We start from the raw sequence: 72089 nt of genomic DNA on the forward strand, positions 1-72089 counted from the left end.
AGCTGGGAGCCAGAGTCGGGTAGGCAGGCGCACGTCATGGTTTCCTGGTAAATTAGAGCCAACAGCTTCAATGCAATGTACTGACTTGCCATCTTAAGATGAATTTATTGTGTGCATGACAGTGGAATGATCTGCTTCACATCAAATATTAAATTTATCTCTAAATATCCACCTTGTGGCTTTTTATACACGTTGATAAAGAAGGAAAATATCAGAACAATAACCCTTAACTTGATAAATCTATGATAAAAAACAGAGTGCAAAATGTTTGTCAGGCTGAACAGGCTGGTCTGTTTGCTGGTTTTAAAGGGGTTTTGGACACTTTTCAGCTTCTCATTTCAAGGCCAATTGTAATATAAACCATTTAACAGTGGTTTACTGATTGGAAGTCTGACACATTTCCCCAAACAGTTTGTTTGCGTAATTATGTCATCATGTGGTTACTGACATTCCAACACAGCTTGTACCAATTCAAAGGCTAAATCCTGTGAAGTCTGCGAAGGTTGGACCGAGCATTGTTAGGCCCTTTCCCAAAAGCAACCCTAAGCCCTTGCAGTCTTCCTCACTTTTGTGAAGTAACGCTGCTTTGACAGTCAGGAAGAAGTCTACCGCGGAGCTTGCGGGCTCTGCAAAAGTGCACAATAGCCGCTTTTCCACTGTCGGGCCAGTGCGAACCAAAGCTAACAGCGTTCCGGGCTGGGCCTATGGCCACAGACCTTAGGCACCGAGACCAAAATCAAATTGCGTTTCCACTGTCGGTCCGCTAGCTCTGCAGCGCTGATCTAAAAACCGCCCTTAAACACACCTCCCTTGATCAAACGTCACACAACCCAACCCATTTCAGCGTGTAGACCATCACCTGATTACGATTAGCTCCGCCTTTCACCTCGACCGCGCCTCAAGCCCCAGCTGGCCCGCTTTAGACCAAGATTTTCGACGGGCCGAAAAACCCGTGCCTTTGGCACCGAGGAAGCACCGAAGAGGCACGATCAAGCCCCAGAAGTGACAGTGGAAACGCGACCGGCCCTGGCACGCACTAGCACGCCCGCCTTTGGCCCGGCAGTGGAAACGCGGCTATTGAGTGCACACATTGGCCGTAAAAGGGGGCGCTCATGAGCACCCTTCTGAAACCTAAAATGAGAAATGGAACACCCTATGGTCTTGTGGACTTGCGCACATGGCCGCAACTCTAAGACCACAAGTGTACATGAAGTGTGCCATTTGGGACAGGGCCTTAAATGGAACGGTTTAGCCTACGGAGGATTGCTCTTGTCGCCTAAAGCCCTGGAGGAATACTTAGTTTTTTTACACATGTGTGCACAGTTTTGAGCAATCTCTTGCCATGAGGTAAAACCCATGTAAATATATATATATATATATATATATATAATATATATATATTCTATTATGCTAGAGTTGTACAAATGAAGGTACTTCACACAATCTCTCGTCTATGTAGGCCTCCATTGTCACTGTAGCTTGCATGCAATCAAGTCTGTTCTGTTTATGCAGTTTTTCTTTGACTACCTTGTGAATCGACAACCCCAGGGCACGGTTGCCACCTTGTGGGTAAACTAATTACTGCAAAAAATAAATAAATGTAATTTTTTTTACATTAAAGTAAACTGAAACCCAATACTTACATTTAAATGTGTTATCTGGCATTTTCTTTCAAAAAAAAAAAAAAACAGGTTAGGGTGCGAAGAATCTGCTAGTCTTCGTGGCCCGGGAAACAAAGGTCGCATTTGGAGGCTGTATTCGAAGTAGCCATCGAATTGGGACAGCCTTCATGGCGCAGCTGTGACGCATTCAGCCTTTGAAGGATACATCCTCTGAAGCAACTACAATGTCATGGCATTCATTACTATTTCAAGCTTACGAGAATTGGTGGCTAATTCGTAAGAATTTGTACTATCTCTTTCCTATGTTTTTGTACAATCTGCTGGCGCCCCACTGATGGGGTTAGGGGTAGACCTTCATGCTTATTTTTTTTCTAATAATTGTACATTTTTGTATGATTCACATCATACGAATTCATACAAAATCGTAACATAGTTACATTTTCCCGTGATATCATGTTGGACATTCTAGCATGGAATATCACATGCTCTCAAACAGCAAATATTGTTGATGATTACAGCTTTTCTATTACCTTTAATTTTAAAATTACATTTTTTATTGGCTGCGTTTATTGTAAGTTCATGAGAATAAGCTTTCACTTCTTGACCCATTTCTTTGCACGCATTTTAATCAAACGTGTCGGATATTTCTGTCATGCACTCGGTTTTAATAAGTCAGTGAATCAGTGAGTTGCCGACTCGAGAACTGCTCAAATTTATTTAAACTATTCAACTGATTCGCTAAAAAGATCTGACTCAGAAAACCGTTTGGTTCACAAGCTGGACATTGCTTCAGTGGTTAAGTTCACAACCAAAGTCAAAACTGATTAATCACATCGAGAAAGCAGAAACATCACTAGCACTGACATCCAGTAGCATCCAGAGTAAATAAGTAATGTGATGATCTAACCACAAGCATCGCTTGCACTGATTGCCTCATTACAAATGATTAACATGTCTCTTCAGCTAAAATTAGCATGGCAGTGTGTACAATTAATTAACAATCTATTAGCTAAAATATCATTACACACTCCATGTACTCTTTCCGGGTGCTGATGAAGCAACTTCTGAATTTATCAACATACATATCGAAGCAGATGGATGCAGACTTAATTAGCAGAGACAAACTAATTTCCGACTGTAAAAATGTACTCTCACACAGGACCGTGACCTCGGCGCTGGATGGCTGTGCCTCCTGGTTTATCTCTGAGGTAGAGAGGAAAAGGTGAAACGTCTGGATGAGAGAGAAAAACAGGACAGCCTCCAGAGAGTTCACTTCTTATTTGAAGGTTAGCTTTGCAATTTTATGCCGATACAAGTCTGCTACTTGATTCAATTATTCCATAAAGCCTCCTCCCGCAATTAATTTACACGCCAAGTGCTGCCGACAAGATTGAGGATTCTTTGACCTTCTTTTACACTCTGTAAAATGCTTGACTATACCAATAGATTTCTGCTGTAATTACTTGACTAAATGCAGATCTCAGTCTTCTCCCCATTTCATCACTGACTCTTGAGGCCTAGATGCTCTTCTGTACCAATTGAGGCTCTGAAATCTGATTTATATGAATAAGAAAGCCCTATACCAACACCTATGTTTGTGCACTGCTCAACAAACTCATACAGGGATTTTATAATGTAATATTACAAAATATGAGATGTTCCTGGATCAACATCCTTTGGGGCTGAGTTTAGGTTTAGGGGTAGGGGTTATGTTTTTTTTGTTTTTTTTTACAGGAATGCTGTTCCAAGATCAACAAAAGAAGGCAAAATCACAAAATTACTTGGCAAAATTGCAGCAACCCTGAGGTTAGGGTTGGAGCTGATGTTCCAGGATTGATGAAAGATACTGGTCCAGCCATGTGTCCTTAAATCACATTTAAATAATTAAATTCAACTTTTAACTTCAAACAAAAAATTGTATGTGTGTAATATTGCTAGAGGTTTTGTATGTGTATGAAGCTTCGTCACGTCATAAGTGGTTCGAAATTTCAATAGTTCACGTGACTTTGGCAGTTTGATACACTCTCCAAACCACTGATTCGAAACAAAAGATTCGTAAAGCTTCAAAGCTTCATGAAGCAGTGTTTTGAAATTGCCCATCACTAGATATTGTTGAATAAAGTCATTATTTAGTTTTTTTGGCACAGTAAAAGTATTCTCGTCGCTTCATAACATTAAGGCTGAACCACTGTAGTCACATGACTGTTTTAAATATAACTTTAGTAGCTTTCTGCTCGTTTGAAGGTGTGAATTATCTTGCTGGCAATGCAGGCCTCACTGAGCCATCGGATTTTATCAAAAATATCTTAATTTGTGTTCTGAAGATGAACAAAGGTCTTACGGGTGTAGAACGACATGAGGGTGAGTAATTAATTACAGAATTTTCATTTTTGAGTGAACTAACCCTTTAATTGTGTATTTAGGATACATAAAATATTAACCTTAACAGCATGAGGGAAGAAAATGTGATTTCTAACACAGAATGCTTTTAAACACATTAAATATTTTGAGATATGTTGTAAATGACACTGTGCTGGTATCTTCAGAAAAAAAAAAAAAATCATGTCCTTACTGACCTGTAAGACTCTGAAGATTACGACATTAATGTCATTAGATATTTTTGTCTCAGGCACTTATTGATTCCCAATTGTTTTGTCCAGGGCTGTTTTGTTGCTGTTACGTGTGTGTGTGCTCTCTCTCCCTGTGTGTGCTCTTTTCCCTATCCCGTTCCTCACAGGTCACTCCGCCCTAATTAGACATGCTGCCTGTGTGCGCAGTGATTGGTGACAAGCGGTGCGGAAAGAAGAACATTTGAGCAGAGAGAGAAGCCAAAATGATAAACAGTTGTTGGAAGTTATTGAAAGTGAGTTATTGCAGATGCTTCTGAAATTTGTATTGCTCTGGCGTATCTTTGCCACATAGCGTAAAAAAAAAAAATTATTTTGATTTACGAAAACCACTTTTTGAATGACTTTCTCCCTTGTTTTTGTTTAGGAGTCAGCTGGAAGACCCTCATTCTTCCATACTATATAGTAGATGAAAAACAGTATGTGAGCTGAGTATGCAAATTCACTGTATTCATAAAACAGTAGGCGAAAAGTACCCAGATGAACCACTACTTGTGGCAAGATTCTGAAGCGCGCATTCGATAGACACTTTACTATCCCATGAGGCCATGGGAGAGGATTTGCGATGCAACTGATGCTGGTAGGTCACATGACAATGTCAATTTAGCTTTTGTTATTGCTGTATTATTTTGTGACTACTCTTGTCTTTCAGTGCTCACAATAAAGAAACCAGAGAAAAACAGCCTGCCTGGTTATGTATCATTTTATTTTTATGTTAACTCCTGGACCATGTGTCGTAACAAACTGGTCATCCAGTCTAAATTTATGCCACTTTAGACAAACAAATTGAATTTAATCCATAGTGACGATCTGGGTCAGAATCACGGTAATTCCTACAAATTAAACTCACTGTGGTGTCAAATTGCTCTTTTGGGTGAATTTGTCTAATTTCACCCTCAACTGCGCAGTCATGGTTACTCAGATTATGCTAAATAAGGATCAACGCTTTGTTTCCTCGAATTCTTGGAAGAAGCATGTACTCCGATTCCTTCACTGAATCCACTCGACCTCAAAGTGGTGCTATAGGAGAGCGTTCATAGAAAAATCTGAGGTTTGACAGGACTCATTATCTCCTTTGAAGCATTTGAAGCGTATAATGCAGCATGGTGATCCAGCAGATGCTGGAGATTGGAGATGAGATAGCACCGATCTTAATGTCCCTCTGTTAATTGCTGCTGTAGGCGCACGGCTAATACATTCAGACTCTCATTCCATAAAGCATTTTGATTCCAGCTCCTCTGGCTAAAGCTATCATCTCACCAGGAGATGGAGGACGATAGCAGAGAGAGGGGTCTCTCCTGTGGGTGAATTAAGGCTAATGGAGTGAGTTTGTAAGTTTCTAACTCTTTGATTCATGATATGAGGGCCCTCCAGTCTCTCCTATAGCAAAACCAAAATGATTCGGCCTTATTGAAGTAATTAAACACCTTGTGAGACAGACTTGATGCAGTTTGATTATACCAGTGGTAACTATTCTGCAGTCTATTTGTGTGTGTATTTTGTAAAAGCTGCATGCCAGCTAGCATTGTGAGAGTGATGCAACTGTTGGTATGACAGTAATTGTGCCTCCAGTCAAAACAGAAATGTAATAATGCTGCAATGCAAACAAGTGATTAATCCAACAGGGGGAATCTATAGTGTATGGGAAGTTTCACACAAACCCTACTCAATGACATTATATGATACACTCTTAAAGGGTTAGTTCACCCAAAAATGAAAATTCTGTCATTAATTACTCACCCTCATGTCGTTCCACACCAGTAAGACCTTCGTTCATCTTTGGAACACAAATTAGGATATTTTTGATGGAATCCGATCCGATGGCTCAGTGAGGCCTCCATTGCCAGCAAGTTCACTTTCAATGCCCAGAAAGCTACTAAAAACGTATTTAAAACAGTTCATGTGAGTAAAGTGGTTCTACCTTAATATTATAAAGTGACGAGAATACTTTGTGTGGCAAACACTCAAAATGGCCGATTTCAAAACACTGCTTTGAATCTTTTGTTTCAAATGAATTGTTCGGAGCACCAAAGTCACGTGATTTCAGCAGTTTGGCAGTTTTACACACGATCCAAACCACTGATTCGAAACAAAAGATATGAAGCAGTGTTTTGAAATCAGCCATCACTAGATATTGTTGAAAAGTCGTTTTTTTGGGGGGGTTTTTGGCGCACAAAAAGTATTTTGAGTGGTTGAACCGCTGTAGTCACATGAACTGTTTTAAATATGTCTTTAGTAGCTTTCTGGGCATTGAAAGTGTTAATTATCTTGCAGTCTAAAATACTCTTAGACTGCAATACTACACTGGTATTCAGGGACAGGCATTAAGTTGGTTTAGATCATACCTATCAAACCGTTACCATTTTGTTTATTTAAAAGTCAGAATCAGTAAATTATGGAGTGCCACAAGGATCAGTGTTAGGCCCTCTGTTGTTTTCAAGATACACACTGCCACTTGGTAATATTATATGAAAACATGGAATTAGTTTCCACTGCTATGCAGATGATACTCAGTTATATATTTCATCACGACCAGACGAAATCTCTAAATTATCCAAGTTGACAGAGTTTGTTAAAGATATAAAATATCTGTTAAATTTTGATAAGTCTGAGGTATTACTTATTGGACCAAAAGCCTGTACACAGAATCTCTTAAAATACAATTTGCATAATGTTACTTCATCCTCAACAGTTAAAGACCTGGGTGTTATATTAGACAGCAAACTGTCCTTCGAAAATCATATTTCATATGTTACAGCCTTCTTCCACCTCAGAAACATTACTAAGCTACGGAACATGTTATCTGTTTCTGATACAGAAAAGTTAGTTCATGTTAGTTCTTCTGAAGTCATGTGAGTTAAGTGTGAAATATGTTGTTCTTTAGTTAAAAAAATAACAGCTATATGAATTTCTTTGAATTTCAATTCACTGCAATTGATCTGTGCAAATGTGAATTTCAATTCAATTCAATTCAATTCAATTCAATTCAATTTAAAAGACATTTTCAATTCAATACTGAATGGATCACAGCCCTTATGCATCTTAACAGCCTCAATTCACTACCAGCATATTCTTACAAAACATCTCCTTAATGTCATACAGGTTTAAATGGTGATTAAGTGATTACAGATGTTCCATTTCTGGGTGAACTGTCCCTTTACATTCAAAACTGTGTCCACACAAGCAGTGAAAAGTCTGAGGAAATCAGTCTATACGTCTGCTTGGGTTATGATACAACATGACGCCTTCTGAGATTTCTCACGAAAGTAGAAAATTCTGGAAAAACACAGTCAAATTTAATAACTAGAATTCTTCCAATCTGTCTCTAGGACACAGGCCTTTGCCTTTGGCCCTCTATATGACCCGCACACTGCAAATAGGACATGACATCAGTGTTTCGGTCTGCGCACTGATAGGACTTGTATTTTCACTTCTCTTCAGGACATTTCATCGCAGTCTGGCAGCCATTTCACAGCTACGACAGGCCCGACGTCTGTTCCAGTCGAGACCTCCTATCACACATCTGCATAGTTTATGTCACGAGCCGCATTCCGCCTATCGCTCTGCTTTTAATATCCCTTACATGTGCATGCTTATCCATGCACTCTGCAGATCCATCAATAATTACAGGCGTTCACTTACGATGCAGCAGAGAGCAGATGCATTCCCTGGCCGTTGCATTAAGCAAGATTGATCATTGTGCATCCCGTGACACCTCGGGGGCATTTAAAAAGCAATCTCTCCCAAGCGGAGGGGGCAGAGAGGGCGTAAGCTCGGTTCGTCTCCCGTGAAGACATTACGCCCTATTCTGAGCTAACAGGACACAGCCATTCAACCGGGCTGAAAGTGCCAGCGGCCGGCACGATTAAGGTTTCATCCCGCAAATATTCATGTGCATTTAATGATCCTACATCACTTCATTCCACATGAATTATGAATACGATGAGTCAAAAAGAAAATCGCTGGAGAGGCGGAGGAAGAGGGAAACTGGGACAGAGGTTGAAGTCACCAGCGAATAATCGTGGTGATGCTGGTGTTTTCCCCCAAGGTTAGCGAAGAGGGTGAGCGCGTAGCTAATGGCCTAGATCTGGGAATCTCCACAGCCGCGCTTTGGTTCTTTTTCACGGCTTCGCCCGTTCCAACCTCTCACTCAAAGCGATAAACCCCCACGTCACGTTCCTCCGTGCCGCTAAAATAATGCTGGCTGGCTAAAAACGCTCTGATATGATAGAGAAACGGATGCCAGAGTGCATGTCTTAATCATGTTAAGTGTAACAGTTGACATTTCAGTCCGCCTGGAGCTGCCTTGGACACATTTTAATCAGGAATTCAATACGCTTAAGTGCCCCCTTCATATAAACAAACTAGAACTATTCTGCGCTCGAAACATTTGAGTGAATGACAAACAAGAGTGTTCACAGAAAAGAAATGGAAAAATCTTTTATTAAAACTTATGCCAAGATCTTAAAAAATCTACTCTTTGTGTTCATTCATTTCTGAAAAACTTCTATCTTAGTCAGGGCAGCACCATATTTATTTTTTGACGGGAATGAAAATGAGGCTGTGAGGGACAGAAGTACAGTTTGGTCAAAAGATCATACTGTTGTTTAAACATACCAATTGTCCAACCAATAAAACGTCTTCCTGAAAAAAAAAAGAAAGAAATGCACGCCCTCAAAGCCTAGTCTTCATCCTAAATTCAATGTGGCGTCTAACCTGGTCTATACCATTTTCACGAAACATCCTCACACTTTAAATACATTCGAGTGGCTACTGTGATGGAATTTTTTAATTAATCATAACTAACATTCTTTTTCCTTGCAGGAATAACGTGCTTTTGAAACCTAAACGTCCTCAAACCTTGGTCCTACGTCAGTGTGTGTCCGAATCATGTCCAAATATAAGAAAAGGGGAAATGAAACTTAGGGACAGCTAGACAACTATCTAAATATAATAGCCACATGATATTGAGTAACCAACAAACTCAAAAACACATGATTTGGGCAGATCTTGCTTTACCTAATAACATGAGGGTTTGACATATGAAGAACCAATCATATTGTAGAATGCTTTGCCATGCTCTTATCCTATATAAACTGTTGTATTCTTTTTGCTGGTGGGATTCTCTGAGATTGATACGAGGTCCTCCAGCCGTGATTAAAGCATATTCTAAGACACAGTCTGGAGTCTGCCTGGTTATTGCTGCACAGCAAGTTAGGGAACACTAGAGGCCTTATTCCCAAGTGATAGTGTTCAAAAGGGTTAAGATGTTGACCGACTCAGTTGACATCGATTAGGAGACGCACTAGAGTATAAATTATTTAAGCGTCGATTAGGAGACGTTTAGGGGCATCGATTAGGAGACGACCCGGTTTAACTTAAGTCAGGTGCGAAGGGGAAAATCTACCACACTGCACATATTTTCGGTTTTGAAATATATATTTTTTCACACGCAAAAAAGATGTTTTTATTTACAAATACAGTGAATTGTTAATTTTATTCATATAATAAATATCCTCATTATCATGATTTTGGGTAAATTACACCACATGAGACTGATTAACTTGGATTGACTGAAGCCTATTAAGATTTTAATTCTCTAGAGCAGTGGTTTTCAGTCTTTTAGATGCCATGGGCCCCCAAATATCATCATGTGAGGAACCCCCATCCTAAAAAAAACCCTGTAACTATTAAAAATACATTTTCATGTATAAAGACCTAATTTATACCGTGAAAAATGTAAAATATTATTTGGAAAATAGTATCTATTTCTATTACAAAATAAAAAATACATGTATTCATGTAGTCTATTATATTTATTTACTTAAAGACACAATATGTAGTTTTTTAGAGGTCTCCTATTCAAAAGAAAGGCGTAGCTTGATGACGCAGAGATTGAGCGCGGAATCATGGGAGATGCCGTCTTCACCTCACAGCCGGTGGAAAAGAATCGGGACTCGGGCAGAAATCATGTTCATGGATGAGATTATTAACATTACTGTAGTATGAAGCAGAGCAGGGCGAGTGCTGTGGCAGCGGAAGCGAGGAGCTGGAGCGATTGCTAACGAGAGACGAGCGCGACACATGACTCGAGAGCAGCAGAGCTTTTATTATGACACAGTCGCCACTTCCGCTTCTTCTGGTCAAGTGAATGTGGGGTAAAGCAGCACTGTTTATCATATTAGATACATTTGAGTGTGTTGAAAATGATGTTATAACGTTACTCTGAACGTTCGCTCCACGGCTGCTATGTAAGCTAGATCGATATTAGAATATCATATTAATAAATGCTGGATGGCTTGTGTTGTTAAATGACATGCAGTTAATTTTAAAACATTGTATGATGGAGAAAATGCTGTATTACTGTTACTAAAAATAAAGCTGCATCTGATTATGCTATGTTAGCTACTTCACAAAATAGTGTTTTTCTCTGACGAATGATAAAATCATGGCACTCGCAAAAAATCAAGAAAACACGATTCAATAAGACAATAAGAATAAACGTGTTGAGCTTTATAACAATGATTCGTTTTCTGGTCTATAAATGTAACCAAACAGTTGTTCCCTTGTCTAAAACATAATATATTAAAACGTCTCTGGTGTTTCCATGGTTTCTACAAAATATCTAGGGCAAGGCAGGTATGATGTCATTGATAGGCGGTCCATATGTCCATATGGTTAAAATAGCTTATTTCTCTGGATTTAAACATTCCTGGAAACATCTGGGATAATTTAACAAGCCAACAAAATATTTAACACTGTTCTAGTGTTTTTTTGGATATTTTAATCCAAAAATCTTACATATTGTGACTTTAAATCAAACGATTTTATTTTAATCAAATATATGTATTTAGTTTATTTATTTATTTATTTAACATACACTGTTCTTCTCTAAACTTTCCATGGACTCCCTTGCTCTTGATTCCACTACAATATTAACTATCAGCTTCCCATCAGGATATCTACTAGGAATAAAATAAGGCTAAAATAAGGTACACTGACTGAAAACAAAGGCATTATGCTAATTTGCAGCACTCTGACATGTTGCAACAAGACGGGTCGCGAAGCATCAATTAAATATACTGGCATTTATTCCGCCGTGCCAAAGGCTAACACGGGGACTTGGAAGAGTACAATGCCAACACATTTAATTTTAGTGCACGAGGTCGTGACTGAGAAGAAATTCAGCACTCATCTGCGACATGATGCCTCTGTAGAGCAACACCGGCCACCCTGTGAATCTGAGCTCACACAAGAAAAGTCGAAGAAGAAACTGCAGAGAGCATCTTTCTTTTTCTCCTCTCTCCCTCTGTCTTTCTTTTTCTGACTGAGATTTGTACAATACACATTGGCTCAACAGAGATTCAACACAAGCTTTAGGAGTTTGTTGTCGCTGTTGAACATCAGTGCAGTTCTGAGGGCGAACACTGCCATCTACTGTTGGATAACGGAACTGCACCTACAGTTGAAGTGTTTGATTTCTGCAGCGCCAAACAAAATTGCAATCTAATGTTTGACCTTAGACGTCAAAACTTGTTTAAGCAATGTCAGTGTTTGAAACTTGCTTAAAATCCACAATTTTTCACATTTGCAGAAGCAACAGACTATGAAATGAAAAGTTGATACCATTTTATTGCTGCTTTAGATATAAATCAGTTATAAATAAGAGTGCATTTTGCATGTTATCATGAAATACACATGATTTTAACCAAAAAATTAAAACTTCTTCATTTTGAACCTCATTTCAGTTTAATTCCAGTCATTAGCGTGGCCTTGAACACATCACTGGATTTTATGCCAATACTTAGTAGCCCATATAGGCCTACATAAAGGTGCAATATGCAAGTATTTTGCAGTAAAATATCCAAAAAACACTAGGCCAGTGTTATATATTTTGTTCACTTGATTACTTACAATATCTCAGATGTTTGCAACTATTTGTAAATCGTGAGAAAATTGCAATTTTAACCAAGGCTCCAGGACGTGTGAGGAGTCGCATGTCAATTGCGTCATACCCACGTTACCCTCGGTTTCCGGTTTTATTTTGTAGAAACCATGAAAACACCAAAGACGCTTTAATATTTACATGTTTTAAAAGACAAATGAACAACTGTTTTGATATATTTATAGACAGAAAACTAATTATTGTTATATAGCTCAATGTGTTTATTCTTATTGTTTAAATCTAATTTTCTTGATTTTTTGTGAGTACCATGCTTAACCATGCCTTAGAGAAACACACTATTTTCTGAAGTAGCTAACATAGCATAATCAGATGCAGATTTATATTTAGTAACAGTAATACAGCATTTTCTCCATCATACAGTACGTTTTCAAATGAATTGCATGCCATTCATCAACACAAGCCATCCGGCATTTAATATGATATTCTAAAATCGATCTATCTTACTGCAGTGTGCAACAGCAGCTGCCGTGCAAATGCACAGAGTAACGTTATGACATCATTTTCAACACTCTCAAATGTATCTAATATGATAAACAGAGCTGTGTTACCTCATACTCATGACCGGAAAAGCGGCGCCGGCGACTGTGTCATAATAAAAGTCCCGCTGCTCGCGGCGTGTGTTGCTCAATCGCTCCAGCGGCCTTGTTCAACTCCACAACATTCGCTCCTGCTCTGCTTCATACTACAGTAATGTTAATAATCTCATCCATGAACATGATTTATTCCCGAGTCCTATCCCTATTGTTTTTCACCGGCTGTGACGTGAAGACCACATGTCCCAAGATTCCCCGTTCAAACTTGGCGGCGTCATCAAGTTACGCCTTTGTTATGAATAGGCCTCTAGCGACCTCTAGCAGACAGAAAATATTACATATTGCACCTTTAATGAATAGAGGCTACTTTAGTCATTAAATAAGGTTAAAGACTAAAACACGCAATTCTTTTTTTTATTAGCTTTGTCACAGGCATGCTGCAGCAATAAAAATAACCTAACAATAGTAACCTATCTCTGTGTTTTATCTGTGACAGAGCCAAACGTTATCTCCACAATGCCAACAAGTGCAGCTTTCTGTGTTCTTGAGGTGTGACCGAAAAATCATTATATTTTAATTAACCTAATCTAATTTAAGCACATAGGACTAAGAGCATTAAGTTGGATATGTATTGACTTTCGCTTTATTAAAGGTGGATTTTATGGAAGCTTGTTTCCACCACAGGGGGAAAAGGTAATGCGACTTTTATCTCACACTAAGTTATATTCTTTAAACTGTGAAATAGCGCCTCCCTGTGGTCGGAATTGCAAGTTTGTGTCGTGAGGCGACTGTTCATCACGACAGTTGTTGCTCACACACGGCAAACGCGTTTTAAAGACAGATGTGTTGGTGATAAATTCAAGCTAACAGAGTTAACGCAATCAATCTGCTGGATTATCAATATTTTACAAAATGGGAATAGCCGATGAGGCTGACCGGACTCTGTATGTCGGGAACTTGGACCCTCAAGTAACAGAAGAAGTTATATTCGAGCTGTTTTTACAGGCAAGTGCTTTAGCGTCATTGATTAGCTTGCTAATGCTAACGCTAACGATTGATTGTTTGCTGTTTGTTGTTTGGAAAGTATTAAACGCGTGATTGACTGATAAGTACAATGGTGTCGTTTTAAAATGTGTATGAAGTGTTTCTTCTTTGACATCGATTTGCTCGAGATTTTATTTAGGATTCTGTACCGGTTTATTTTAACAGCTAACCTGTAAGAGGCATAACGTTATGTGTTTTTGCGCTGTTTATGTGTTGTTGTCGTCTTTGCAAACACACTGTATTCCTAGTTATTCCTTTGCATTGTCTCTATTTTGATTGATGTTTCGTTCATTAAGGCAGGTGAACACGGTAAACATTTCAATTAATAAATATCGCCATACTTCCCTATATGATTAATCACTGTATATTAGGATAGTTGTTTTATATGGCAGTATTTCTGAAAAGTTATGTTCAAATATGCAATAAAATATGCGCGAATTTACATTTCCAGAACGGAAATGTGAACATTGCATAAAGCCAGGTTTAAAATTCTTGTTGACATAAGAGTTGAATAGAAATCAGGCAAATTATATATGAATAAACCTTTCTGTTAAATGTTGCTGATGTGTGGATTACTGTCTGTGAAAGATGGCCTTTCAAGATATGTATTGTAGGTTCACTGAAATCTACTGACACAAATTGATAAAGTGTAATGAAATAAATATTAAAAATATGTATTATTTTCTTTCCACCAGTCTAAAAGAAGAACAATTGCCCTAAATCTCACAAATAACCAGTGAATGAAAACAGTGTTTTTGTCATTAGTTTCTTTCTTATGTAACATCAGAAGTCTCACATGTATTTCTCTTTCCAATAGGCTGGGCCATTGATCAAAGTCAAAATCCCCAAAGACAATGATGGAAAATCAAAACCGTTTGCATTTGTAAACTTCAAGCATGAAGTGTCTGTGCCCTACGCCTTGACCTTGCTCAATGGGATCCGTCTGTATGGACGGCAGCTCAACCTACAGTTCAGAGCCGGTAGGAATCTCCATATTATACTGCTTTAGTTTGTGTTCATTAGAGGTTTGTCATCTCAGCATAGCCACTCTTCAATCATTTCATGAGTTCATGAAAATGTTTTGCATTTTTCTTCAAGAACTTGATGTTAGAAAACTGTAGTAATTAAGGTTTCCATTGTACACAAAATTTAAAATCAATATTGACGCCAATTATTTGTGATTCAAGTGTGCAAATACTTGGCAATTTTATAACTCTGAAATCTTCTGTCATTTTGAAGCAGTGCATGGGCTTATCACATTGATTTTACAAATTAAATCAGAAAGAAAAAACACACCACAAAACAATAACCAGATTAATGGTCATCTAAATCTGTGGTGCTCTTAACAGGCAGCAGTCATATTAATCAGGAAGGCAAAAGTCCAGCGAACTCTCAAAACCCTAGTCCGGCGAATACACCAGGTCACCGCGGTGGAAGGTAATCTTTGTTTTGAATGTAGTTATTCAGTGCTTATGTTTACACCTGCTCTGAACATCTGTTTCAAGAGATCCCGTCACAAGATGTCAGCCGAGACAGATTTACATCTGGTATTTACTGGCATCTCAAATTTGTCTCTCGTGACCATTTGTGATTGGATTTCTTCAAGTGGCGTGTCTCTGATTTCATGACTGCATTCTTTAGTTACTATGCACTTATTTTAAATTCATCAAAAATGTATATTCTTTTTATTTATTTTTGTATTGGACAGTGTGCTTTTTTTCCATCTCTCTCTCTGTTTATATGCACTAATATTTAAAAGATTGGGGTTGGTATTAAGATTTGAGTTTTAGAAAGACGTCTTCTGCTCAACACTGCTGCATTCATTTGATCAAATTTTGTAATATATTTTAAATCGTCATTTATTCCTGTCATGCTGAATTTTCAGCATCATTACTCCAGTCTTCAGTGTCACATGATCCTTCAGAATTCATTCTAATGATGATCTGCTGCTCAAGAAACATTTGTTATTATTATGAATGTTGAAAACAGTTGTGCTGCTTCATATTTTTGTGGAAAGTGATGATTTATTTTTTTTTTTTTTCCAGAACTCTTTAAATACAACATTCAAAAGAACAGAATTTATTTGCATTATCTTTTGGAACATTATAAATGTCATTTTTACTGTCACTTTTGATAAAAATGAATGCAGCCTTGCTGAATAAAAGCATTAATTTCTTTAACAAAAAAAATCTTTCTGACCCAAACTTATGCAAGTCTAGGCCAGATTCACGAAAATATTAAGTAGTTAAGAAAATTCTTCAGGTTGATTTTAAGATGTTCGTAATGTTCCTAAGCGCAATTCCTGAAAAATTCTTAAGTTCTCAAATATTTTCTTAAGAAGAAAATGACTGAAAATGTTTTATAATAGCTACAACAAATTAAATACTGCCAATTTTTAAATATCTATCTATTTATTTATTTATTTATTTTTATTTTAAATGTAGCAATGACATCTTGATCATTTATTCAAATGTAAAGTGCATGAGATTATGCGTTTAACAAGATTAACCGGTTTTAACAGTCATATTAGAATTTACTTGCTGGGAAGTGGAAATATGGATTTAACCTGGACACAAAGAGAAGAAACAAGAGCTTCAGTAGGCAAGAGCTGGAGGTTCTGATAGGCCGCATTTACACTGCAGGTCTTGATGCCCAGTTCGGATTGGATTATATCATCCTTTTTTTTTTTTGGTGACCAGCTTACTTTTAAAAGTGACCCATATCGGATATCTGCATTTACACTACTCACTTGGCGAAACGCTCAAAGGTAGACATACTGACCTGGAAAAGATTAGGGTGAAAAGAAAGTAAAAACAGCGCAATTTGCAATGGACACACCATCTTTAAAGGTTAGCAAAACATTGAGTTGAGCCTTCGTCTGACTTTGCTCCATTGAAAAGTCATGTGATCTTGGTTGGTGTCCACTTCAGTTAATGTCATTCGTCACCGTTACTTTGTCAGTGATGTATGACTCGCATTAACAGGAATATCTGATCTGTGCTACATTGCAGACGCAAATGAACGTATCTGATTCATATCAGATTTATTTCCACATATGAATGAGGCCTAAAACCGACCTAAGCTCCAGTTTACACCTGGTATTAAAATGCGTTTTGGTCGATCGGATCACAAGTAGACGAGGGAGACACATACCTGTTTACACCTGGTATTTTAATCCATCTCTTTTGTCCACTTTCAACCACTTCTGTCCTGATTTCTTCAAGGGGAGGGTCTATGGGCTGGTAAATGGGGTATGGGTTTTGCAGATCTTTTGATCTAATTGACAAAATAAGCTCATGCAATTTACATGTGAACACGACCGGAGACGACGGGAAAAACATCCGGAGAGCATCAGCTTTCGTTTCTGCTCTGACAGCCACAAGACCATGGTGAATGCAATGAGTGTTAGAAATCAGGAATGGTGAGAGAACATTGTGCTTGGTATGTTTTTCATCTTCAAACCAATCTTGGGTCTTCAGCCGGCAAAGTTTAAATCTGTCTGGTTAGCGCGCTTCCCATAATGTTAGGTCAGTATGCGAAGAGTAAGCGGTCTTTTGTGCTGTTCGAACATATTCGACCACATGAGCGTTTCCACTACGAAAGCAATGTGGTCGAATGCGTTTTTGACTGCCTTTGAAAGTGGTCGAAAGTGGACAAGCTCAAAACGTTTTACACCTGTATTTAGCATCGTCCACTTGTGATCCGATCGACTAAAACGCATCTTAATACCGAGTGGAAACGGAGCCAAAGAGTATCAGAATGATACTCTTGGGAGGAAAAAAAATCAGAGTTGGGTCATTGAACCATATAATGTAAATGCAGCCCTAGAGGAAATTAGCGCAATAACTTATTTATGAATGATTTTAAGAACATTCTTTTCAAGTATTTGCATTCTTCTCAAGTTTTTTTTCTCAACAATGGTAAGGGAAAAACAAGAATTTTCTTAAGAAGTCTTTTAGGAATACCAATTATCCTTAACTTTTTTTTCTTAAGTTAGAATACCAGAAGAAAACATTAGTTAAGAATATATTTTTTCTTAAGAATGTTTGGTGAATCTGGTTGACCTAAAAACTTCTTTTCTGTTGTGGTCTGGCAGAACCCCAGAGCAGATGGGCTCTCCGTCCTACTCTCCTCCACAGCATATCCAAAGGTCTTTCAGTTCACCCGACAGTCTGCAGAGACAGGCAATGGTGAGGACACCTCTACATGCTACATTCAAAAATCTGTTAATATACATTTTATTGCAGCATGGGCTTATTTTAATATATACCCTGAAGCATTAAATTTGTCATTCACTTTATGACTTTTTTTTTTTTTTTTTATTATATAGATGAACAACGTGTGGCAGGTTCAGATGCAGCAGTTGCAGCAGTTCAATGGAGCCTTCCAGCAGAGCATGCAGCAGCTCCGGGGTTCTGCGGACGGTAACCCCTGGCAACAGGATTGGTCTGGCCAGCGCGGTCAACGCCACTCTCACCAGGACAATAACAACCATCATGGCAGAGATCAACGCCACGGAAACAACGGGAACAACTACGACCGGCATCGGCGTGATAGCCCGCGGGGTGACTTTCATCATCACGATGACCGCAGCGGAGGACACAACAGAAACTACCCCCCCGAGAGGCGGAGAGACTCACGGGACGGCTCTAGAGAGGGACGGTGGAAGCGCTTTTAGAAATCAACTTTAGTTGCATTTTAGTTCTCCTGAAAACCTTTTTGTTTTTTTTTATCAACTGTTTTTATAACATTTTGTTATCCTCCTAGATTTTTAAATTTCATATTTTTGGTGGATTATATCTTATATGTTTAAAAAAAAAAAAAAGTTAGCAGTACAACTATAGGGGGGTACAAATTTTTGATAAGGTTAAGGCATTTTGAACAAACTCTTTGTTGAGATGCAAGAACAAAAAAAAACAAACAAAATCAGTAAGAAATTGGCTGTTTATGTGCTGGCCTATTTTTAAAATACATGTTTTGATCTCAGGGGGACACCTATGTTTATACATATATATTTTTGTTTATTTTTAAGAATGTCCTTTTTTTGAGAAATTTCGGTATATACAACATCGAAATGCATAAAAGAATCAGATTTGCTATGGTGGATTTTGATTTTCTAGAAATTTGTAATTTCTCAGGATTTCTCATTATAAAGAATAGACTTTCAAATGCTTTGTTTGATTTAACAATGTTTAATGTTTTTTAAAAAACATATTGTTTTACTTTCTACGTTCCCCTTTTGGGATGAAATAATTGACTCTTAATTCATCATGACACTCTTTGAAAACTTGGAACAGTAACTAGTTTTAATACTTTTGTAAATACACCATTTTTATTGTCAAGTGCAACATTTGGTTATTTGTTCGTTTTCATAAAAGTCAATGTTCACTGAACATTTTCTGTTGTGATTTAATTTGTTGTTACACTCCTTTACATTGATTTATGTGTTTATCTAGTATTTAACTGATCATTACAAAAATATCAAACAGCTCTTATAGGGAACTTAGTAGTCTGTACCCATAGGTGGCGCCATACTTAATTCTGGTTGAAGCATATTTAGGCATAATATTTATGCTTCTGGCTTCTAATGCAGACTTTTAAAATAATGAAAATGTAGGGTTTCTGGGCTTTTTTTTTTTTTTTTTTTTTTTTTTTGTTACACAAGCTTAAAAATGTGTGTGACATCTGTTTTAAGTTTATATAAAACATGATAACAATTTTAAGTATTGCCAAAAAAAAATTGTTTTAAATTAGATTTAAGTTCCTACAGGAACATACCTGCCATAGGTTGCTGGGGTATTTGGCGGTCTATACCAGCTTGAACAAAGTCTACCAGGTCAGGTCCCACTTATTTAAAAGCTACTGCTATCCTATCTAAAGTGTTTTACTAAAATGGGATGATACTGAAAACGGGTACAATTTTGTAAAAGTTAGTATTTGTGTTCTTTATATAGAGCATTATTGTTTGCTCAGGTGTTGGAATTTGATTTGTATTTGTCATAAACTAAAAAAAAAATGCTGAGTTAAAAACAACCCTTGGGTTGAAATTGGGTTAAATGTTTGACCATTGGGTAGTTTTATTTAACTCAACTATTGTTTAAAAATGACTATATGTCTGGCTTAAAATGAACCCAAAATGGTTGGAAATTAAAAATCAGACACATAATTACTATAGAGGCAACAATACTAAAAGATGAACATTTTATTAATAAGCAATTTAATAAATGTTTAATTATTATTCATTAATGTATTAATAGCTTAAATGTTGATTCATTAAACATATTAATAAATGTTAATTTCCAACATGCTTTGGTTTCATTTTAAGCAAGCGATAGAGTATTTTTTAAACAACAGTTGAGTTAAATAAAACTACCCAGCTGGTTGGGCAAACATTTAACCCAACATTTTTTTAGAATGTACAAATGAAACATTTTCCAAGAGTGCTTCTTGACATTTAGAGGGAAATTAATCAAAAAACGAATTTGCCCACTTTTATGAACTCATTTTACGACACGTCTTATACTGTAGCCTACGTTCAAACTTGAAACATTAAGTCTTTAATCACTCGAGAATACATTCGCCAATTACCATAGACTACAATTACTACAACTGTAAATAATGAATATGGAATTTCCTGCAGTTAGTGAAGCTTTCAAAATATTTGCCATTTTGGCTAGTAGCCTAACAACCTATTCTTTTGCAGAAAATGGCAAAAAGGTATCAAGAAAACTTAAACAGTCGTGATACAATTAGCAGCAGTATTGACATCAGTGGTCAGCGCGCTCGCAACAACTAACGCGCTTGCAACAACACGGCGGAATCCTTTAATGTCCGATCTAAGGTCATAATGTGCCCTTCCGAAAGTGCTTTAGCTGCTAACAGCGGCTCCCGGTGTGTATGAAGCCGTACATCCCCACAAAGCTCCTCTATCCAAAAGCGGAGGTGCATTTGCACCCCGCGCGCTGAGCCCTGTGTCTCTCCATTAATCTGCGCAGGATCGGGTTCATAATGAAGCTGCCGTACTGGGAAACGCGTTATTGAGGAGCTCAGCCTCTGGACATCACTGCTTAATTGGTTGAGCTGCTTGGCGTCCGCGATCCAGAAGGCGGTGGCTGCACACTGTGCCCCTTCACTGTCTCTGTTCAAATTAATATATGAATTCGTCTTTATTATTAAGTTAAATAATACAGGCTACATTTTCTCTCCCATGGGATGATTTTAAAGAAAAAAACGCTTTCAACTTTATATTTTACTTTTTCCTTTATCCGTTTTAAATGGATAGTTCACCCAAAATGAAATTTCTGTCATTAAGTACACTCACCCTCATGTCGTTTTAAACCCGCAAGATATTTTTGATGAAATCCTAGGTTGTTGTTTTTTTCTATCTATCTCCCAAGGCAACAAAATTACAACATTCAAGGTCCAGAGAAATAGTAAAGACATCATTAAAATGGTCAGCATGACTACATGGTTCAACCTTAATATGAAGCAATGAGAATACTTTTTGTGTGCAAAAAACAAACAAATAAAAACAAAACAAAAATAGTGACTTCATTCAAGCCTTCTCTTCCGTGTCATTCTCCTACTCTGTTTACCTTCAGCGCTTCCAGGTTCTACATCAGAACGTCAGCTCCTCGCATGCGCATGCGTCGTGCTGTTCACGTGAACAGTGTCGGCCAATACTGAGCAGAAGCGCTGAACGTAAACAGCGTAGGAGAATGACACAGAAGAGAAGCTATTGTCGAATAAAGTCGTTATTTTTGTTTTGTTTTTGTGCACAAAAAGTATTGTCATCATTTCATAAAATTAAGGTTGAACCACTGCAGACTATTTTAATGATGTCTTTACCTTGAAAGTGTAAGATAAATTACTGTCTATTGAGTCATATGCCTACTATCTATCTATCTATCTATCTATCTATCTATCTATCTATCTATCTATCTATCTTCAGTTCACAGGTGCCGCAGTGAGTCCACTTCTCACACGGTCTGTTTATCTTGATATTCTGCTGTATCCCTCTGTTTTAAAGCCAGCAGCAGTTGTTCTCATTTCTTCCCTTTGATCGAGCAAAAAGAGCTCAAAGCTTTTCCAGTGGAGATCTCTATATTTCCTTTACATAATCCCTCACGCTTTGAACACGGCGGCTGTTATCTCGGATTCTCTGCGAGTTATATTTACTCTGATACATGGGAAAATGATAATCATTTGGACAGCGGACACACGGCTCTGGAAAGCAGAAACCCGACACTGCGCTCGATGAAGGAGTTCAGTGCGCCATGAACATCAAAGCTCCGGTCCATCTGTAATAAGCATCATAATGTCAAACAAAACTGCTGCTGTCTGGAAAGAGCTGTCTTTCTCACTTGTTCTGTAACAAAACCGAGAGAAATGTCTGTTCACCTCCATCATTTCACACGGTCAATACTGTCTGAACTGACACTGATATGAGAAACAGTTCGGGAACACCTGTTGATTCTGCCTCTTGATTCATGAAAGACTCTTACAGTACAGAAGCGATGCAGGGAAAATATGACTTCATTTATTTTAAAATTATTGTTTTTACAACGAATTTTGCTAAATAAAAGGAAAACAGAAACTTTTCAGAAATCTCACTGGAATTTATGTTTTATCGCCAATTATATGAACTGCGATTTCAAATGTATACATTATTTTTGGGATCTCAATGACCATTGAGAGTGTAATGCACAGTTGTAGGCTAATTATGACAATAATTATTATTATTATTACATAAAATTGCCGTTGCTCCTATTCCAGAAACTATAAACTGTTAACCACAAAAACCAAAACACATTCCGTCTGCACGGTTATGTATCAACTACACACAATTTATTATATTCGTTTTTTATGCCTTAGAAGGTTATGATTATTGAAAATCGAACATTTGATTATACTACTATGATTAAGTTTAATGTTGCAGTAAACGTTTACATTTTTTTTATTTATTTTTTTAAGTCAAGAAAACAAGTCATTATTTGATCAGATATATCACTTCAAACTGGACTTGGTAGCGTTTCTGTACCGCTGTTATCGATAGTAATTAACAGACAACCCGTCATATATATATATATATATATATATATATATATAAAACAAATTTACAAAAAAAAAGAAGTTAATTTTATTCACTTTTAATGTAGCCTACAGTCTAATTAAGGTTAGTAAAACATATAGGTTATATACTACATTTAGTAATAATTGTTGTGAGTGTTAGCTAGATATTAATAAAAGTTATGGCATTTATTTTGTAGTATTATTTTTCCATCATCACATGTTTGAAAAAGAGCCACGCGCTGCTGATTTACTGTAGCTCTTGTTGGTAAAGCAAAGCGCTTAACTTTGCCCTTCATATATGAATGAATGATGCCACTTGTCCTGGCAAGTGAAATAGTTGCTTTACGTGATCGTTGAAAGTTTTAAGACACGCAGGCGTTTCCGTATCGACAGGAGTTTTCCACAACAGCAGCAAAAAAATAACCGCAATAAATGAAATCATTAAATGATTCAAATTCGTTGTCTTTAGTTTAAATGCTCTATTAAATAAGTAACATGCCTGCTCCGTGTTTACTTAAATGTTATATCACAACTAGTTCAGAAAAAAATCGGTTTCTTTTCTTTTTGTTCTTTCTTTTCATTTTCAGCGCTGTAAACAATACAAACTGACTGAACCTCATTTACGATTTTAGAAACAAAGCTTAAAGCGCAGCTTTATAATTTTTCTTTTTAAATTTAAGGCGCACATTTGTTCTCTCTGCAGATAAACTTGGATTAATAGGATAGATAGATAGATAGATAGATGATAGATAGATAGATAGATAGATAGATAGATAGATAGATAGATAGATAGATAGATAGATAGATAGATAGATAGATAGATAGATAGATAGATAGATAGATAGATAGATAGATAGATAGATAGATAGATACTTTCTACCTTTTTTTCTACAAAAACAACAAGAGGAGAAATGCAAACTTTTAAATGAACACTAAATGAACTGTAATTCCATCAAATCTAACTCTAGAGTTTCAGTGGTTAGGGGAGAAAAAAAAAGAAAAGAAAAAGAAAACCGGTTCATTGTTCTGTTGTACAGTGAGGGGGGAGTGAGAGAGAGAGGGTGATTGACGTGAAGTGTGTCGGCTGTTGCACACAGCAGTGCAGTAGTGACAGGATAGTTGGTTTATATAGCGGTGACTCAGAGCGCAGCGCGCACTCGCTGCATGAATGAGCGCGCGGAAGACACTGAAGACACTATCAGCGCAGCACAGCTGCAACAGGACGCCAGAGCTGTTCAAATGACATGTCGTTTTAGATCGGTAACATATGAAATAAGTTTTACACAACTTTTAACGAGGCGAATATCAGAACTTTTGTCGTGAACGTCACGCGGCTGAAGGCGCGAATCTGGACAGTATGCATTGTCAAGCAGAGCTGAGACTCGCGAGCAGCGCGCAGCTGAAAGCAGCCAGAAGACGATACAAGACCTTCATGATCGACGAGATCCTCTCCAAGGAAACTTGTGATTACTTCGAGAAACTTTCTCTTTACTCGGTTTGTCCGTCTTTAATCGTCAGACCCAAACCTCTGCACTCATGCTCGGGTAAGTGACGCAAATCACGTTTTCAATGCTGACTAATTTTGAATGGGCATTGATTTATTTCGCTTTGTCACTTTTATATAGGCCTATTTTTTTTTAAAAAGAATTTCTTTGCCCTCATGACTGAAAAAGAAAACGCTGCACTGTAAAAAGCTGAACCCATCAAAACTTAAGACTGACACATTGAACTTTTTCAGCCCATTATTTCAGTAGGCCTCCTAAAGTAAATCGAGCCAAAAATATAGTTATAATATGATAAGAAATTACACAAATTATTTTGACAAGTTAAAAGTTTTAACAATGAAAGAATGTCTACAGTGTGCATTTAACATGCAACATGAAAAAGATCCACAGAAATTTCAAAACAAAATGAGGTGATATGCATATGGCAAAATAATGGCTTTTTTTAAACTTTTTTTTAACAAGTTGGAAAAATAGGCTACTTTTCCGAGTTCCCACGTATTTTTGATTCTCATAATGTTCATTTTAATACCCAGTAACTAAATGCACGGTTTTTGTTTTTAACAAACCAATAATGAGAGGAAAAATATTACTGTGTAATAACTTTTAAGGAACTTTTAAGCGCAAGTTTATATTAATTCTATATAGCCTACACCGAGCCCATTGTGTTTCTAAATTATATAGGCTACGCGAAGGAACGGCCAATAAACTGATGGTTATTAATATTTTTTTACCCCAAATTAAACAATACGTCGTCCTAAAAAAATAAACAGTCCTATAAACAGTTTTCTTTACGCAGTAGGTAAATGCGCTTTAACATGTTCAGAGTTCCTGTTTAAAGTTGATTGGACGCATTTAAGCTCAAAACATGTTTGTAGGTCGTGAGTTAAACTGTACAGTAAACACTGTTTGTGCGATCAAGTTTAATTCGCATCCAACGTCAAAAACATACAAGATAACGAAACTGCTGACAGTGGAATTACATTTAGTCTTATGCTATAAAATGATAGGCTTTGATAGATTTGCTTCAGTAAAGATACGTGATGCGTGATTATGTTTATCTGATTGGTGACTGATATACTGATATTCATCTGCCCCCAAATACACATAAATATTTTATTTGCACCATATGCATATAGCTCAAATTATATTACATTTAAAATAGTAATAATAATAAATAACGTTACGACAGCTGAATAGATTAATAGTTGACATCCCTTTGAAACATCACCACACCTCCCTGATGGTTTATCATGGCACAGTGAGACCTCATCATATTTCATCTTTAAACTTTTTTTTTTTTTTTTTTTTTTTTTTAACCACCATTTGGGTGTTTTGCCTCAATGACCTCAAGGTACTTGTGTGTGCACATTCATTTAAACTGTCACATTTACAACGAGTTGGGTATCTGTGGTAAAATAATGACATCTTCTCCTCTTACTTGCCCCAAGGAGCACAAACTCTTGGAAGCCACAGGACATTTATCTATTTAGAGAACTGTTGCCACACTCTTGACTATGCAACATAGGATGCAGTCAGGTATGACATCCTGAAGCAACAGGTGCAATGTCATTCCATCATAATGAGAAGCATTGAGCAAGTTCACAAGACATTTTTAAATGTTCCTGGCATGTCATTAATCCGGGTTGTAATGCATCGGCCAACATGGGATGTGTACAAAAACGTTTGACCCTCAAGATCATGATTGTATCGGTAGCGGCACCCGTGTAATTAGGTTTAAGGGATTGATTAAGTGCATCCAAAGGTTTAGCAAGGACTTATCTCTGTGGTTTCCAATGTGATTTTCCAAACAGGGCATCATCACAGATCAGATATTATTCTGGTTGTCAAAGCCAACTCACTGTTCCATATACTCGTGCCCTATATTAACACTTGAAAATGTATCCATACCAGGCCACTTAACTATTTATGTTTTGTCTGCTGCTGTACGACCAGATAAAATCTCCTTGTCTCGTAAAACTAAGTGTTACTTCTGATGCTTGTAAGACAAGCAAGTTTTTCAGGTCGGAATGACTGATCTCACAGCAAATCTTGTTTTGCTTTGATGGATAGCTTTATAGGTACATATTTATCTTGTTTCGCAAACCTTTAACACAAAACCATCAAAACATTTACTTTATTTATTCTGCTCATTTCACAACCAGGCATCAATAGAGCATATTAAAATGATGACGATGGTCGAAAAGCCAGATATTTCCCCATCTATTTGTGCATGAAACCGACTGGAAATGGCGTGTAGTTATTCATTACGCGAACCGATTGGTTACACTTTATTTTTGTTACAGTGTACAGTTAAGCACTAAGTAATATTAATTACATTTAGTTGAATGCAAAATAAAGTGTTACTGACAAATTAAAGTGATTTAGCAGCAAGTGTTGCAGTGCAAAATTCCAAACTAGGCCAGAAAAGCCCCAAGTATCCATCTCCGGACTCGATGCGTGTTGACAGAAAGCATCTTCGCTCCCTCATACCTGCTGTGCAGTTTGTGAAATCGGAGACACTTCCTCTGAATGGAACCATGATAAAAATAGATTTAGTAGTTCACTTGATTTCTTCATACACAACCCATCAAAAACACACGTAGGCTACGTATGTCTGTGCACAACAAAACATGCACACGGACGTATACATACATATGAAGTCATAAACAAGCACATGCTTCCTTCTGTTTGTACGCCCAGCTGTGAGGTACGAGGAGTTTTGGCAGGCCGGGGCGGGGGGATAGAATATCCAGCCCAAATATCAGAACGCTGCGCACACTGTCTCTTTTCAAGTCCGAGGGGTGTGAGATATTCTATATGCCAGCACATCAATGGATGGTAATGCTTAATATAGAATGTAGCTGGTATTAAGACTGGCACTCACTGAAAGGCCACTGGCCCTGGACTCTCTCACATAGAGAGGAGTATCTGTCATCACTGAACTCATACGCTGTCGCCACTAGGAGCCGCTGTAAGACACGTCAAAATACAACAGGAGAGTCTGCAGTCAATTAGTTGAAAATGACGTGCAAAACAAGTAATTATACATATTCAGATCTAAAAGACATTTTGGAGGAATATAAATAGTGAGTTCCATTTTGTCCCTGTCAGTCTGTTTCCAAACTCAAACATGATTGAATTCAGCCCTGACTACTTCCGCCTGCACTTGCCTTGATACGACTTCAATCAGTCTAAATGTAATATGAAACTAAATATGAAGATACATTTCTAGCTATGGCCCCTAAAATGGGTCATAGGCTACCTTTAATAATACCTAAAGGGTTAGTTCACCCAAAAATGAAAACAAAAAAGGTCATCATTTACTCACTCTCAAGTTGTTTCAAACCTGTATGAGTTTATTTGTTCTGTTGAGCACAAAAGAAGATATTTTAAAGAATATTTGTAATCAAACAGTTGACGGTATACTCTAAAAAATGCTGGGTTAAAAACAACTCAAGTTGGGTTGAAAAATGGACAAACCCAGAGATTGGGTTGTTTTAACCCAACAGTTGGGTTAAATGTTTGCCCATCCTGAGGGGTAGTTTTATTTAACTCAACTATTGTTTAAAAAATACTCTAATGCTTGCTTAAAATGAACCCAGAGTATGTTGGAAATCAACATTTATTAATGTTTAATAAATAAACATTTATTAAATTGCTTATTAATAAGTGTTCACCTTTTGATTATTATTGTTGCCTCTAGTAATTATGTGTCTGATTTTTAATTTCCAACCTATTTTGGGTTCATTTTAAGCCAGACATTGAGTAATTTTTAAACAATAGTTGGGTTAAATAAAACAGCATATTGGGCAAACATTTAACCCAACCACTGGGTTTGTCCATTTTCAACCCAACTTGGGTTGTTTTTAATCCAGCATTTTTTAGAGTGTAGACATCGACTTCTATGAAAGCCAGTGACTACCGCCAACTGTCTGGTTACCACAATATCTTCTTTTTTGTTCAACAGAAGAAAGAAATTCATACAGGTTTGGAACAACATGAGAGTGAGTAAATGATGACAGAATTTTCATTTTTTGGGTGAACTATCCCTTTAAATACTCTATAAAACCATGCTCATTAAGGGATGTGCATTTATTGCATGGACGAATAACATAATGTGTTTAAAATGCATATACACAGTTCAGTCGAATGATAATGGTCGCCGTGAGTTCTGCCAAGTAAGACATGTTCCTGGATCAACATAGTTTGTTCACATATCGCGCCTAGAAATGCGTGGAAAGCACGTCCGCGTCGCTTTCTCTTCCTTTCCACAAGCGCTTCCGCTCCCGTGGCGTCTTTCATTGCTATGCAACCATGAAATGTGCTCTCCACGATGATGAAGAAATATCAGCGAAGGATTAATTGATTTCTAGCCCTTGCATTAGCTTTACTACTAGATATATTTATGGAGATGAGAAATAAAAACCCGGCCTGCACAGCTATGATCAGCTGTTTGGCTGAGCTTTCAGTTTTGTTACGGAAAGGCCATAGCTGATCGGTTGGTTCTTGTCACATGATCTGCAGTGCACTTGCGGCATTCTGAAAAGTTGAGAATTTTTCATCTCGATGCGCCTGGAAAATGCACCGCATGCACGTCACTTCCGTTATGAGGGCGCCTGCCCACGTGCACAAAAGACGCGATATGTGAACGGCTCCTAACAGGTGAATAACACTGATGTAGAAGCACCTAACCCTGGTTGTAAGCCTAAAATTGACATGAACTGTAAAAGTGTCTCTCAAGTTTGACTGGTTGATTGAAATGTTGTTCCAGGATCATCAAGGATCATGATCCAAGAACATGTTGCACTTGGTGAAATCATGTTCACCGCACCATGTGCATATACAGGTCCTAGTCCTACCCACTTAAAATATATAGGTCCTATCCACTTAAAAATTTGACCTGAGAGTGTAATAACAGGTTTTAATATTTCGTTTGGAGACATGTCTGTAACTAGAACGCAGGAAAGGCTTTTAGAAGCATTTTCTGAAGGGAGGAGATACAGATAAAAATTGGCGATAGTTTAATCTCATATGACAGCATGCTGAAAAACAGCCTAATAGGAGGATGAGTTTCCCTTAGAGGAGTAAACGATTACGAGACCGATCACAACCGTCCACAACTTGTCTTCACATTTATTAACTGCAGACAATAAAAGCGGATGTCTTTCAGATGAGAACCAGTTATGTTCACACAGACACACACACACACACATAAACAAAACACACAATTATGGATGTATTTTGTCACAATTGTCAGACCTCACCCATGATGCAACCCAGAGGGTGTGGCTATATGCATTTATGGAAATGCATTAACTGGGTATTATGGATATCTGTTGTGAGATCTTGGCTATATTCGCCTTTGGGCAATTACGGATGCCAAATAATTCTCAGGGTTTTGTTTCATGTCTAAACATTTACAAGTATGATAGACAGAAGTATACACTGCGTAATGTTTTCCCGATCTTAACACTTTTTAGTCAGAATGGATGTTGTTAAATGCCTGGAAGAGTCAAACAGAGTCAAACATCAGCTGCAGGAACAAACATTATCATGCAAGAGCAAATTCGGCTTGCAGAATGGAAAATTTAGAAAAATATCCATTCACTTGCAGAGTCTATCTTGTGTGTTTTTTTTCTGTTCTTCCAACTTGCTGGATAGATTTAATAGATATTGAGAGAGAAAAACTCAAACGAGTGATGAAGCAATAAATCTGTCACCACATGGCCCATCCAAAAAAACACAATGTACCGTGTTATTAAGAGTTCAAATGTGCATCAGGTGCCAAATGAAATCATCTCTCTGGAATCCAATCAGTCAAGGAAAATAAGACAGGACTGAAAGAGCGCAATCAAGAGCTTAACGTTGCTACTGTTTTTTGGGGAAAGTGTGAGGTTCACAGCTTGATTGCGAGTATTGAAAACTTAACACTTCTCTCCCAACACATGAATGACAAGTCAAAGTGTTGAACTCTGTTGAAAGCAAAACGATTTCCTGAAACCCGGATTGTCATAACAAGGAAATGCAACACCAAAACTGCCGTGGATATTTTTAGGTCAAATGAAATGTTACTGCTTTTTTTAGAACACAATTTTCACACTACTTTTCTCAAAACATGAGCAGGAATTATCCTGCCTTCACATGCTCTCGGAATTATCGTAAATACGAGTTTCCTAGGTAAAAAATTGCACATGAACGCTTTCCCATTTCGAAACTTGAATGCGATGAGCAATGTTCCCTCTAATTTTTTTTCTCACTGAGCAAAACTTTTCTCTGTTGAGCGCACATTTTGACCACCTGAGCAAAAACATACTTTATATCAGACCTGTACAATGAACGTAAACACACTCACACAAAAAATGGTTTTATCATAACTGTAACATTTAACTTTAATGTGCCGTTTCTATTTTAATTGACCCTTGATGTAACTTCGTGATTTATTAAATAATATGCTTGAAAACAAGCAGTTCAGTCACTAAATTAAGCACATTTTAGGTTACCTGAGATGTTTTCACATTGCTGTATTAACTGTACCAGTCTTTACCAAGAAATTCTATTAAAAAATTATTTCTGTCCTCCTGCAGGACAGTTCAATTCTTTATAATAATATAATATGAGCAGTTACAATGATGGTTTGGGACAACCATAATGTGTTTTTGTACAGTCAATTATTAGCAACAGACAGTGTTAAACCATCAAAATTACATGTTTATTGCTTATGAATTTCCCAGATTTTATATACCAGGACGTTAAGATTTTTTGTGGCAAGGAGCCCTAAACAATCCCCTTGTGAGATCAATTTTTTATTAGGCTTAAATTATGATATAATAAAATATAATATTTAAATATTTAAACTGATATACAGTATTATATCAGTTTAAATGCTTCCATTTGTTTTAATATATTATATAGTGAAAACAAACTTAAGCACTTAGAACTGATGGCTAAATATTTTTAAGAAAAGTGAATGTTAACTCTTTTATAGTTATCTAAACACCCCACCTCACCACCACACACACAAATCTATTTAAACTGAGGTATATCACTGATGTATTTTGAGTTTGCATGCTACACATGTGGTGGGAGTGTAATTGTAAATGTCTCAGAGTTTTGTTAGCATTCTGTGCCCATCATCCGTTATTTCCACCACTTTTCATTAAAACATGACGTTTTATTTCTTTTCGTTTCGCGTTGCCTCTCGTATTGATGTATTTAGTCCGCAAACATGACAGTATTCTTACCGCGACTGTTTTGGCTCAGGGCCAGCCAGCTCACACGCGCTCAATCGTTCTCTTTCTATGAAAACTGTAAACCGCATTCACCGGTTCCAACTCTATAGCGACAATAACTCTATAGCGGTTGTCCAGAGCACTGCAATTATTTCTCATTTAAACTACTACAATCATTTTCATGTCTGTTCTCTGCGCGGCAATTATTTTTTCTGCGCGGCCGCGGCTTCAGAAGTGCGCGGCCGCGCACGCGCGCAGCTTAGAGGGAACATTGGCGATGAGCTCCTAATCACGACTTAAGAAGTGGGAATTATCAAATTTCCCATAGCATGTGAAGGCAGCATTAATCCAGAAGTGTGGCATCAAAATAATAAGGCCTCGGGAAAATGATCTCATTGACTCGTTTAAGTAAGATGGGATAATTAACTGGGATCTAGGATACAGTTAAGCAGCTTATTAATTGCCTTATTACTAGTGTATATGTGACCGAGGTGTAACAGGTTGATGATGAATTTGCTACAAATGAGAGAAATAGCATGTCTATTTGTCTGCTATATATAAATATTTGTATTTGTACTGATGGCACACAATGTAAAGGGACTAGATAACTGAGTGATAGACATTACGATGAGACTATTGGGATAGATTTTGAAGAAAGAATAGGGAGAGAAAGACGGAAAGACAGAGATAGACAGAGGAGCCAGAAGGGATGTCATGCCTAGACGTGTTGCATTGATAGCAATGAGATCATCCTGATTTGTGTGCAAATGTAACTGCATGCATGTTTGTGCATTTGTGTGTGTGAAAAAATTCCCTGTTCTTCCACTATGTTGCTCACAAAAATATGTTGTGTACAGGGGTCCCGACCGTATGCTGGGTCTGCCTCAGTGAAGTTAAACTTGCCTATTTAGAGTGGTTTTATCTGCATAATAGTCATAGTCAGATATTGTTATAGTCAGATATTTAATGATTCGTTCTCCAGCGCTATAGAATACTGCAGGGATGGTGTATTTTTGTAGGCCAAAACCTGGAGACGAGTTAGCATTTTAGCAATTCCGGTTCCATTGTCCCAAAGTCAGTTTGGTTAAAAGCCTAAAATAAGGTCTGTTAACATTAGCTCACGACATAATACTCCACTCATGATTTTTTTAAAGCTTTTACTTCTCTCAAAAAAGGTGGTTGCTAACAACTGTCTAAATGGGACTACAGAGGCTGTTGGGGACATTAAACATCATCACACTGAACAGGTAAACTTATCTACTCACTAGTCGCTCTCATAGAGTTGTCGGAAGCTTAAGCCTAGTCCACAAGTACATGGGTATTTCCTGCTTAATTAAAAAAAAAAAAAAAGTAATCACGTCCACATGAAAACGTAAAAACGTGCTAAGAAGTGCTGTCAAGAGCATGCCAAACCAACAGGTGGCGATGTAACCCTAATCGTAAAGCCATATTGGCCAATCAGAAGCCTGGAAAAAAATGGTTATTATTGGTTCCGGTTCCGACATCACTAGCCAAAATCTCGGGCTTCACTGGCTACACAACACTTTAACCAGAGTTTCTAAAAATCTTCACCCTGGCAGGAGTTTTTTAATGGTCGGTTTTAGTGATCTGATACTGCGCAAAAAGCTGCAGCTGACTTCTTTAAAATTGAAAAATTTAAAACCGGAATCCTGCCTGTGGATTCGGAAGGGATTTTGGAGGATATTGGGACTGCAGAAGAAGCTGCTTTTTGCGGATCTGCCTCCCAGTATTGATCCTGTGGTTTTGAAAATACCGTGTTGGTGTGGACAGGGCATTAGTGGTGGTGACATTGAAGTCGTGGGACCGTGGTGTAGTTTCTTTATAGCCTAAGGATGGCTCTTTATTTCTGGCGATTGTATTTAGGATTCAAAATTCATAAAAGTTGTGTTCATTTGTGAATATTATCTTGATGGACACAATGTGTAAGTATCATAAATTTCTGTTGATCACAGAGCTTTTTTTTATTTTTCTTTCTTTTTTTGCAGTAATTTAAAAGCTTATGGAAAAAATCATATTTGTTTCTTGTCAAAGGAACCAGGATAATGCTTACTTGCAGGTTGGCCTGCTTGCTAAATAGCTAAATAGCTTGTTAACTGTTGGTGTCCCAGTAGCAGGACACTTGGCATGCTTTTTTATTGCCTTTTTCCCCTATCAATCACATATTTCATTAATCATCATAAATTAGGTATCATTTGAAAACTTAAACTCTCAAAAATCATCGTTTTTAAATCGGCCATGGCTTTATGATGGAAACAGTACTTTAAATCCTTTTAGCGGGCTCAATTTTTGTGATACCAACTTCAAATTTGGAACACTACTTGGTTAGACATATGGCTTTGATTTTCTAGAAATTTTAGAGTCCAAATTATTTTGTCAAATATATATTTTGGGTTGCACTTTATTTTGCAGTACACATACTTACAGTGTACTTACCTAAGAAAATACTGAGTAATATAAGGTAACTACAGGGGTTTAGGTGTACGTTCAGGGTCATTACCTAGTTATTACCCAGTTATTATAATTTATGTAATAAGTACATAGTATGTAAATGGGGAACAGGACTGTAAAATAAAGTGCTAGCATATTTTGTATAAAATAAAATATGTTTTGTTCAGTACATTTGCTTTACAGAAAAATTACACTTAAACTTACAACTTTTTTACCCTTTCATTTTCACTTGAAGCTGCTTTCACTTCTGCAATAATCTGAGTGTCTTCTTTAAAAAGAGACTGACCTTAGGTCTGTATTCCAAAGCATTCATGAATTACAATCATTAATGTTCAGATCTATGCTCAAAAAGGACAGTGACAGTAAACAGGTTGAGTATTTAAGAGAGTGAACCACTACAAATAAAAAACCTTAATGCTTTTAAATGTAATCAACTTATGATGCTTCCTTCAGGTCATATTCAATGAGGAAATGATTTTTGATAAAACATTTGGCTTTAGCACAGTCATTTTTTTTTTTTTTTATCTAAGCAGTCAAACAATCAGATAAGACATCCCAGTCATTTACCGGGATTAAATAAGATTGCAATTTGCCTGTGAAATGGACATGACATCATGTATTCATTTCACAAAACGCTCTTCCATACTCACTTTACTTAATAAATCACGGGATCAGGTTTTTTTTTTTTTATTTATCTTGACGACATAAGCTTTTTTCTCTCTTGGAGGTATTATACGCTCTCTCTGCTCAGACGGGTCCCGTGTTGCATTTTATGGACTCTGGCGTCTCGCTGATGTCTGAATAAAAAAAGAGCAGGAGACAAAGAGAGAGAGAGTTGGAAATATTAAACTGTAAGGGAGGGCGTACAGATGCCCCAGTTAAAAATTATTACCCAGAGTGCATTGTGTCGGTGACAGCGTGGATCATAGGAGAGTCATTATCCTCGTAGTTCAGTGTAAAACACCAGTTACATCACCACAGCAGACCTCCAGTTCAGGCACCTTACATCACACAGGGCAAAACTCTTAACACTTACCTACACCATTAGTGACTGTGGGTCGAGACCATTACAAGGTTTGAGTTCACTCGGACATGACGCTTTTAAAACTCGGGGTTTCAGCTGGCTCACTTTAGCAGATTGTAAACTAGATGTATGATGTTGAATAGATCTGATAAGAGCAGAACTGTTCCACAAAATGAACAATGAATTATTATTGATTCATTCACTTTACAATATTGAATTGAATTGAATTTATTGAAAGGATAGCCCCTTGAGACGAAACATCTCATTTTCGAGGGGGTCCCAAAACACATGCCAAACACAATACAAAATACAACACATTTGAAAGCAACAAAAATAACGTTACGTAAACAGACAAGCATCTCACTCCCCTAATCTTCCACAATCTTCTACAACTGTATTAAACAAACAGGAGCATGTACCCACAAGACATACATATTACTGTAACGATGAAAATCAAAATGTACTTGCACCCTGAAAGACAACAACAAAATAAATAAGTAAATAAATGAAGTGAACAAAATTATTGATAATCATTGGTATAGGAGCCTTGATTAAAAACATAAACAAGTTGTTTTCAAATAAGAAAAAAGATTAGTCCTGAAAAGATGAAGAGATGTGATTGATCTAAGAGAAGAAGGGAGATTTTTCCAGTCAAATGGAGCCTTATATTGAAATGACCCAAGGCCAACTTCAGTACAGGTTCTAGGGACAAAGAAAAATGAATGCTGCATATGATGCAGGGAATAGGAGGATGTAAATGGATGTAAAAGAACCAAAAACTGTTTTAAAAGGGAGAGACAATTAAAATGAACGCATTTAAAAAGAAACTGGAACCAGTGATATTGCCTTCGAGATTTTGGTTGGAGCCAATCAAGAGTTTCATAAAGTGTGCAATGATGGGTTCTATAAGGACATCTCTAAACAAACCTACATAAAGAATTATGAACAATATTTAGAGGTTTTAAATTGGTGCCTGAAGTATTTTGATAAATAATATCCGCATAATCAATATTGGGAAGAATTAATTGAGAAATTATTATTTTTTTTTTGACTTGAAATGAAAAGCAATTGATTGAGCGATAAAGAGAACTAACAATGAACAGTTGCATTTTGAATTTCTGGTAGACACTGATGACATTTTGTCGTTGCACTTTGCACTTTATTGTGTTTGTTTTTAAGGCCTCTTAATAAAGACTGTTTGAAGATCTGACGATTATGTGCAAGCTTTCCTATGTTTGCGCCAAGGATTAAAAAATAAATTTCACAATTCTGACTTTTTTTTTTTTTTTTTGTAATTGCAAGTTTATATCTCACAATCCACACTTTATGACTCATAATTGTGTTTATATCTCACAATTCTGAGAAAAAAGTCTGTATGGTGAGAAAAAAGTTTAGAATTGTGTTTGTTTTGCAATTCAGACTTTTTCTCAAAGTTGTGATATAAACTCGCAATTGTGAGGGAAAAAAATCAGAATTGTGAGATAAAAAGTTGCAATTACCTCTTTAAATTTCAAGTTTATATGTCACCATTCAGACTTTTTTCAAGCAATTCTAAGTTTATAACTAATAATTCTGAGAAAGAAATCAGAATTCCGAGTTATAAACCTGAAACTGTGAGAAAAAAAGTCAGAATTGTGAGAAATAAAGTCAGAATTCCAAGTTATAAATTCGGAATTGTGAGAAATAAAGTCAGAATTCCGAGTTATAAACCCAGAATTATGAGAAGTAAAGTCAGAACTGTGAGTTATAAACTTGCAATTTCAATAAAAAAAAAGTCAGAATTCCGAGTTATAAGCCAGAATTGTGAAAAATAAAGTCAGATTTCCGAGTTATAAACATGGAATTGTAAAAAAGTCCGAACTGCAAGAAGCTTTTTTAGATTTTCTTATTCTGTGGCAGAAAAAAAGCTTTCATACTTTCAAGGTTTTTTATTATGATTTGACTTTTGGGCCTGTGCACAGGAGGACTACATCTCAGTGTTTGACATTGCTTTTGAGTTACAAATTTTAACCAACATGACCTTATTAGGGCCCAAGCACCAATGGTGTGAGGATCCTCTTGGAATTGCTCACTTTATTATAAAGTGTTGCCGCTTCACTAATGATTCCCGTCAACAATGTTGGTCAGTATTTGTGTACTAACAAGACCATTATGTTGACTGTGTGCTCTCCCAGGCTCTACTCCTCTGAGAACGTACCCTCTTCTCTCCGTGATCACACACCAGCCGCCCAGCAGCCTTCCGCAGTCTCCGCACCTGCCCCTTCTCTCACCCCAGCACCCACTCACCTCAGAGCCCACTCCCAGCGAGACGCCTGTCAGCATCAGCAGCGAATCAGAGACGGAGCACTCCACCCCGCGGCTGAAGAAACCCCGCCGCAGCCGGACCATCTTCACAGAGCTGCAGCTCTTGGGCTTGGAGAAGAAATTCCAGAAACAGAAATATCTCTCCACTCCAGACAGGTCAGTGGTTGTAAAGGAACCATGACATCGCTGTGATCAAGGGTTTTTACACTTGATTTTACAGTCTGTTAGGGCAGTTCTCAAGTATTTGTATTATAAATGGAAAAAAAGTCCATATTTATATGGAATTTCATTTACATTTTTATTTCTGGGAACTGATTGGAACATGCCAAATTGAAAGATTACAAATTAAAAACATTTTTGAATTTGGCAAAACGTGCTACAGTGAATCTTGCACGATGAAACCTTTAACATTAAAAAGGTACATAGGAATTTGATTTCATGCTGACTTTAAGAAAGCAGAGCAGTTATGATAAAATAATTCTAAGTGCATATAAAGCCTGAAATAATCACTTTGACCTGTAGGAAATCACTGTTAGCCAAACTATTACATTGCTCAGTGCTGTAGTTCAGACGACAGTAACAATTTAACCATGCTTTGAATTGCAAAAGAAGCCTTTAAAAGAAACACTACCCCATTCAAGACAACAGGGACGCATGCCAAGAACAGCAAACAAAAATGTATTACATTGATTTCATGCCAATCATTTAAAGCACACGCAGGTGTATTTAAAAAACTTTGGAGCCTTGTACAGTGAGATGAGGTAATCTACGTGTCGTGGGTCTTCTCGCATGGGACAGTTTTTCGGCCATAACACATTTTCCATTTCAGTTTGGCTCGTTGTTTAGATTTGGCCAGAGTGGATGTGTTTCCATTATGGCCTAAGGGGTGTATTTGAGTAAAAATCCCACAAAATCAGTTCTGTCCCAACTACAAGGATTCTGAGCGTGTCTGCCACACACACACACACACACACACACACACACACACACACACACAAATTCTCAGAATTTTTGGTCAGACACAGCCTAAGGATGGATTCTGTCCTTCAGCGACATATGAGCTGTCAGACATAATTGTCTGAAAACTGTCAGCACCACCAGACGTGCAAAGCTAAGACAGCCGCCACAAGACGTTCTTACATACTCACTCCACTTTTATTCACTTTTGTTTTACAGATAGCTCTTGTCTTTCATGAAACAAGAAAGCTGTTTTCAAGAAAAAAAATATTACCATGCATCATGCTGTGGTCTCATATCGACTGACTCAAAGTATTGTTTGTGTGAGCATCCATGCAAAAAAATTGTTAAAAAAATATGAAATATTAAAGTACGAAAAAGTATGAAAGTAAACGCACACACACGTTTACTTAGCTATCTAAATGGGAACATTCAATAGACGTAATTGTTTTTATACTATACAAAATCTATATTTTATCCCCTAAACCTACTAATCACAGATAACTTTATGCATTTTTAAAAAGCCTTTAATTACTTTATTTTATACCAGTTTTACAAATGAGGATGTCCCTAAAGGGAGGTTTTTGGAGATTTTGTCAGGTTTTGGTCACTTCTGGATACAAATTTGTCCCCAAAATATAGTTATGTAGGAACACACACACACACACACACACACACACACACACACACACACATCAAAATATGAAAATGTTTTATATTTTTTAAATGTTTTAAATATGAGGGAAGAACAAAATATTCAACTTTTAGGTATTTATCCAACAAAATTATTTGTTTTTCTGTTCTCACAATAAAATTGCCAACCAAGGATTTTCCATGCCTCAAGTAAAATTGCAATATATTAAAACAATATATATATATATAAAAAAGCCCTAATATTGTTTTATTCCAATATCAACTAAATCAGACTGATAAATAATAATAATAAAAATAATATGTAACAAAAATAAAACTATGCATGATTGATCCTGATATAGTGACCAATATATTATTCATTCCTAATTTATAATAATGTCATTTTCTCAGTAATTGCTGACCCAAATATGCAGTTTTCCATGAAAAGCTGGCATGAAAGAGGCCTGTTTTGTTGGGTCCTGTCGGGTCAGTTGGGAAGCTGTTTCTGCGGAGATTTTGGCTCAACGCCGCTTAGTTCATAGCTAGGTCATGATTAGCCTGTGCTCTATCACTCTGTCACACACATTGCCTCAGGAACGAACAAATTCATTCATGGCTGAATGAAAAACAAGTGAGGGAAATTCCTCATCTTCTGGCAAGTTTGAGGAATGGGCCTCAAAACGCCTCAGGTTTGTGTTTTATCAATCTCAAAGACGACCTCAAGGTGTTGTGCTGTTTTTGGCTTGTCCGCCTAGGCCACACAATCAGAACATGAAAGCAATGAACATGTCGCAATATGGAGCGTAATGATTTATATCATGAAGTTTTAATGGTTTTTTATGAGGCAGAGATGATTATAATCATCTTCATCATCATTATGAATAAATGTCAGAACCCAAACTGAGATTAAATTAAGCTCATAGTTGCAAGGAACGTGCCAGCATTGGAATGCAGTGTGTGTGTGTGTGTGTGTGTGTGTGGTTTATCTCTGAAGAATAATAAGCACAAACACAGAGGTGCTTTTCTTACCGCCAATTACAGCACAGAAAGCAGCCACAAATGACAGAGAGCTTGACTGAAAAAAAAAAAAAAAAAAAAAAAAATTCCCCACCACTTGTAGTCATACATTTTGCTTAAACATAACTCAGTGTGTTATGACATATGTGACACTTAGCAAATAAATAAACACATTTTTCATATTTTACTCTCTCAGTTTGCAAGACATTTAAAGTTAAAGGGTTAGTTCACCCAAAAATGAAAATTCTGTCATTTATTACTTACCTTCATGTTGTTCCACACCCGTAAGACCTTCGTTCATCTTCAGAACACAAATTAAGATATTTTAGTTGAAATCCGATGGCTCCGTGAGGCCTCCATAGGGAGCAATGACATTGCCTCTCTCAAGATCCATTAATGTACTAAAAACATATTTAAATCAGTTCATGTGAGTACAGTGGTTCAATATTAATATTATAAAGCGACTAGAGTATTTTTGATGGGCCAAAAAAATAAAAAAAATAAATAACGACTTATTTAGTGATGGCCGATTTCAAAACACTGCTTCAGGAAGCATCAGAGCATAAATGAATCAGTGTATCAAATCTGCTGTTCGGAGCGCCAAAGTCACATGATTTCAGCCGTTGGTCGTTTGACACGCGATCTGAATCATGATTTGATACACTGATTCATTGTGCTCCAATGCTTCCTGAAGCAGGGTTTTTTTTTTGGCGCTCCAAAAATATTCTTGTGGCTTTATAATATTAATATTGAACCACTGTACTCACATGAACCGATTTAAATATGTTTTTAGTGCATTAATGGATCTTGATAGGGGCAATGTCATTGCTGGCTATGGAGGCCTCACGGAGCCATCGGATTTCAACTAAAATATCTTAATTTGTGTTCTGAAGATGAACGAAGGTCTTACGGGTGTGGAACAACATGAAGGTAAGTAATAAATGACAGAATTTTCATTTTTGGGTGAACTAACCCTTTAAAGTACAGTTAAAGTACACTCTAAAAAATGCTGGGTTAAAAACAACCAAGTTGGGTTGAAAATGGACAAACCCAGTGGTTGGGTTAAATGTTTGTGCTGGGTAGTTTTATTTTTAGTCAACTAAAATGACTATATGTCTGGCTTAAAATGAACCCAAAATAGGTTGGAAATTAAAAATCAGACACATAATTACTAGAGGCAACAATAATAATCAAAAGGTGAACACTTATTAATAAGCAATTTAATAAATTTTTATTGTTTAATTATTAGTCATTAAACTTATTAATAAATGTTTTTATTAAACATATTAATAAATGTTGATTTCCAACATACTTTGGGTTCATTTTAAGCAAGCAATATAGTATTTTTTATTTTTTTTTAACAATAGTTGAGTTCAATAAAACTACCCAGCAGGTTGGGCAAGCATTTAACCCAACCACTGAGTTAAAACAACCCAATCGCTGGGTTTGTCCATTTTCAACCCAACTTGGGTTGTTTTTAACCCAGCATTTTTTAGAGTATACAATGGAAAAACTCTTGTCTCATGCACAACTTAGACAGATGAAAAAAAAAGAGGAAATATAAATAACAAACAGATAAAGAGAAGAGGAAAGACCAAAGCAAGGGCTTTTGAGAGCGAGTGTTAATCTGCTCATTTCCAGAAGATCTCTGCACCTCATATGACTCTCTGAGAGGCTCAATAGAGGAGGTGCGTAATCCTGCTTGGCTGGTGTGAGCGACTTTGATTGTAGATGTAGCAGAAATCTGTGCACTTGTTTGATATCTGGCTCTCTCGTTCCCTCAAATCCCATCTCACATGTCCCCTCCTTGCCTATCACGTTACAGCAGACCAATCGCTGCATTAGTCATGCGCTGCCTGCCCAAGTGCCCCGAAAAGATCCTCTATTGCCTTCGGGCAAGTCAGGAGCTCCATGACTGGATTACCTTATCCTGTATAGATAAAGCGTGATGGCATTCCACGGGAGGTCTGCAATTACATTCGGCCTGGGAAGACTCCTCAGTTCAGAGCTTGGCAGAACTTTCTGATATGTCATGCCAGCTTTGGGAATTTTGCAGTGATTAGATATACATCTGCACTCTAGATGGCCACCCACTGGCTTTTATGTGTAAGACAACAGGTGACTTTGGGATTTCGGTCAATTACTTTCAGTTCTGAAGTTTCTGCAGTCGTTCTTGTTACTTGCTTGTGGGTTTCACGGGCCGGAATGCCTCTCGTAGGCTCTGCTCCTAAACCTAGTTACCTACACGTGGGTTTTCATGTTTTATGGGGACTTTCCATAGACATAATGATTTTTTATACTGTACAAACTGTAAATTCTATCCCCTAACACTAAACCTACCCATGACAGGACACTTCCTGCATTTTTACATTTTCAAAAAGCATCAAACCTTGATCTAGAAGCTGTTTTCCTCATGAGGACCAAAAAATTCCCCCACAAGGACAAGGTTTTCAGATATTGTCATCTTTGTGGGGGCATTTTGTCTACACACACACATACACACTTATTTATTTTAATTATCATATAATCATATAATTATCTTATAATTTGGCATAAATATGTATCTTAGGATGTAGCATAATTTAGTTTCTCGGACTTACTTTTGGAACAGAATAATGACTTTTCATTTGTGTTTGATTTATGCACTTTCATTTAACTTGCACTTTGTATGTGTGTGCAGACTGGACCTGGCTCAGTCTTTGGGACTCACACAGCTCCAGGTGAAGACATGGTACCAGAACAGACGCATGAAATGGAAGAAAATGGTGAGTTGAACGAGCTTGCTCAAGGCTATCATCACAAGTTCATAGGATTTTCTAGCTCACAAACTTAGATCGTTAAGATACTGTCAACTTGTATCAATAAAAACATCTGTGTTGAAAATCCACCAAAGCTTTCTGTGTGGAAATGGAAACTCTGAGACATATCATTAAAAATCCATTAGACAGTTTTGAGCTGCCCTCCTCAGCACTCAATAGAGTCAGTGTGTGTAACAGCTACGACCCCGGGCTGCTCAGTGAGTGTGTGTGGGACAAATGAGTGATGATTTAAAGGACAGTACAGGTCTACGTCAGCGCGATCAACCTCTCAAGCAGGAACGAAAGATCCACAACGCGTTCACCTCTGAGAAAAACGAGCACGAACGACCAGCCCATATGGCTATATATCTTCCCTTAATCACTGTAATAACCATCCTCACCTTTGACTAGGCCCACATTTTTCACGTGTGTGTCCGTGTTTCTCTAGGTGCTAAAAGGAGGACACGAGGCTCCTACCAAGCCTAAAGGCCGACCTAAGAAGAACTCCATCCCGACCACAGAGGAGATCGAGGCCGAGGAACGGCTGGCGGCCAGACTGGCAGAGGAAGAGAGGCTACGAGCAGAAGTGGAAGAGAAGGTCTTCCAATCTCAACCTCAAGATCTCAGTACATCCACTACATCTGCTGAGTCCGTCTGTCCTGAAACCCCGGAACGAGAACAGGCCCCTCCATCTCCGTCAGAAGCAATGACGACCAGCTAAACGCAGCCATGCTGATGCACAACCAAAGACAGCTACTGAAAGACTTTTGAAAGACAGTTGAATGGCTTCCCGAGCCTGATTTTCAGTGGCCCCAAAAAAGTATAGGGGTACTTTAGACACACAAAAATGTGTGTGTGTCATTGCAAAACAACGAAACATCAAACCAAGTGGCTTGTATAACCAAAAAATATATCATTTTCAAGAGAAACATTTCACTAAAATATGCTTTTGTAGGTGTTAAATGATTAAACAATTGGACAACATGTTCAGAGTTCACCTGTGGTTACTCTGATAGGTATGGAAGCTTGTTTCCGCCACTAAATAAAAAAAAAAATATAAAAGGTAATCGCAACTTTTTATCTAACAATTCTGACCTTATTTCTCAGAATTGCGAGATTTAAACTCAAGAGATTGCAAGATTTATAAAGTAAGAATACGTTTTTATCACGCAATTCTGACTTTATATCTCACAATAAATCGAACAACTTTTTTTTCTCAGAATTGTGATATAAATTTTGAATTTTGACTTAAAATCACACAATTCCGACTTTAGAACTCGCAATTCTGACTTTATAACTTGCAATTCTGACTTTATATCGCACAATTCTGACTTTATATCGCACAATTCTGACTTTATAACTCACAATTCTGACTTTATATCGCACAATTCTGACTTTATATCACGCAATTCTGACTTTATAACTCACAATTCTGACTTTATAACTCACAATTCTGACTTAAAATCACACAATTCTGACTTTATATCACGCAATTTTGACTTTATAACTCACAATTCTGACTTTATAACTCACAATTTTGACTTTATAACTCACAATTCTGACTTAAAATCACACAATTCTGACTTTATATCACGCAATTTTGACTTTATAACTCACAATTCTGACTTTATAACTCACAATTTTGACTTAAAATCACACAATTCTGACTTTATATCACGCAATTCTGACTTTATAACTCACAATTTTGACTTAAAATCACACAATCATGACTTTATAACTCACAATTCTGACTTTATATCGCACAATTCTGACTTTATAACTCACAATTCTGACTTAAAATCACACAATTCTTTCTTTGTAACTCACAATTCTGACTTTATAACTCACAATTCTGACTTTATATCACACAATTCTGACTTTATAACTCACAATTTTGACTTAAAATCACACAATTCTGACTTTATATCACGCAATTCTGACTTTATAACTCACAATTTTGACTTAAAATCACACAATCATGACTTTATAACTCACAATTCTGACTTTATATCGCACAATTCTGACTTTATAACTCACAATTCTGACTTAAAATCACACAATTCTTTCTTTGTAACTCACAATTCTGACTTTATAACTCACAATTCTGACTTTATATCGCACAATTCTGACTTTATAACTCACAATTCTGACTTAAAATCACACAATTCTGTCTTTATAACTTGCAATTCTGACTTTATAACTCACAATTCTGACTTTATATCGCACAATTCTGACTTTATAACTCACAATTCTGACTTAAAATCACACAATTCTGTCTTTATAACTCGCAATTCTGACTTTATAACTCACAATTCTGACTTTATATCACACAATTCTGACTTTTTAACTCACAATTCTGACTTAAAATCACACAATTCTGACTTTATAACTCGCAATTCTGACTTTAAATCATGCAATTCTGACTTTATAAAATTGTTAGATAAAAAGGTCACAATTACCTGTTCTATTTTTTATTTCATTACGGAAACAAGCTTCCATAGATAGGAGAACTGACTTCATACATCCACTAAAAATCACATTGAGCCCATTTGCTTGCAGATTTAGTTTTCTAATGCAATGACATGCAGGCATTTTACAGTACGCCTAAGTGTCCAAATACTTTCCACTACATATGGTGATGCAGTGATCAAGATTGTAACATTGCTTTAAATGTTTCTGTCATACAGCTGCCTTTCTGAAATGTATTTTACAAAACATTTTATATTATGCTGCCAAAATGAATCGCACAGACTCACCGGTACAGCGCCTTCTATATGAACAAACAGTAAGTGTTTTTTCTTCTTCTTCTCTGGGTATGTTCCTCTCTTTCCCTGTAAATATTACCTGTTTAATTGCGCCTGTAGTTTACGGTGCACCTGTGTACTGTAGCTTGGGATTCTGTGCCAAAACACATATATCTGAGAAGCTAAAGTGCCCTTTGAGGTATTTTTTCCTTCTTTTACACATCCATGAAGCTGCTGCCATTAAAAGTTAATAGGACGGGTTAGCATGAATACCAGTGTAAACATGTACAGAGTTCTGGATTTCACATGAGAAAATGTGGCTCTTTTTAAAGCAGGATTGTCCAGTTTGGGTAAAGATTAGCTTTATCCATTCAACATCTCAATGGATAAAGAATCTGTCAGCTTATACAGAAAAAGAACATAAATTTTGAGAAAACATTAAAGGTAATATTGATCTAGGTAAAGCTTCCAAAGTGCCCACTTTCTGCCAAACAACAACGTGTTTTTCTTTTGCTATTTGCAGAGAAAATGAGTTTCTTTTGTTCGTTTTATGCGTGACATGCTTCGACTTCATTGTATTTCAACCGAATCCTTTCTTCAAATCACTTTTTTTTTTTTGTGTGTATAACCTTTGCACGGCCATTTAGTACTATTCTTTGAGGCTGAAACACATGATATATGAACTCCCAGATGGAGCATGCTAGCTATTGTATGTTTCTTCCCATTTCATTCCCTTTGAATTAAAAAAAAAAGAAAAGTTGAACCCTTTTCCCCCTCTGTGGTGTGGCGCAGTATGACACCACTAAGTGCAGGCTGGTTTTATTACTGTAAGAAAAACCACTTAATCTGTCAGGGACGCAAAGCAATTAATAAATCAAACTCGCACTACTAGAAAAAAGAAAAAAAAAATGGCCAAAAAAAAATCTGCGGGACATGTCGAAGCCCGCGGGAGCTCGGCACATGCCTACAGCTGACTGACAGCCCACAAATACATCATCACAGCCTCTTCTATTCTGCATGTCATAAGCTCCGTTTCAAACCGTTGATGCCTTTTGCAAAGATTTTATTTGTATAGTTGTTTTTCTGTGTTTGGCTAACAACAAATATTGAAAATATATTCCTTCTTTGATATAAAAACACTATTTTTTCTGGTGTACATACTGAATTTTATTGGGTGAGTATTCTTTTGTTTTGGAGGAGAAGACTATATAGATAGATATTTGAGGAGAATGCTTTTTCACCCAAACGTTATGTCATTTTTATTGTATGTGCGTGTGTTTGCATATTTAATAACATTTAATAAAGATGCCATTAATTTTGGAGATCTGATATGATGATTTCTGTTCGTTGATTTGCTAGATAGACATACTGTAGAACACTGCAAAAAAAAAAAAAAAAAAAAAAAAAAAAAAAGTTGTCTTGTTTGCATGTCTTAAACAGACTCTAATTTGTGCTGCTCTTGATAGACTGCATTGGTAATTATGGAAATGATCTGTTCTTTAATGTGCACATTGTCAGTAGATTATGCGCAAAACTTTCTACTCCCATCTGCGCTTTTATGGGATTGCGCTCTTATGCTAATTTGCCCTGTTTAGTAAATCTAGCCCTTTTTGTGCACTTGCGCTCTTGTGGACTCACAATGGCCACCATGTGCCGTTAATTCCACAAGACCATAGGGTGTCCCATCTGTCATTTTAGGTCTCAGAAGGGTGCTCGTGAGCGCCTTCTTTGCGGCCAATATGTGCCCACAAAAGTGATGCACACTTTTGCCGAGGCCATGAGCTCCGCAGCAGACTTCTACCCGACAGTCAAAGCGGCATCACGTCATGACAGTGTGGAAGATCGCAAAGGCTTCCGTTTGGGACAGGGCCGAAGTATTTTCTTGTAAAATGCACTAAAAAAGGTTAAAAAGAGATGCTCAACCAACTGAAGAGGAGGTGCAACCAAAAATCAAAAACTCGTCTCAACTGAAGAAAAAAAAGGTGCAACACTGACACTTAGAAGAAAAAAGTAACAAGTAACGTTTTGGCCATTGTCAAGGCCTTCATCAGTTGTCTGATAAAGGCCCTGACAATGGCCGAAACGTTACTTGTTTTATGGTGTTTTCACAGATGGATCGTTTGTTTTGTTCTGAAACAGAGACTAAATTTATTACAATATTGCATTTTTGTTTTTGATCTTTCACAAAGCAACATTTCAAAGCGTACCAAAATGTGTTTATGCAAGTCACATGCGAGTACAACTGTCCTCATATTGGTCAGAGTTTTTTCAGCATCATCCATCAAACTGATGAGCTTATTGTTGAGACACACACAAACACTATACAAATGTAGGCGCCATTCTCACTGTTAAATGATATACTACATTCGTATTAATGCTGTGGCAAATTCAAAAGCGCTCTCTCTGGATCTCCCAGCATTGTCTAGTAGGCTAACTGTGTCGAGACCATTTGTGAATGTTATAATGCAGCTAGAGCTGAAATCAAGACTTCGTCCGGTCAGCATTCTTGCACGGAGAAGTGCAATTACACAACATTTTTAGATGAAGAGGCGCCCTTTGGTTTTCAACTACAGTAACTAATGTACTCACTCATAGAATCAGACACTACTGCTTTATATAAAAACATAATATTATGATATATCCCTAGGTCCATTGGGTCGGATTGCTTTCACATCTCAAGCGAACCGCTCCAGAGTTCATTTGAAAGCGTACCGAGACCACCTCTTTAAGGAGGTCTTGGCACGCTTGTTTGGTCTGCTTTTGGTGCGCACCTGAGTGGGATTGCTGCATTCACACCTGCACAAATGAACCGCACCAAGGGGGACAACGAACTCTACTGCGATTCCACCAAACTAAATGAGGAAGGTGTGAAGGCACGCTTAAACTAATAAAGTCCAAACTTTTTTCTTCAATTGAGATGAACTTGTAACATGTACTGCAATAATCTTTGTTTTATTTATGACTTTGAAAATCATTTAAAATAAACTGAAATTGTGTCTCAATCATCTCCCTCAGAAGTAAAAGTGCACGTCCAGGATTCAGCCATTGTCAGAATGGTTCCAGTGCACAGATTTTAGCTTCATAAAAATTCCCAGAATGCAACATAAAAGCCTTTTAGCATCATTTGCTCACTATGTTCACTTACCAGAAATGTCATCATGTCTTCTGAATTCTCACAAGTCATCACAGGATGAGCACTAGTGTAATATATATAGACAAAAATAAATAAATAAATTAATAATAATAATAAATGCTATTATATTTCATTCAAAACAATCCTGCAAATGTTTAAGGAATTAAAGTTAAAGGATAAGAAAAGGCATAGTTCACTCAAAAATGAAAATTCTCACATTCTCACCATCATGATGTTCAAAACCCACAAGACTTCATTCATCTTCACAACGCAAATGAATATATTTTAATGCTTTGTTCATCCTATGAAAGTCTCAACACTTTCAAAACAGAAACTCAAATGTGCATGTTTGACATGCGAGAACTGTACTGCACAATTCCTTTAACATATTTAATGTGCTCTAAGTATGTACTGTATGTTCATCACTGCAGGATAAATCTATATTTTATAATACCACAGTATTTGTTAACATTTACTATGAGCTATATTTTTATGCACAACCCTTGCAATTGTGTTGCAGGCAGGAATTACAAGTAATTAGCATTGACACTTAAAGGTGCTAAAGAGGATGTTTTGTTTTATACATTTTTGCAATATTACTTGAAACTGTCTTTACTAACTGATAAAAGACTATTTATTAGGTGCACTGAAAGGAATAATATTAATATACATCATCTGTGCACGAGGTAGGGCCTTAAAAACATCAGCCAATCGTTTACGCGATCATCACGTAAACGATTGGCCCTCTGGCTTGTCAATCACTGCCGTGACGTTCCTTTTGAGAGACGAGCGTGGCTGCACGCTCCAGTAACTTTCCACACTCCACAGGCGCTGCATGCAATGTTTTTGTCAGGAGACAGGAGTAACAACTGCAGATTATGAGTCACCTGCGGTGAGTCCGACATAATGAATCCACTAACACAACACAGCGAATGCCGGTGATAAACACTCGTGTTCCAATACGAGTGTTTACGAGTTTTGGGAGGCGTTCCTTTGAAATGTGTTGTGAAGGAGGGGGGTTGTTCTTACGCATGTGCTCATTTCAAAAACTCACTAACAGTCTTTGGATTCTCAGTCGACAAAAAAATCCTCTCTACCACCTTTAATGCATCAGATTCATGTTCACGATATACTGATTCACATATGGAGTATAGGGAGTGAAATGAGACACAAAACAGTGGAAAGGGTCTTGTTGTAGACATTGCTTGAGGCAAAAAGTCTGTTAAAAACGTACTTAGCCATTTTATAGGCCAGGGTCAACTTCAAGACAATAAAAGAGTCAATAAAAGTGTAATTTACTTGGGTTGATCATTGATCATTATCTATGACAACTTTATAAGTGCAAATATAAAGAGAAGTGATGATTTGTCCTATTTTTATCTTTTTTTTTAAAAAGCACATCCTTTTCATTACACAGTTTGTTCTTGAATAAACAAGTATGACTATTATAGGCTTATTATTCACTCTGCACTTCCTTCACACTGTCCTGTAGTGCACCTCACTCCTCAGTGACCCGCTCAAACAGGTTTGTGCCGTCAAGTGTATTTTTGGTAGTTTATAGCACACACTGATGAGAGCAAAGGCAATTACCTCAGGCTGTGTGTGAGCTTGTGCATCTGTGAACATACGCACATGTGTGTCTTTCTAAGTGTGTGTGCGAACTAAAGGGGTCAGGGTCAAAGGTAGCTTCAAACCTGAGGCAGAGGATTATGGCTGACAGGAAGTTGCAGTGGAAATGTCGATGATTGAAGTGTCACTGATTATCACTAAAGAGGGACACGCTGTTCGGCTTTAAAGGTCCCGTTTTTCGTGGTTTTTTGAAGCTTTGATTGTGTTTATAGTGTGCAATATAACGTGTTCATGTTTCGCGTGTAAAAAAAACACAGTATTTTTCACATAATTTACTTATCTGTATACCGCTGTTTCCACTGTCATAAAAACGGGCTGATGACTTCCTTGTTCTATGAAGTCCCTCCTTCAGAAATACGTAACGAGTTCTGATTGTGCCAGCGGTTCCTGTGTTGTGATTCAACAGCAGCTTAGCGAACCTTGCCCGGAAAGGTCACGCCTCTTACCATAACGTGGAGATGCACGCGCTCAGTGTTATTGTAAACATGTCTTTAATTTTACCCTATCAATTTGAGCCGGAATCAGACCCGGTGATTGGACTGCGGGATGAAAATAACAGCGTTTCGACGACATGGCGACAAACACACTCTACAAACGCAACTCTTGTGTATTCCTGTGGGCGGAGGTTAGTCAAAAAACTGTTTTAGTGACGTCATTAAAGAAGGAAGTAGAGGGATGTAGTCCAAACTGGCCGTTCGATGTAGGCGACTTCTGTTAAATAAAATATCTCGCTTGGCATTAAACTTTGAGCTTTAAAATTTTACAGATTTTATTTATACTCTAACAACAACATTACACACTAACTAAAGTTTGAAACATGGGATCACGAAGAACGGGACCTTTAACTTCACGGGTCATGTAACACAGTCTGCAGTTTACGAGAACAATGAAAAATACTTCTAAAGCCTGTATTAATTTTATTTAATTTTAATTTCAGCATTTACTAAAACGTTAATAAATATCAAAAGTTGTATCTGTTAATATTATTTAATGAAAAATAATAGAAAAGCACCAACAGTGGACACGAGAGCATTAGAACTGGACCACGGAGCAATGGAAGAAGGTGGCCTGGTCTGATGAATCAAGTTTTCTTTTACATCACGTGGATGGCCGGGTGCGTGTGCGTCACTTACCTGGGGAACACATGGCACCGGGATGCACTATGGGAGGAAGGCGAGCCGGCGGAGGCAGTGTGATGCTTTGGGCAATGTTCTGCTGGGAAACCTTGAGTCCTGCCATCCATGTGGATGTTACTTTGACACTTACCACCTACCTAAGCATTGTTGCAGACCATGTACACCCTTTCATGGAAACAGTGTTCCCTGGTAGATGTAGCCTCTTTCAGCAGGATAATGCGCCCTGCCACAATGCAAAAAAGGTTTGAGGAGCACAACAACGAGTTTGAGGCGTTGACTTGGCCTCCAAATTCCCCAGATCTCAATCCAATCGAGAATGTGTGGGATGTGCTGAACAAACAAGTCCGATTCATGGAGGCTCCACCTTTCAGTACTTAATGGATCTGCTGATCATGGTGCCAGATACCACAGCACACCTTCAGGGGTCTAGTGGAGTCCATGCCTCGTTTTGGCAGCAGGTGGATCAACACAATATTAAGAAGGTGGTCATAATGTTATGCCTGACTGGTGTAATATAACATGTCTAATATGAATTTAATATGTAATGTATAGTAAATAGTGTGACTAAAATGTTTAAAATATACATTACTAAAAATCAAATGTTGTGTCTGTAAATATTATGTAATGAAACTAACAAGGAACAGTTAAAGATTAATAAACACAGCAACAAATGTAATGCTCATTGTTAATGTTAGTTAATGTATTAACTATCGTTAACTAATGAGAGCTTGTTTTAAAGTGCTACCACAAAAGGTTTGCATAATGTTTATTAATACGTTTTAACGACTTTATAAATGTTTAATAATAGTACATTTTTAGTTATAGTCTTTGTAACAGTAAATACTTTTTTTTTTAAACAAAACTGATATGTTAAATCACATATAATATGAATTTTATATATATATATATATATATATATATATATATATAATATACATGTAATATAATGCAATATGAATAATATAAATGTAATATATAATATATGGTAACGTTCATAAATAAATAAGTAAAATATACTGTAATAAAGCCCATTAATACAGATACATTGTCATCAGCACTTGTCTTGTGTTGCTAAATTTTCATTTCTTTTGTAAAGTGTCTTTATGGAACATATTGTGCAAAAATCATCAATCAGCTTTTGGCTATGCAAGTAATCTTCCGAGACCATTTTATCTAGATAAAAAACCTTGTAGATCTTTGGAAGAGATATCTTAAACACATATAATTCGAAGTGAAGTTTTTCTTATCAAATTCATTATAGGTTTAATCTAAGACCTGCGTCCAACAGCTTAGCATCATCTGTGGACTATATGTGATCATTTACTCGTGTATGTCCGCGAGAAGTGGTCGCATTAATGAACATGCAAGTATAGCCGTCACAGACAGAGAGGACTGCGAAGCCTCTTTTGGCATGGCAGGTCACAGCAGGCCTGTTGCATTCTGGGTAATTGCTGTGTGGCATGGCCAGGTTATGGAAATAGCCCGCAGGTATGTTGCTCTAATCGGAGAGGCAATCATTTGGTCTCCTGGCCCCCAGGTTCACAGTCAGGTCAGTGGAGTCTGGTAACTTGAGCAACGTCATCGTCACCCCCACCTCCACCTCCCGACGTCTGTCACATCACACTCATCCGTCCCCACCTTCACCTGTCAGCTTAGCTCGTGCTCTAGCGATTAGCATACAGCTAAGAATGAAAAAAAAACACACATGACTCGCGCTAACATCCGTGTGCTTGCCTTATCTGTGCTGTGACAGGGGAGGTGATTTCTACATACCAAGAGAAGAAACCGCAAACTGTCCAGAGGAAAGGATCCACCCTTCTACCGTACGAACAATGACCCTGTTGTCTTCACCTGCAGATGAAAACCTGTCATTATCAAGGGCATGTACTTAAACTAACAGCACTGTGCTGTATCCATAACTCATCATGATGAGCTCCATCACTCTGACAGAGAGCGTTTCACAGTGATTACATGTTTTTAAAGCAATGCTGTAACCTTCCTTGATTGTGTATGTTATGTACAGACGAACTACAAACACTCAAAGAAGGAGCTACAAATAATCTTGTTTGAAACCGGCCCATGCAATATTCAAAAGATGGAATATAATTAAGGCAAGACACAGCAGGTGAATAGCGTAAACATTTTAAAATTTTAACATATCAGCATACTTCCACAGGTGATTCATCACTGTACATTAACTTAATTGTTCTGTATTGCAAGTTTTCTCAAATGTTATGTTTAAATATTCAGGTGAAGCATTATGTAAGTAAATATGCACAAAATTTCAAGAAGAGAAATCTGAAAATTAAATAAATCCAGGTTTAAATTCTTGTTTCACATGTTGACACATTAAAGTGAAAAGTTTTTAGAAAGGAGATTTTGGATATCTTTTTATCACTCCATAAATCAGAAAATACTGCCAACGGCCATAAAATAAAATCTCCCAGCTTTAAAGAATAAAATGTTATATAAATCATGCAAATGATATATGAGCAAAGCCCTCTGCAAAAACCTTCAGATTATAAATAGCAATGAAACTGTAAAGTTTAGTGCATGTAAGTGCTACAGCCTTCAATGATATGTATTGTAACTGACATCTGCTGACACAAATAGATTAACTGCAATAAAATAATGACTTAAATTGTCAATGTTTTCTTTACACTAGTCTGAAAGAAGACATGTTATGGAAGCAAGACAGCCCAAAATCTCAAAATTAACCAGTGCATGGAAAAACAATACAATATTTTACATATTTAAAGTGCCTTAAATATGTAAAATATTTACTAAATTAGATTTTTGAGTGGCTTGTTCGTGCAAAACTCGCCGCCGCAATCCAAGTGCTGTAAGTGGTTGTCAATGCAATGCTATGCAGGTGCTAAAAAGTGTCTTTGCAACGTCACTCTTAGCTATGACAATGTGCTAGGAGGATGGTGCCCCAGAAAGCACTAATTATTACATATCACAGAGATAAAAGTGAAGAGGTAGAGCTGTAACCTAACAGGTGGCAATATAAATTATGTCTACAGGTGTCAGTGTTATTCACAGCCAGAGGAAATCACATCAACCTTCACTTTCTGGTGACTGTGGAGGCCTGTCTTCTAGTTAAAGTTTGGTGAGCATGTATGAATTGTATCCGCAGTTCCCTGTTCTCAGCTGACATGAGTGGCAACAGTGTGTCTTCTGCTGCTGTAGCTCATCTGCTTCAAGGTTGGACGTGTTGTCTGTTCAGAGATGCTCTTCTGCAGTCCTCGATTGTAACGATGGCTATTTGAGTTACTGTTGCCTTTCTATCAGCTGAACCAGTCTGGTCATTCTCCTCTGACCTCTGACATCAACAAGGCATTTTCACCCACAGAACTGCCGCTCACTGGTTATTTCATCTTTCTCTGACCATTCTCTGTAAACCCTAGAGATGATTGTGCGTGAAAATCCCAGTAGATCAGCAGTTTCTGAAATACTCAGACCAGCCCGTCAACAACCACGCTGCGTTCAAAGTGACTTAAATCACCTTTCTTCCCCATTCTGATGCTCAGTTTGAACTTCAGCAGATCGTCTTGACCATTTTGAAAAGTTTGGGGATTTGTAATGACAGCTGGAAAGTTATGGTATCTTTTATTTGGAATAATGTGCACCAATGAATCATCAGGAACATAAAAAAAAATACGCAGGTAAATTGTGATTTTCAGGTTGATTTTCAGTATCGGAAAAATCATCTGTCGAAGACGACCAATCAGTTTAATAGTCTCTACATTTTCTCAGTCAATTTACCAATCAGCGCATCTAAAGTCTATCAGTCTTTTTCATCTCACACCTAATTAATGCCGGTTAATGCTGTTCCATGCGGACAGCTGGTTGGTGTTATTTTAGATACTTGCAAATGTATTTACAGTAGCAATTACCCTTCAACAGTCCACCCCCGCTCACTCAGTCTAATATACCGGTCAACAATCTGTCCAGCGTCTGCGAGATGGCGCTGCCGCCTACACACACATTAAACACTCTGCCTTACACATACACAGGGCCACAAACCTAAAGATACACACATACTATTGTTGGTAATTTTTGGGGATTTTGAGGGAATGCTTATGATCTAGACCTCAAGAAACTGACTTGTAGACCACCTCTAAGAAACAGACCTGTTTTGTATCCAACTTCACCTCCATATACAGTAGTGGAAAAGTGATGGAAAATTAGGAAAATTGACATCTTCATTCTTTATTCAAATGTTATTAAAATTGTATTAAAGATTTTGTAAGCATATTGTGAAGTTGTGCTTGGAGTCAACTGATTTATAATGATAATGCAATGAAACATGGCAAATTGTACAGACATAATTTTTGACCAGGCAGTCATACACAGAAATGATGAAAACATGCAAAAACAAGAGAGAACCAACAAAATATTAATAACTGATTGTTGTAGTCAATGTATGTTTTTTTATTGAGCTTTTTGTTTTTCTATGTATATATATATATATATATATATATATATATATATATATATATATATATATATATATATACACACAGTTAATTCGCAATTTACTCACCCTCTTGTTGTTACAATGAAAGTGAATAGTGACCAGAGGCTGTAAGACTTCAAAAATGAAACATAAAAACAAGTATTAAAACCCCACACAAAAGTTTTAAAGGTGCCCTAAAACGTTCTTTCACAAGATGTAATATAAGTCTAAGGTGTCCCCTGAATGTGTCTGTGAAGTTTCAGCTCAAAATACCCCATAGAATTTTTTTAATTACTTTTTTTAACTGCCTATTTTCATTAACTATGAAAAATACTATTCAGGCTGCGGCCCCTTTAAATCTCGCGCTCCCCGCCCCCCGAGCTCTCGACTATAATACAGTGCATAAACAAAGTTCACACAGCTAATATAACCCTCAAATGGATCTTTAAAAAATGTTCGTCGTGCATGCATGCGTCGGATAATGTGAGTATAGTATTTATTTGGATGTTTACATTTGATTCTGAATGAGTTTGATAGTGCTCCGTGGCTAAAGCTAACATTACACACTGTTGGAGAGATTTATAAAGAATGAAGTTGTGTTAATGCATTATACAGACTGCAAGTGTTTAAAAATGAAAATAGCGATGGCTCTTGTCTCCATGAATACAGTAAGAAACGATGGTAACTTTAACCACATTTAACAGTACATTAGCAACACGCTAACGAAACATTTAGAAAGACAATTTACAAATATCACTAAAAATATCATGTTATCATGGATCATGTCAGTTATTATCACTCCATCTGCCATTTTTCGCTGTTGTTCTTGCTTGCTTACCTAGTCTGATGATTCGGCTGTGTGCAGATCCAGACAACATTAATACTGGCTTATCTAGTGCCTTGAACATGGGCTGGCATATGCAAATATTGGGGGCGTACATATTAATGATCCCGACTGTTACATGTTGAGATTCGCCTGTTCTTCGGAGGTCGTTTAAACAAATGAGATTTACATAAGAAGGAGGAAACAATGGAGTTTGAGACTCACTGTATGTCATTTCCATGTACTGAACTCTTGTTATTCAACTATGCCAAGGTAAATTAAATTTTCCATTCGATAGGACCTTTAAAAAAAGTAGTCCATATGACTAATTTGGACAGGAATATTTTTTTTATTATTTCATAATATATGCATATTCAAATAAGCTTTTTTATAAGCTTACTTTTATGGTGTTTTTTGTCATTTTTGGGAGTTCAATATTCCTTGGTCACTATCCACTTTCATTATGTGGAAAAGTGTGAGCAACCTGTCTGCAGCTAATGAAAAAAGCAAATCATCTGGAATTCAAAAGACACAAGAGTGAATAAAGAATGACAGAATTTTCATTTGTTTGGATGAACTATTCCTCTGCCATCCAAAACTTCAACTCTCGTCCCTGAGAGATCCACAGAGAGATGAGTCAGACATGGCACAGATAGCGTGGAGTCTGCGGGACATGTGATCTGCCTGTCCTGGTGCCCAAACACTCCATTAAGGCTGTGATGGGGATGGACAGACAGTGAAGATGGAAGAGGAGGGCACAGCGGTCACTGTCACCCAGCTGGTCGAGCTATAAGTCATCACTGGGCACAGCTGCACGCACACTCTCCCAGAAGCCACCAGCGCAGCCCGGTCTGCTCAGGGCTTCCTGTCTGCTCCATGGCTTTCGTGTTGTGTTTTCTCTCAACATGATCTAAGGCTCCATTATAGCCTGAGCCAAAAAAGACTTTCATGCAAATTCTTTCTGCTGGAATCCATGCATAAGTCAATGCCAATTTAAAAGCACAGACACACTCTCTCTCTCTCACACACACACACACAGTTTGAATGGGCACAGGAGTTTTCGTGCCAGACCTCAACTGTTGGTTTCCTATTATGATAAAAACAACTCTTAATGCACTTCATGAAACGTTCGCTACAAGCTTGTAATCCACATTTTACACTGCTACTTGGATTTATAAGAGAAGCTGCTTTCAGAGCCAAGGAAACATCAGTGGGAGCGGGAAGGACTGCCACGCTGCAGACTGTGTAATGCAGGATCAACTGCCTTTGGAAATCGCTGCACAATTACGTATTTGTTGACAGGCCGTAGCAAAAACGAATGTGTCTTATGGAAATGATATGCTTCAATAGTGCATGAACACGGTCAGGCTGGAAGACTTGAATTCCAACTCACTGTTCAAAAAAAGATTTGAACTTCTGTCCAGCAACGCAAGAAAAACTGATTCATTACTTTCGGGTGCATAGTGGATTCCCTGGTCAATAATGGATGATGTACAGTCACACCGTGCAGCTGTTTTTGAAGCCAATGTCATTTAATTTACTGACGTTCCTGTTTGAGAAAAAATTCTGAACTGTGCAAGGAGTGAGGCACGAAACATTTACTAAACTGTTGTGGCAATTTTGCGCATTTTATCTGCTAAATAACCAAAATCCAGTTTAAGTAAATGCAGCAGGGCTGTGCTTCATTTGTGGTGGCAGAGGATTTTCCTCAACATCAAACAGAAGGAGAAAAAAAAAAAAAAAACTTTAAATACCAATAATAAATCATGCAATATTTGCACATTTGTATTGTAATTTTAATGTGAAAAAAATCTGCATGTCCACCTCTTATTAGCAATATTTAACTCAAGTGCTTATTATTTAATTATTATAAGAGTTTATTTTGAGATACACTATATATTATATTGAAAAATACACATTTTGTGCATTTGAAGGTAACATTGTGTCCCTCCACTTCTACTTTTTATCAGTAATTTACTAATATTTGCAAAATGTTGGTAACACTTTGCAATAAGGTTCATTAGTTAATGTATTAACTAACGTGAATTAACCATGAGCAATACATTTGTTACTGTATTTACTAATCTTTGTTACAGTTGTTCATTGTTTGTTCATGTTAATGCAGTTCATTATTAGTTCATGTTAACTAATGCAGTTAACTAATATTCACTAATGAACCTTATTGTAAAGTGTTACCAAAATGTTTCCCATCTTGAAATGATCACAACAGTAGTTGACATTTTAAAATATTCCAGATTATCTGTGGTGATACAGACTGCAATTTTACCATTAAAGACAGTAACGCCACATAAGCTGTAACCAGTATTTCATTAAATAGTTTACATTCAAAGTATTTAATAAATTATTTATATGATGTAAAATCTAAATGCTTCCATTTCACTGGATCTAGCAATTATAGCTGTTTTTAAATGCATACATTATGAAATTAAATGCATAATATTATGAAATTTGTAAGAAAAATATCCATATTTAAAACTTTATAAACTAGAATCACTGGCTTCCGTGCATGAATTGAGTTCCCTCGAAAGAGTGACCTCTGACCTGTCTTGGGTCGGGTCAAAAGTCACTCTTTTTCAAGAACTCAACTCCTATATACGTCCATTACCGGAGGCAAGTGATTATAGTTTATAAAGTCATAAATATGGATATTTTTCTTATAAAAATGCATCATTTCCCTTCAGAAGGCCTTTATTAACCCCCTGGAGCTGTATGGATTACTTTTATGATGGATGGATGTGCTTTTTTGGGTGTCAAAATCTAGGGTACCATTCACTACAATTATAAAGTTTGGAAGAGCCATGACATATTTTAATATAATTTGGCTGAAAGAAGAAAGTCATATACACCTAGGATGGCTTGAGGGAGAGAAATTTATGGGATCATTTTAATTTTTAGGTGAAATATCTCTTTAATAACCTGTAAGTTGATGTAATGCGATGCACTTACTGCTTCAGATGCGGCTGTTCTAATGACGGACAAAACACGCATGTCCAAAATTCGCAGGTCAAAAACCTTGTAACTACATTTGAGCTTGATTTTGGTAAAATGTTAATAATATAATGACACATGCAAGAGTCTGAGCATAACAATAACTTTACCAATGCAGTGTTTATTTTTTAAAAAAATACAGTGTTTTTTTCCATTTCCTGAAAAGTAGCATTTATACATACAAGGTTTCCGTCCGATAGCGACGATGTGTAAAAGAACAACACAATCAGTAGATACAGTTCATCCTTGAATGTTCAGTGACAGTGTGTTTCTAGGGATGTCCTCACCTTGCTTAATCCCCTTCTTACACTTTCCTGTGTTGATAGACCGGATCTCAGAACGTAAAATAATCGGCACCACGACCGAGAAGAGAATTAAAGGTTAGGCCATCTGTTTTCTTTCTCATTTTTGTTGGTTAGGAACAAGCCGTCTGTGTGCATTTGCAGGAGACCTTCTAGGAGGAAAGAGAAAAAAAAGAGGAAGCATGGATTTCTGACTGGCAGGTGTTGAGAGACTTCTCCCATCATAGAGCGTTTATGCTCATTTTTAACGAACACTCTGACAGAGGTGGATGTCAGAGCCGTTTCTGTGGGCACCTGCTTCCTCCAACTGCCTCCAACACACTAGAGGTCAGGACGGGGTCGCAAGAGAGTCAGTGCGTGGGGTTAGTCAGTTTGACTGACAACCTTTAATGTGGTATGTTAACGCTGGAGCTAAAGCACACGTAGGCCAGAGGGGAAAAGGAATGAAGAAAAGTATAGATTGGCCTCCAAAATAAACAAAAAGTCATTGTCTGTCAAATGAAGACACAAGGAGCGCATGTACGCACACGTCCACGTATAGCCATGCACGTGTACATAAAACGCCTGAAAATTACACCTAAACGTCAACGATGTTTGGATTACTAACCAAATAAGTTTATTTGAACGTGTACTTTTGAAAGAAAAACATAACCCGTTCTTACCACGCCATCGTCCGGACACAGTTATCCATCTGATCGCTGCAATTACCCGGTTCATATATTTTTAAGACACCCTTGGCTCCTGCAACGGGCCCTGTGACTCCATCAAAGAAAGGAAAATGGGGAAAATAACACTGCAAAAGAGCTTTCATGGGTCTACAGGTAGGAGTAACTCAGCCTGACACTTTTCCAGCTCGTCTAGGTGAGCTGCACAAAAGGCTAAAAGCATTAAAACACTATTTCGTTTTACAAGCATTACCTCTGATTGGAAAGTTATTGCACGCTTTATTAAAGAGCAGCTGCTTTAGGTTAGATGAGGTTTCAGCCAACTTACATGATTTCGTTTTATTCTTTTTGATTTACTTTTCTGAAATCAAGAGGAACATAAATTACATTGAATATGAACCGATGGACAGAGGAACGGAAAAGGACCTAGAAAAGGAAAGCGTGTAAAGACAAACTTTGATTCAAGTCAGATAGACGAAATGTGTGCGGAAGGAAAAACAAAACCGCTTCAGCTAATCGCCATATTTCCCAACTGTTCTCGTTTACCAACTAAATAATATTATATACTCATTCACATCATCAATACGCTTAAGTACGTGTATGTGTGAGAGCCCAGACTTGTGTAACCAGTGCGGTTCAAGATGTTTTTCAAGTATGACACAGTTTCAGGGACATTATACTGGTATAGCAACCATAATCACCTTCAGCTCATTCATGTCAGTACTTTATTGGAATATTACTGAATACCATTCTGTGAACACAAAGTCTAATTTTCCTTATTGCATTCAATAGGAAAAAAGGTTCAGATCCTGGCAGGACCCAACACCGTTTTGCGGTACATGCCATGCAGGTAAAATCACATGCATGGTGGCTGTGCTGTTAAACAATAAGACCATTTTCTCAGCAACAAACTCAATTGGCTCTGATGACCTCATATCTACTTGATGAGCTGTCAAAACCATCAGAACGCACGGTTCCATGAAGAACGATGCCAGCATTCCTCTCAACCACCCAGCCAAATGCCTGTGTGTGTTGCTCCTGGTTGCTATAAACATTTAGGCAATTTGCATTGACTACACGATACTGTAATATTTCCTTCGAGATGTTATCTGCTCAGGTTTGGCACGCTGCCACATATTCAACGATCTGATGTGCCTTCGGTCTTGACAAGGTGAGTGCAGAGCCTCGAGGCCCACGGTGCATTGCTGTTCACTGAGGCAGAAGAGGAGGCAACGAGCCAACGGCGAGCGCAAGATTTCATAAGCACTTAACTCTGATGAAACCGAAGAATATGGGCTGAGATGACAGATTAAAAAATGAGTGTCAGGGTTTATGTCACTCTAAATCTGTTTGTCTTTGTGGGTGGGTGTGTCTTCGTGTGTGTTTTCTGAAACTCAAGCATGTATGTAAGCGCTTAATCACATGTAGCACAAAGAGATCATTCTTTCAAACCCACAGCCATCTAAAGTGTACGTAATGAACTAAACATATACATCTATAGTGTCTTTATATTACAGGAAAGACGACACTGATAACAATTGATATTGTTGGGGAAACTGACTCACGAAGCAGCATTTCATTAGAAGTGAGACGAGTAAATTTACCATTTTTAAAGTTTAAAAATGTTAATTGTTCAAAAAACAACAAAAAAATATGGACACATAAGTATTTATTATATAATAATATCAATAAAATGTATCTATTATTTTTATTTTTCAATGGCCATTAAAGTTTTAATGAGATAAATGTGACATTTTTACTGTTATGATACTATTGTAATTATATTTGTATAATATATATATATGTGTGTGTGCGAGTGTGTTTGTGCATGTGTGCACATTTAATTTTTTAAATGTTTAATTTATTTTTCAATTTTTAAATAATCACTGAGGTAAGTGAGGATGAAAACATATTACACTCCAGTCATAGAGTTCTTATTAGCAGCAGGATAATTTGTATACTAACCACTTGACAGTTCATCGACAATCTTTTCACAGACGCATTAGTGCATTTCCAAGTTTATCTTTCATACAGTGTGGGTGGTAATGATTTGATTTGCCCAGTGCAGTCACAGAAGATGTTTCCTCATTAGACCATTGAGTAAAAAGAAGCTGTCCACCCCGCTGTATATTAATGATGAGTGAGAGCAGGACAAAAATTAACCCCGTCAAGATATTCATAAGGGGTTGAATAGATGTTTTCATCTAATATATATATATATATATATATATATATACACACACACACACTGTATATTTACTAGCCACTTCTTGCAAGTAACCTATGAACTTGACTGTATTGCTTATTGCTTTACTATATTAGGGCTTTGAATTCCCATCACTGTACTGTTGTGCATATTGACATATTTTATTCCTTAAGCTGTGACTACATTACACATTTCACAAGTCAAATGCTGTCTTGGCTCGTCTGTATACCAAGACGATTGTGTAAATACAGTATGTCACAATTTCAAATTACCCTAGAACAGCTTACAATGGCTGGAGAGAAAATATTAAAATGGTATATGGGAAGTTATTCTCTGGGTGAGTCATTTGGTCTTTCAAGTTCACCGTGAATGAGTCACTTGGAGTTAGCACAAAGGCTAATTGTTCTCCAGTGGCCTTGGAGGCAATTTATGTTAATTCTGAGCGTACAGTCAAGACACGCTTAATTTTAGTCTGCGTAAAAACAATGACATATAGGAGTCAAAACAGAGAGGCCCCACACAAAATCCTCACATTTATCAATCACTGACAGAATCTCACAGAAAGCAAATGAATGATTTCTGGGAGGCTGTTACCCACAGGGGGGGAAATCACCTTTAGCCTCCAAAGAATTTTCAATGTGTGCATACCTGCATACACTCCCATTCCCATGTCCATAAACATGCAAGCATGAAAGCATAAATACAGTTGCATTGTTCAGTACAATAATGATCCTCACATAGGAGTGCAGATACTATACTTTTTTTTTTTTTTTGAGATTATTAAGTAATGTTGTATTCCCAAAGATCAATTAATCATTTTAGATAGCAGAAAGTCTGGGGAAAAGGACTGAAAACTAAAAGATCAGAGTCAATATTTGCATTGAGTGTATTAGAGTGCAGGCTATATGAACTTTTTCAAGAGGGAAAAGATTTAACCTCGTCCCTCTGCAGAACATGTAAGGAGATACTCTGAATAATTTTCTGGTCATTCATTTCCATGCAATTTACAATGCTTTTAAAGTTATTTAACATGGTTATTTAAAGGGATAATTCACCCTCAAGTTGTTCCAAACCTGTATGAGTTTCTTTCTTCTGTTGAACACAAAAGAAGATATTTTGTATTTGACAAAAGAAAGAAGCAGGTTGAGGGCAGGCATGGGCCGGTTACCGGTTTCAGTGTATACCACGGTTTGAAAACATCATGGTTTCAAAACCACAACATTTTTCTGTGATACCGAGCCTGCGGTATGAGCTGTTTTCATCTTTCTCGTCAAAGATGCAGTGCAGGAATCCTCCAGGCTGTGTGCAGCATAGTGAGTAACACGACCTCTCCACCTCCGTTGGTGCGAGCAGTCAGTCAGTCACCTGTGTGTGTGTGTATGTGTGTGTGTGTAGGATGGCAGAAGGTCATGAACCCCTGAAACTTTTTTGCCTATTAAAAAATGAAGTGAGGTGGCTAGTAAAGTCTGATGATTGAAATCGCAAAATGGCCTTAAAAATTACTTTATAAACTGCAAAATGTTACGTTTTCTAATACCTTTATTTAATTCACGGATTGCTTCTGTTCTGACAGAGGTGCACGAGCTTGCGGAGCCATTCGCATGAGTCAGAACACTATTAGCATGATCGCCAGAGTTGAAAGCGCCAAATGCGAGTAAAAATCAGCGTTAAAACGCTTATTCACCAGTTGCCTGGTAACTTTTTATTAATTTTGACAATGCATGGATGTGAGAATGTGATGTGTCTTAGTGCGATCATCAAATCACAATGGATGTGATCTAATTATAGAAATATATAGTCTGACGCGCTCCATATAGTAAAACAGCTTTCAGCTTTGATTCACTGAAAATGCTGCTCTGCAAATGCTGTGTGTTTGAGCCGCTTATCATTTGCATTTAGGAATGCAACGTGCACCAAACATCTATTCTGAGAGTATAGTTTATTAATCTGTTGTCAAAGAAAAACAACTTCCTGGATCTCCCTGTGGTTTTCCATCAAAATAAAAGCTCAATGATTTAACGTTTGAAAGTATAAATATAAGTACTGTAATCTTACTGTTGTTCTGCAATATACAAATAACAAATGATTATATCATATAACAACTCTATTAATAATTTTTTTTATATTTTTATTATAACTATTAATAACTTCTTTAGCTGATCACATGCTTAACTCACTTAAGTGACTGCAATTTTTTTTTTTACAGAAAATAATTCAATTTCTGTTCTAATTATTGTTGAGCTGCAGGTTTAGGCTCACTTAAATGACTGAATTTATTTTATTTGATATCATTTTAATTTAATTAAGAAGAATTAAATGTATTTTATTTATTTTAATTATTTAACCTAAAATATGTTTTCTACTTTTCCAAAAATTGCTTAGAAATCCAAAGACATTTACCTAGACATTTTAGAGCTGTAATAGCATTACCGTGATACCGTGATATTTTCGCTCAAGGTTATCATACCGTCAAAATCTCAATATACCGGCCCATGCCTAGTTGAGGGTGAGTAAACGATGACAGAATTTCCATTATTGGGTGAACTATCCCTTTAAGTAGTTATTCACAGTGAATGGATCATTTATTCAGCGACAAGAAGCGTATCGGTCTGATTCAGGAACATACTATTTGATTTTGTAAACTAGATCAAAGGATTCATTAAAACAGGGATGGGCAACATCAGTCATGGACTGCCACTGTCCTGCAGAGTTTAGCTCTAACCCTAATCAAACACACCTCAACAAGTTAATCAATGTCTTCAGGATTACCAAGGCTTCAGGCAGGTGAGCTAAACTCTACAGGACAGTGGCAGTCCAGGACTGACGTTGCCTATGCCTGCATTAAAACATCTGGCTCAAAAGAGGAATTTGTTCAGAAATCGAACACCATTGAGCCAAGGTAATCAAGAGCGGATATCGAGATTTTCAGTAAATAACAAAATGTGTCTGTTCCTCACTTATATAGTGATTTTCACAATACAAACTGTTTCAAATAAGTTTGTATTTGTGTCTATTAGATTAATGTTTATATCTTAAAATCCCACTATTATGATATTTCAAATGTTCCTAATTTTGTTTTTGGGGCCTCCTACAATAGGTTTTTCCTGCAACCAAGGTCAAACACTTTAGTTTTTTCATAATATACATTGCACATCTCCTCATTTCTCAATGAGTCTGATTTATGGCCCAGTCTGTTGTGATTGGTCTACCACTTACAGAATGTGTCAGAAACTAAACACCCATTACCATACCTGAACTTCAGCTCCAGAGCTTCCTCAGCCCTTGATACACAGTGATACAAACAGCAACAATGGCGTCAGATTTTCCGTATCAATAACCAGAGTCCTCATCTTTGGAAGTACATCAAAGTGGATATGCAGCGCAAAAAAAAAAAAGAAAATTACTGTTCACCCAAAATGAAAATTACTGCGTGAGAAAAAATAAAAATAAAAATAATAATCTGTAAAATTTACAGAGTTTTAGTGTCAGTACTACATTAAACTATTATATGTAATGTTGAATACAATGTATAATAATGCAATAGGGGAATATTTGTGTCCTGAAAATGCCAAATGTCTTATGTTACCAGTAAAAAAGTGACCTTAAAAGTACATTATTTTAAATATCTGTAGTCACTGACGGAGTGCAAGCGTATTCGTCTAAAATAATGCTGTATTTTCAGCTTCAGAATCATTAATTTTTATTCTGGTGTCACCATCGTCCTGTGCATTGGGTTACCAGCACCAAGTCCAAGCCTGTTCATTTCCACCCACAATGTAATACAGAATTTAGCATTTTAACATTTTAATCAACAGTACATTTTTTGTTAACCTTTTACCAAATGTCTTGGAGTATCACAATAATATTGTATTGTGAGTTCACTATCAGGATGTGTATCAAATCATGACATGAGGGTATTGTTACATCCCTATTGGCAGCCCTAGATCTCAATCCCTTTCATTAGAAAGAAAAGTGTGGCCACAAAATTCTACAGAATTCTTAAACTTAGAATTGACATACTGGTTCAGCGAACAATCCTTTTAAATCTAACAGCAATTTTCAAGTGCACAAGGAGGTTAATTATAACACTAGGCTTTAACGTGACTGAAAAATCATAACAGACAACAATTAATTGGATGGATGGAGGGATGAATCACTTGTGCAACGTCCTCAGGCAAAACATGATCTAAAGCTCTTATCACTTAGGGAGACTGGGAAACAAGCTTTCATTAAAAAAAACATTTCCAAACTGCTTACTTAGAAACCGTGTTGACTGTACTGATTTTATCTGAGCACAGTCTCAAAGACAGCAGACCTCACATCTTTTAAGAAGGGAAAAAAAACCTCAACCACTGCTCGTCATGAGTTCTCGTCTTCTCTGTGGTTATTAGATTGAGGTCTACGTTACAAATTCTTCATTTTATTGAGGTGATAAATCTATCAACTCTCCTGCACTATGATTTTTTGTCTTTCCTTTCGGAGCAGATGTGTGGCATAAATAAACAACTGGTTTCTTCTTCTCCTCGTCTTTCATAATTGCTTTTTTTCCCCCCTGAGTATTTGTTATTGGAGGGCCATGTCTTTCTGTTTGTGTGTTAGTGATGTCTTCTGTCAAGATGTGCACACTTATCCTGTTGACAGTAATCTAGCTGAGCTGAGCTGTCAGCCTTTCTCTCTCTCTGTGTGTGTGTGTGTGTGTGTGTGTGTGTGTGTGTGTGTGTGTGTGTGTGTGTGTGTGTGTGTGTTGAAAACAGCCTGCAGTATACGTTTGGTCAGAGCTGCGATTGTGAGTTTGTTGCATACAGCATGTCAAACGGAGCACATCTTGATGCATTTGACAGAGGCCTTTCTTCCCCAACAAAACAAATAAAGCACACAGTTTGTTTGCTCCTTTGTCAAGTTTAGAACTGAAAAAGAAAAGCATTCTTACTTTGAGGGTGCAAGAGAAATATTAATTTCTTATGTGTATTCAATTAATGCTACTGCATATACATGATTAATTTTGTTAATCTTACATTAATTACATATATTTCCTTACATGATTTTTGCATAACCTTTAAATCATGAGAAAAATGTTAAAATAAGTTAACCAAATTTGTTTGTTGACATGTGGATATATGTGTGTAACTACTGCATGTATTGAAAACAGATTTCCTATGCTTTATTGTTTTTAACCCATAAGAACCCGGACCAATTTCCCCTTATAGGAAAATTATGGGGCATATAAAACAGACTAAATGGACCACTTAAAACATGTTTCTGCAGTTGTTTTTTAAATACAACCACTCCTTGTCAAAGATCTGTAATGTTACATATATGTGACATTGGGCGTTTATGATACATTTTTAATGTTAAATATTTGTCACATTGGGCTTTTATTTCTCATTTGAAAAAAAATAACATTTTGTCAGTTTTCTTGCTAAATAACATTTTTTTCTATTTATTTTCTTTTCCACAACATTTTCAAAATTATAACTTTTCTGGGAAGATAAATAAAAAAAAACTTTTTCAGAAGTAATACAGTTTTTGCATTTTATTTGCTTTGCCACATATTTCAAAACCACATAACTGTGACCATTCAATTTTACAACAACTTTTTTGTAACTTATCAAAATTCTACCTTTTCAGGTATACGGTTTAACCAGAAATAATGTTTTAGAATATTTTTTCACAACTCGAAAATGTGCAAACTGAATAAAAATAAATAACTACCTCACACTGGAGGTAAACATGTTGAACATGCATGTAGTACAATAACATTGCAAAAATGTGTATATTGTGCAATAAAAAATAACAATGTTATTCATTTTACATTTATTTTGTTTACATATGTTAAAATATGCTTTTAATTGAGCAGCAGAATATATATAACACTAAAATTATTGAATCAGCTAAATTATTTGAGCAGCTCATTACCATTTTTCTTAATGTGACACATACGTCACATCAAAATTCCACCTACTGTTTTAAGGTTAACAGCCCGATGTGACACATATGTCACCACAACATTTTCATAACTTGTTTTATATCAATTTGTACAAGACATGTTTTAAAATCAGGTCAAGTGTAATCTAGCATATGTTATTAAAACATTAGAATTGTTGCATGGGTTGAAACATACCTTTAGTAACAAAAACAAGCGTTTTTAAAAATTGCTGACACTGCAACATGTGCACACCAGGCAGGCCACCATTTTGGAAATGTTACCATGGCAACAAAAATGCACAGATTGTCACATGACTGAACCTGGATGTTCCTTAAATGTCATTTAGGGACTTCCTGGGTTGAAAGTAAGGGATAATGCTTTAAAAAGACCTTTCCAGATAATCACCAGTGTTTGTGACACCACGGGTTCTTATGGGTTAAGACTTTAATCTCATAGGTGAATTTCTACCACAAGGGACTGGTGGCTTTCCATGAATATGACACACATTGGTGCACAATAAAATTTTTAAGGCACAAATTAGAAGCTGGTATTACTTACCATAGAGTTAAAGTATTATTTCACTTCAGAATTAAAATTTCCTGATAATTTACTCATCCATGACATTTATGTCTTTCTTTTTTTAGTCGAAGAGAAATTAAGGTTTTTGAGGTAAACATTCCAGGATTTTTCTCCATATAGTGGACTTTACTGGGATTCAACAGGTTGAGGGTCCAAATGTCAGTTTCAGTGCAGCTTCAAAGAGCTCTACATGATCCTAGACGAGGTATAAGGGTCTTATCTACTGAAACAATTGGTCATTTTCAAAAAAAAAATATATATATATATCAGTGCTTCCCACACATAGACTTTACTTGGGCGGGCCACCCACGTATAATAACGGCTGCCCAAGTATATTCGGAGACACATTTTTGCAATATTATTTTATCCTCTTATACTTTTATTTCCACGCAAGATAATGAAACCATCCGCGATCGAATAACTAGTCGTTTCGTACCTGCTCGTTATGTGTGCGTCAGAACTGTTTATTCCCGCTAACATTCAAACGGGCGCTGCATGTTGCAAAGTCACAAGGGGGTGCTGCAACAGCGCTTCAGACTGCTTCAAAGTTATTCTCAATCAATGAAAAGCACAGATTTATGCCAAGCGATTGCTAATGAACTCAAGTTGATGAATTATTACAATGTCTACTTTATGGCCTTTATATAAAATGTTTTAGACGATTGTAAGAATCTGAAGGATCAGCCTGCAATAGTACAGACATTTCAAAATAAGAGTCCCGGTGTATTTCGGGCTTGTTTATAATTAAAAGTCACTCGCTAAGTTTTTTCTTTTTCTTTTGGGCATTATTGGTATTTTGGTTACACTATAAATTGTATTTAATTTGATTTCCATTTAATTCATAGTAAATTATTGTAGTCTCCCCCACAGAAAGAAAAGACTAAGAACATTATTTGACACATATATTATTCATTTTATAAATTTTACTAGTAAAATCTGTGTCCCATTCACTGAGAGAAACACTATATGACAGCAAGGAGAACATAGGAAAATGTGAACCATTTAAATGCTGTAATTTTACATAATTTACAATGCATAATATTAGTATGTAATTAAATGTAATATGTTATTTAATTAAAATTAATTTCAATAAATACAAATACTGTTAAAACTCACACATTGTTTGTTTGTCACATGTAGTAGACCATTTTTGTGCCGTGGGTAATAGGAGGATTTTTCGCCCAGCTACCACTGCAAGTATATTTCAAACCTGTGGGAAGCACTGTGTGTATATATATATATATATATATATATATATATATATATATATATACTTTTAACTCCCTCGGGTCGGCAGTCACTTTAATGTGTGGAATATCGTCTTTTATTTGTGTACACTCAGAGTAAAAACAAAATGTTGTGCTTTTTGCAAAATAAAGAAAACATGATGCGTGATCTCTCGTCTCCCTCTGAACGAAGTCCAATCTGATAGTTCTCAGAAAAAGAACTGTAACTTATTGAATACTAATCACAAAAAAAATTTGACTTATGTCTAAAGAAATGTTGAAATGTTAGGTTTTAAACCGTGTAAGTCAAATCGAAAACAAAAATTCTCTGTTTATGTAATCTGTATGAAAATAGACACATGTCAGACGCCCGTGATTCAGCTCATTATCCGCTAATGCAGCCACGCCCACGGAGCCAGCGCTATTCAGACGCAAATTCTGAGGCAATACATGTATACATCGTCTCAATCATGTATTTATTGTCTTGAAAAGTGTTTCTGTGTATGTTAATGCCATAGTTAGTGATCTCTGGAAGCCTTTGTTAGTTCCTGGAATTTACTGTTCTTCTTTAGATTTATTTGTGGACTAAATGTGCACAGAGCGCCCTCCGGCTGCAAGTATGAATTGAAAACACAGCGCTCAAAGTGATGACAGTAAATATTGAATAAATATTACTCCTCTGTATAGAAAATTGACATAAACATATCCATCAAAATTTCTCCAAATGTGCATGATTTTAAGCTAAAAGCCTATATGAAATGCCATAGAGGTAACATAATTGTTCAGACACTTTGCATCACAGAAATATATTATATTTTAAAGTATATAATAGAATACCATTATTTTAAATTGTAATAATATTTCACAGTATTGCTGTTTTTTCTGTATGTTTGATATACACCATGATGAGCTTGAGACATGATCACAGAGGGTTTTTTCACAGCCTACCTGACTGAAAAGCCTCATTATTATGCAAGTCATTACAGCTCATTATGCAATTCTTTTGTCTTCTCAGGTGTGAATCACCCATTATTGATGATGATTCACGCCTCCACACATACTGTGTTTCTTGACAAAAAGTGTCTTACAAAAACTAAATCAATATATTGTTATATATGAACGAGTAGGCAGGATAATTTTTACATCATTTTGAAGCAAAAACTCTAGTCTACAACCTCCAATACCCAGAAGTCTTGTGAACACAGATTTAATATATATATTTTTTTGGCTTTATTTCAGTGACTTAAGTTTTTTGTTTTTTCAATAACCACGCATAAATGTTATTCCTTCAAAAAAAACAAACATGTACATACATGTTCCTCACATATTATTGTAGCCTAGTTTGTGCTGAATACAGTGTAATGACATTTTTGTCCATTAATATGTTTATGAACAACTGAAAAAAGCACAAATGTCAGGGCATGTCAAAACTTCTCCAGGGCCCCGAAA

General features: G+C 36.9%; 2 protein-coding genes across 2 annotated transcripts; both read left to right on the forward strand.

The window, feature by feature from the left end:
• Positions 1-13541: 13541 nt before the first annotated feature.
• On the forward strand, positions 13542-19185 carry rbm7 (RNA binding motif protein 7). Its single transcript, XM_048169079.1, has 5 exons — positions 13542-13753; positions 14610-14772; positions 15142-15229; positions 17889-17982; positions 18123-19185. The coding sequence occupies exons 1-5, from the start codon at positions 13661-13663 to the stop codon at positions 18468-18470; spliced, it is 786 nt and encodes a 261-aa protein (XP_048025036.1). The 5' UTR covers positions 13542-13660; the 3' UTR covers positions 18471-19185.
• Positions 19186-23901: 4716 nt separating this feature from the next.
• barx2 (BARX homeobox 2) lies at positions 23902-43939 on the forward strand. The gene is made up of 4 exons (XM_048169597.1): positions 23902-24408; positions 37266-37551; positions 42683-42767; positions 43249-43939. Exons 1-4 carry the CDS (start codon positions 24222-24224, stop codon positions 43519-43521), a joined length of 831 nt encoding a protein of 276 aa, XP_048025554.1. The 5' UTR covers positions 23902-24221; the 3' UTR covers positions 43522-43939.
• Positions 43940-72089: the final 28150 nt, after the last annotated feature.

This window comes from Megalobrama amblycephala, linkage group LG19, assembly GCF_018812025.1.
Source record: "Megalobrama amblycephala isolate DHTTF-2021 linkage group LG19, ASM1881202v1, whole genome shotgun sequence".
NCBI classification, from domain to species: domain Eukaryota; kingdom Metazoa; phylum Chordata; class Actinopteri; order Cypriniformes; family Xenocyprididae; genus Megalobrama; species Megalobrama amblycephala.

Bases quoted from the DNA above. Each gene is read 5' to 3' on its own strand.
- barx2 (XM_048169597.1), top strand. From the start codon at position 24,222: ATGCATTGTCAAGCAGAGCTGAGACTCGCGAGCAGCGCGCAGCTGAAA. The intron at 24,409-37,265 runs GTAAGTGACGCA...GTGCTCTCCCAG, and splicing joins ACCTCTGCACTCATGCTCGG to GCTCTACTCCTCTGAGAACG. The intron at 42,768-43,248 runs GTGAGTTGAACG...GTGTTTCTCTAG, and splicing joins GCATGAAATGGAAGAAAATG to GTGCTAAAAGGAGGACACGA.
- rbm7 (XM_048169079.1), top strand. From the start codon at position 13,661: ATGGGAATAGCCGATGAGGCTGACCGGACTCTGTATGTCGGGAACTTG. The intron at 14,773-15,141 runs GTAGGAATCTCC...TGCTCTTAACAG, and splicing joins CAACCTACAGTTCAGAGCCG to GCAGCAGTCATATTAATCAG. The intron at 15,230-17,888 runs GTAATCTTTGTT...GTGGTCTGGCAG, and splicing joins CCAGGTCACCGCGGTGGAAG to AACCCCAGAGCAGATGGGCT.